At 40.8% G+C, this 72,089-nt stretch overlaps 1 non-coding gene and 1 pseudogene across 1 annotated transcript; both read left to right on the top strand.

Annotated features, from left to right (window-relative positions):
• The first annotated feature begins 5,194 nt into the window (after positions 1 to 5,194).
• On the top strand, positions 5,195 to 5,301 carry LOC117203241 (U6 spliceosomal RNA). The gene has a single exon (XR_004485931.1). It is a non-coding gene; the product is annotated as a U6 spliceosomal RNA (small nuclear RNA).
• A 4,632-nt stretch (positions 5,302 to 9,933) lies between these two features.
• On the top strand, positions 9,934 to 16,295 carry LOC101272901 (SWI/SNF-related matrix-associated actin-dependent regulator of chromatin subfamily D member 2-like; annotated as a pseudogene).
• Positions 16,296 to 72,089: the final 55,794 nt, after the last annotated feature.

The following is a 72,089-nucleotide window of genomic DNA, read 5'->3' on the forward strand; positions in this document are numbered from 1 at the left end:
GTGTTTAGGTCTCTCAACCTAAGCTACCACCATGAAATTTTGTGTTAATGGTTCTCAAGTAGGGGAAAGAGCAGAATTTGTCATTGGAGGTCTGTTCCACATTCTCTTTTCTACTTTTTCAATATACCAATATATCTAAAGCTGAAGATACACATGAATTCTTCTCCTTGAATCTTTTTTTGAAGTCCCCTTTTTGAATGGATAGAGTGTTTTGAAGACTCACTTAACTTCTCACTCTCCCTATATCAATCCTGAGCCAGTGACATGATTAAATGATGGTTTTGTCCTGCTGGAAGACTGATTAGGATGCCTGCCACCATCTACAAAATTGCCGTTAACCTATCTCTTGGACAAATATAAACAAATCACTAGCTTCAAATACTGGCAGCTGTTGAAACAATGTTAAGGCTGTCATTAGACCTCACCTTGGCTTATTGATAGTAATTTAAGTCAGGCCTTTCTTGACACTGTATTTTTCTTATTATATCTCACATCATTGTTAAAGCATTATAGATTCTTTTCCTTGAAATCTTGTTCCCTATTCAAAGAAGGAATAGATGTTGCTTCATTCACTAAACTCTGCTTAATTATCTACTACCTTTATATAGATATGTAACACCTCAGGTAAAGTGAGCTGGCAATAATCTGGAAATCTGTCAGAGAAAAATCTGAATTACACAGGTGTTTGGAACCAAACTGACTCTTCAGTTCTAAGTTATTTGTTTGCTTCAGTTTAGTGCTTTAACTTTGCCTCTGGTCAGATGGCCTCATCCCCAAACACCAGGCTTTCACCTTACCATCTGTTCTCCAAACTACCACCAGAAAGATTAGTCTAAAATACAAATATTTTCTCACTCCACTACTTAAAATTGTTCAGTGCATCCCACTACCTTCAGGATAAGGTTGATACCCCTTAGAATGACACATAAGGCCTTTAATTACCTGGATTACCTGGATCCTACCAGCCTCTTCATCTCACTCTCTGTCCACTTACTTCACAACCTACTCTTCAGCCACACTAAGCCACTTGCAGTTCTAACTTTACCACATTCTCTCACACCCTGTGTCTTACGCCTTTTGTTCCTTCTGCCTAGGTCACTGTCCAGCTTAACATCTTTACCTTAATCACCCAGCACTACACCTTCTTCAGATCTCATCTCAGGTCACTTTCACCTAGAAACGCCTTCACTTTTGCTTCCGATATCAACTAAATATCTTTCCTATTTTCTTACTTAGCGTTCTATTCTAACCTTGATTATCACATTTATCACACTGTATCTTTGTTGACAATTTATATCTCTCAATCCTCAACTAATTGTGAAGTCCTGTGGACAGGTGTTGCATCCTACTTGTTTTGTCTTAACTGAAAAACTAGCATTGTGTCTGGAATGTAGTAGGCACTCAGTAAATGTTTGTTGAATTAGCTAGTATGTTTATAATGTCTCAGAAGTAGTTTTGGGAAAAGATCTTTTTTTTTAAAGAATGCTAAGAGAAAAGAGTTATAGCAGGACAAATTACTCAGAAATTACCGTTTTTGGGGGGTCTTATTAAATAAAAGCATTTGTAAACTTTGGGAAACATATATCCCATGAGACTCTGAAGGAATCAGTTGTCAATCAAATGCTGGAAAGGTCAGCATGATAACAAGTCTTTTGATCAGATAAAAGCCAAAGTTACCCAAACTAAAAACAAAATATTAATGCATATCATTGAAATATGAAATAAAGAAACATCAAGCATTATATATATACATTGTAAACTAAATGTGAAAAAATAACTTCTCTTCAAGAATTCCATCTTAGGATCTTCTTCAGGCCTATTCAGTGAAATTCACCATGCAATAAATTTTATATTATTAGAGGGTAAAATTTCCTGAGAAACAAACAATTCAATACTTTTCAACTTCTGGAATAAAAAGTAACCCCAAGTCTACAGTTTGAAACAGTAGTTATTTCAGAGATCTTCTTAGGATTAGTTTCATTTTGCCTTTCACTATTTTTTAAAATTGTCTAGTATAAAGAAAATCGTTACACTTTTTTCCCTCTATTGTGGGCTCAATGAGCTCTGCTGAAGGTAAAGTTAAAATCTGAAGGAATCAGAAATGGCGGAGACACCTAAGTACTTACACAGATAAATACTGTCTTATTTCTCTAAACTAAAAGAATTGGCCAAGTCTCCAAATTATAACCCACTGAGCTCTGTGGGTGCAAATCTGGGACAAGGTAAAGACCCAGATGCCATGGGTGACGCTGAGGAAAACCCACATAATCTCATGGACCTTACATCAAGGAACACATTTGATTTGGGCTATTTTGGAGGAGATCCAGAAGCAAACGTCTATTCTGCAGTGACCGTAGGATCCCAAATCACTCAACCTACTCTGGAAAATGAGCAGATGCCTATAATAATCCCATGCTAATCACAGTCAATGAAAACACATTAGTCTCATACACCACTGTATCCCCAGGATCTTGAGTAATACACAGCACAGAGCAGATGCTCAGAAAATATTTGTTGAATGAATGGATTAATTACTGAATAAATGAACGAGTAATGTCATACAACTAAACCATACTGCCCAGGACAACACTTAACTATATTCTACGTGTAGCCTATGGACCTTAAATTGGTTGTTTTTTTTTTTTTTTGCCCAGTGTATTCATCGCCAGCATCTTTCCACTCCCACCTGCACCCCCAGGAAGAGCCAAGTTGAAACAGTCTTCCCAGTCTGGACACTAACACACAAGTAAGCATTTGTGACAGGAATCAAAGTCTGACGGTACCCTCCTACTCCTTGAGCCACTTCCCAACTTAGCTCACCGGAAACCTCTTAAGAAGCCTTTCCTACTTCCTCCCTCCCATAGAAATGACTCCTTTCTTTGTATTCCCTCTGTACCCTGCATATGCTTAAACATTTCTAAATTATGAAATATGACATGAAGTGTATAAAATATTGTGTACAGTTTAACAAGTTATAACTACACAGTTTAACAAATTATAGTAGAGTGGATCCCTGTGTAACACTCATCAAGGTCAAGATAGTGAACATCATCAGCATCAGAGAATGCTGCTATCACTGGCAAAGCCCGTTGACTATTCCCGGGAAATGAAACTAGAATCTGGGTAATTTAAAAAGTCTAACCTTTCATTTTTCTTTTCCTCTGTGCGTAGTCTAGTTTCAGATGGTCATAGGGGGCCGTGTGAAGAGATCTGGCACCCAGCACTTCAGACCAGAGTTCTAGTGCACAAACAGCTGCGCCGACACCTCGGCTCCGAGGGACACAGGGCAGAAGCTCCACGAACGACACAGCAAGTCAAGATGGCGGCGGCAGCCCGTCCTCAGCGTCTCTGCACCCGGCACCGTGATCTAAAGCCGCAAGCTGCTGTGCCAGCCCGGCGAGAAATCCGCCCCTGAGAGAACTCCGCCCCCAAGAGAACTCCACCCCCTCCCCGCTGAAGAAAACCCTGTAAAGCAGCCGTACCTCTGGGCTGCTAGGGAGAGCCGGTACTCTACAGGATGATCTCGCCTCTCTCCATTCTTTCATCAAAGAATAAAACTTTCTGGGCGTCCCTGGTGGCGCAGTGGTTGAGAATCTGCCTGCCAATGTAGAGAACGCTGGTTCGAGCCCTGATTTGGGAAGATTCCAACCTGCCATGGAGCAACTGCGCCCGTGAGCCACACTTACTGAGCCTGCGCGTCTGGAGCCCGTGCTCTGGAACAAGAGAGGCCTGACAGTGAGAGACCCGCGCACTTGCGGCCCCTGCTCGCCACAACTGGAGAAAACCCTTGCGCAGAAACGAGAACCCAACACAGCCAAAAAGTAAATAAATAAATAAAATTAAAAGACAAAAAACTTTCTTTTGCTTGGTCTCATTCTATTGGCTCAGATGACACTGGGCAGAAGGATCCTTGTTCGGAACCAAATCAGGAGGATAAGCAACTTCCCCACCATGTTCCTTGCTCATCTCAAACTCTTGCCTCCCCTGAGGTAACCACTCTCCTGACTGTTAGGTTAATGTGTCCCTGCTTTGTTTCATAGTTTTGCGACAGAAGCAGGAACCCCTAATCAATGTGGGTTACTTTATCTGTTTTTGTCTTGTTTCTTTTGTTGATGTTATGTTGCACATAGCTGTAGTTTTAAATTTTTCACTACTGAATGTTATTCCATTACATGAATAAACCCGTTTGTCTATTCATTTTACTGTAGATGGATGTTTGGCAGGATCCCATTTGAGGCTATTGTACGCAACATTGCACATTCCTGTCAAGTGTACGGTAGTGCACATAAGTATGCATTTCAAAAATAGAACATATCTCTGAGAGAGGAATTTCTGGATATGCACGACTGCACATTACTGGATAGTGCCAAAGCATTTTCCAAAATGACTGGATCAGTGTTTACTGCCACCAGTTTTTGAAAGTTCTTATTGCTCCATGTTCTTGCCTTGGAATTGTCCTACTTTTAAATTTTCTCCAATCTTGTGGGTAAGCAATGGTTTCTCACTGAGGTTTTGATGTGCTTTTTCTGCTTCCCAATGAGGTTGAACGCCATTTTAAATGTACATTGGTCATTTGGATTTCCTCATTAGTGGATTCTCTTGCCCATTTTTCTATTGAATTGGCAGCAATGCTTTTGGGGTTCTTTTTAATCATTTGCAACAATTCTCTATGTATTCTGAATATTTTGGTTAAAATTGTTGGAAATATGTTCTCCCACCCTATGGTTGCTTTTTACTATCTTAATAGTGTATGTCAATGAAGGGAACTTAATTTTAATGAAATCAACTTTGTTGATCTTCTCCTTTTAGTTAGTGCCTTTTGCATCATTTTTAAAAAATTTATTTATTTTATTTATGTATTTTTGGCTGCATTGGGTCTTTGTTGCTGCACGCGGGCGAGTGAGGGCTACTCTTGGTTGTGGTGCGCAGGCTTCTCACTGCAGTGGCCTCTCTTGTTGCGGAGCTCGGGCTCTAGGCATGCGGGCTTCAGTAGTTGTGGCACGTGAGCTCAGTAGTTGTGGCTCGTGGGCTCTAGAGCACAAGCTCAGTAATGTGGCACACAGGCTTAGTTGCTCTGTGGCATGTGTGATCTTCCCAGACCAAGGCTCAAACCTGTGTCCCCTGCATTGGCAGGCAGATTCTTAACCACTGCACCACCAGGGAAGCCCTGTGTCATGTTTAAGAAATCATTTCCGTGCTCCCTTTGGCAGCACATATACTAAAATTGGAACGATACAGAGAAGATTAGCATGGCCCCTACACAAGGATGACATGCAAATTCATGAAGCGTTCCATATTTTTCCCACGCACATATGTTCACCTAATCTATGACAAAGGAGGTGAGAATATACAATGAAGAAAAGACAGTCTCTTCAATAAGTGGTGCTGGGAAAACTGGACAGCTACATGTAAAAGAATGAAATTAGAACATTCCCCAATACCATACACAGAAATAAAATGGATTAAAGACCTGAATGTAAGGCCAGACACTATAAAATTCTTAGAGGAAAACGTAGGCAGAACACTCTTTGACATAAATCGCAGCAGGATCTTTTTTGACCCACTTCCTAGAGTAATGAAAATAAAAACAAAAATTAACGAATGGGACCTAATGAAACTTAAAAGCTTTTGCACAGCAAAGGAAACCATAAATGAGATGAAAAGACAACCCCAGAATGGGAGAAAATATTTGCAAATGAAGCAACTGACAAAGGATTAATCTCCAAAATATACAAACAGCTCATGCAGCTCAATATCAAAAACACAAACAACCCAATCAAAAAATGGGCAGAAGACCTAAATAGACATTTCTCCAAAGAAGATATACAGATGGCCAATAAACACATGAAATTATTAGAGAAATGCAAACATTTAACATCACTAATTATTAGAGAAATGCAAATCAAAACTACAATGAGGTATCACTTTACACTGGTCAGAATGGCCATCATAAAAAATCTACAAACAAGTAATGCTGGAGAGGGTGTGGAGAAAAGGGAACCCTCTTGCACTGTTGGTGGGACTGTAAATTGATACAGCCACTATGGAGAACAGTATGGAGGTTCCATAAAGAACTAAAAACAGAACTAACATACGACCCAGCAATCCCACTACTGGGCATATACCCAGAGAAAACCATAATTCAGAAAGACACATGCACCCCAATATTCATTGCAGCACTATTTACAATAGCCAGGACATGGAAATAACCTAAATGTCCATCAACAGAGGAATGGATAAAGAAGATGTGGTACCTATATACAATGGAGTATTAGCCATAAAAAGGAATGAAATTGGGTCATTTGTAGAGATGTGGATGGACCTAGAGACTGTCATACAGAGTGAAGTAAGTCAGAAAGAGAAAAACGTATATCATATATTAACACATATATGCAGAATCTAGAAAAATGGTATAGATGATCTTATTTGCAAAGCAGATGTAGAGAGACAGATGTAGAGAACAAATGTATGGACACCAAGGGAGGAAAGGGGGGATGGGATGAATTGGGAGACAGGGATGGATGTATATACACTATTGATACTATGTATAAGATAGATAACTAATGAGAACCTACTGTATAGCTCAGGGAACTCTACTCAGTGCTCTGTGGTGACCTAAATGGGAAGGAAATCCAAAAAAGTGGGTATACATGTATACATATATCTGATTCACTTTGCTGTACAGTAGAAACTCACACAACATTGTAAAGCAACTATACTCCAATAAAAGTTAATTTAAAAAAAGAAATCATTTCCTATCTAAGGTCATGAAGATATTCTCTTTTTTATCCAGTACAAGTTTGATTTTTTTTTTGATATGTAAGTCTGTAACCCACCTGAAATTGATTTTTGTGTTAGGTGTGACAGGAGATCCAATTTTTTTTTCTACAATAAATGTTGTCCAATAGTCCCAGAACCATTGTTGAAAATACTAACCTTTCCCCTACTGCTCTGCAGTGTTACTTTGCCATATGTATATGGTTCCATTCCTAGACACTCTATTCTCTTCATTCCCCTGTCTGTTTGTCCTTGTGCTAATACCACAGGGTATAAATTAATGTAGACTTATATTAACTTGGCTATTCTTTAATCTTTGTAGTTCCATATAAATTTTAGAATCAACTTTTCACATTCCACATACACACAAAAAAAAACCCTACTGCAATTTTTATTGGATTTGAACTAAATCCATAAATAAGTTTAGGGAAAAGACATTTTGGCAAATTTGAATCTTCTAGTCTATAACCAATATCTATTTCTCTATGTCAGTCTTTTTAGTTTATTTTAATAAAGTTTTATAGTTTTTTCCATAAATTTATTTCTAGATGTTTGATATTTTAATCCTAAGTGTCTTAAGCCTTTTCTCTTTTTCCAAGTCTTTCTCATACACAACAGAACTAACATTTTCCTTTCAAGGAAAGCATGCAGAAGCTTACTGATAAAACAATTGCACTCAAACAGGAATGCTGTTGCCCTTGACAACAATCTGGTCCACCAGCTAATTAGGCCATACCCTATACTGATGATATGCATGAAGCCACAGGCGTCCAATCAGCAGAGTCAGTGGAAAATGGGAAATTATAGGCTAGGTCTACAAGTATGCCTGGAAAATAGATGATGAGGAATCCTGCTGCGTAGCATAAGAAGAGTAGTCTGAACACACTTGCTACAGTGGTGGTTGTCTTTATTTCAATGTAAATTATAAATGTATAGCTGTTTGTTTTATTATTTTCATCATTTTTCAATTTACAATAAACCCTGTTAGCAGTAATGAGTTCAAAAGAATGGAGCAGTGTGTTTAATGAAAAAAATAAGTGCTACATCTTTATCTCTGAGAAAGTTAATGATGACCATGTAACTTGCAAAACTTGTCAACATTTACCAACCACTATGAAGGTCATAGTGATATCACTGAACACATACGAAGACACAAATCTGCTAAAGAATTCTCAGCTTCTGCAAAAATAGCTAAAAAGACTGAGTGGGAAAATAAGGATTCAACATGTGCTGCTGAAGAAAGTGCATATACACAAGACTGTGACGCTTATCTTTCCAATTAGAGCCAATGCCTGTTCTTCTAAATGAATTTCACTCCTTTTGATTGCAGGCTTTTTGTGCACATTCAAGGAGGGGAGCAATGGCTGTGAAGGAGCCGACTCCATTAGTAGCACCAGGACTTCACACACTGTTAGATGATGCCAACTTTACAGTGCTATTTCCAGATACTTTAAAGATTAAGAGACATACAGAGATTTTCAGGTGTGTATATGTACATCTATTAGTAAACTTGGCCTATTTCATACATATATTTGCATATGTTTCACTCTGATATGTCTAAGTGTGGATTTCTTTTTATTTGTCATCCTTAGGATATTTGAATCTGTGTATTTTACAAGTTACAGAAAATTCTCAGTCATTGTCTTCAGATATTCCACCTGTCACATTCTCTCTCTTTCCTCTGCTTCTTGGACTCCACTTATGGCAGCCCTTCTCACTGTATCCTCTATTTCTGTTATCCTTCCTTCAATATTTTCCATAAATTAGCTTCTCTCTACTTAATTGTGATTAATTTCTTCCATCATGTCATCCAGTTCACCAATTTTCTTATCAGTTTTGTCTAATCTGCTATTAAACTCATTCATTGTGCTCTTTATTTCAATTGTTGAAGTTACTTCTAAAATATATACTTTAATGCGCTATGTCACTCTTCATAATTTTCAGTTACCTGCCACGGTTTTATATTTGATGTTTATTTTCTCAGAACCATAGTAACCGTAGTTTCATAGTTTTTGTCTGATAATTTCAGTATCTACAGTCTTTATGGATCTGCTCCTATTACCTGAGGTTTCTCACCTAGAGGAGTCTTGTCCTTTGGATCTAGATGTTCTTATTGTAATGTTAAATATGTTATTTGAAAATTATTAGTAGTATCAATTTATTATCTTCCAAACAGGATTTTATAATGCTTTTGCCAAGCACCTGGGGAAACTAGGAATACAAGATCATTTGAATCCGAGTTCAGAGCTTGAGATTTTACACACACACACACACACACACACACACACACACACACACTGACATATTATTCAGCTATGAAAAGGAAGGAAATCTTTCCATTTGCATCAACATGGGTGAAACTGGAGGACATAATGCTAAGTGAAATAAGCCAGACACATGAAGAAGATATTGTATGATCTTAATTATATGTGGAGTCTTTAAAAAAAGAGTTGAATTCATTGAAACAGAGACTAGAACATAAGTTACCAGGGCTGGGCCAAGTAGGGAGGAGGGGAGGGGAAATAAGGGAGGTATTGGTCAAGGGTCAAGGGTATTGGTCAAAGTTGTTGGCCGTTATGTGGTATGAACAAGTCTAAAGAATAATACACAGCATGATGACCATAGTTAATAATACTGTATTGAAATTGAAGATATGATAAGAGAGTAGATTTCAGGTGTTCTCATCACACACACACACAAATAACTATGTGAGGAGACAACATGCTGATTAGCTTAACTATAATAATCATTTCACTATACCCATATATACATATCAAATCATGATATTGTACACCTTACACATACACAACTTTTGTTTAAAACTATATTTTAAAATGATTACATCCCAAGAGTCTGGAAAGAGTGTTGGATCCTTCTCAGGAGACCCGTCAGCAGTGCTCTGTGTGTCTCTTCTGATTTATCTCCTCTCACTCAACATCACACAGAATCTTCATCTATCTGGATATTAGAAAAAGTGCCTCTGACCCACAACATATTCTTCCAAATCTATCACTTAGGCCATAAATTCTGCCCACTGATCTCAGGACTAAGGCCTCTGATGCTCAAATTCCAGATTCTTACAACTCATAAGCCAAGACCTTCACTCTTGTTGCAGAGCCATGCTCTAAAAACCTTCCCTGGAGCTAATGAATGACCATGAGTAAATGTAAGAAGGTCAAGACTTCAAGGTAAGAAGAGATAGGAAGACACACATGTCAAAGGAGTTAATCCATTTACTGGAATATATTAAGCTTGTGGTTATCAGACATAATAATGATTTGATAAACATGATTTTTAAATTGCCACATTATTTGCTAATATAAACAGTGTATGTAATTTATCAGTAGAAACAGACTACACTGAAGTCTGCTTTCGTGTTGTTAGGACGAACAGTCTCTAGCCGTTGAGCCACTGAAACCTCAAGAAGCAACTTGCTGGAGCCCTGTCAAGTCCTCCCAGAATCTCCAGAGCTGGTTAGAGACAGAGCTTTTCCCTGGGGAGCCATTCAGTTGGGAGCATGGAGAGCGTCATGAAAAGGGCACAGGAAGGGCCACAGAACTGTACTCATTGTGAGAAAGCAAGAAAGTTCCACAATTTCTCAGACTTTGTTTCTTACACGTTAACGAAAAAAAGGGAATAGAGGGATTTCCCTGGCCATTGTCCAGTGGTTTAGACTGAGCACTTCCACTGCAGGGGGCGAGGGTTCAATCCCTAGTCACAGAACTAAGATCCCACATGCCACAAACCGTGGCCAAGAAAAAGGGGGAGGGGATAGAAATCCCTGTTTCTCAGAGTTATTTGAGAATCAATGACCTAATATGTGCAGTAGAACATAGCACAGCACTGGACACAAAGTACTTAATGAGTGTCAGTCACCTGTCCTTGTCTTTCTTCTAACAAGTCTCCAGACCTCTTAGAAAGAAGTTTTCCAGCTCGTACTGAATCACAGCTTCCACAGAAGCTACTCTATCTATGTCCATATATGCAGAGCCATGAAAAAGGTAATTTTTGTGCTTAGGTTTGATGCCCTTAAGCACATCTTTTTCCAAACAGCTTCTCCTCATCTACCCATGCCTGCTAATCCAGCAGTACTTTATAGGGTTCCGATTGCTCTGACTCTAAAACAACCTACTTTTGCTTCTGATAGCCCATAACAGGAAACATTTTTATAGAGTATAACGGAGAGGCTGGCAGCATAATGGAGACTCTAGAACAAGACTTAAAATGCTGCAGTTATCCGTCAGTCACACAACACAGAATGTCATGCATAAGAAACAGCTGATTTATTAGCCTGATGGAGCAGGCTGTGAATATGAAATGATAGGGTGCAGCCACAGACCAGCTGCAGTTGTGGGCCAACTCATGGGTGCCATTGACAATAATGCCAGAGATCAATTCTGACCAACACATGTTTATTTATCAGGAAAACTCTGAGAGATGACAAAGCACGGGAGCCAGCCAGCCCCACAGCGAAGACAACCAGTGTCCAGACTGAACTCTTTTGTCAGTTGGTAACAAATCTACTTTCCTCCGCGTGGTGATGCTACTAAATAAATAACATGAATAAAAATAAACTATTGGAAGCCTATTTCTCACATTACATTAGCGAGGATATTTGAGGATTTGTTTCATGGCTTTAATTCAGGCATATTTCCCCCCTCATCTTTTTCTGAAACAGCTAAATTTCTGTTTGTGACATTACCTATCTTAGGAATAGTTGTTTATAGCATGTGGAGAATGGGAATTGGTTAGCCAGCAAAACAAAAAGGGCAGATGATGTAAACATCGTAGGGCAGAGATGCTAAAAAGTTCAAAACTCCTCACCTTCTGAGCAACAATGCATTTCCTGAAAGGCAATCAAAAATGTACCACCTAGGGCTTCCCTGGTGGCACAGTGGTTGAGAGTCCGCCTGCCGATGCAAGGGACACGGGTTCGTGCCCCGGTCCGGGAAGATCCCACATGCCTCCAAGTGGCTAGGCCCGTGAGCCATGGCCACTGAGCCTGTGCGTCTGGAGCCTGTGCTCTGCAACAGGAGAGGCCACAACAGTGAGAGGCCCGCGTACTGAAAAAAAAAAAAAAAAAGAAATGCACCACCTATACTGGTTTGAGAGTAGTAATCCCCACATTCCAGCTGAATGTTAAGTACATACAAATTTCTAAAGCCTCTCATAATATTATTTTGACATTTTCTTTTCAAAATAATACTTACGTGATTTCATTTTGACCTGTATAGTGACTTTTTGATCCATAAGGATGTCACAGAATAACATACTGCTTAAATCATCAAATTACTGAGTATGTGCCTCAGACTATGTCCAGCCAAACTAAAGTTGAGCATTTCATGGGAAAAAACCTTGCTCAATGACCTAGATATTTCCCATCTTAAAATTCTTTAAGATAGTATTTCAAGTCAATTTTTATTTCCCCGCACAATCCATGATTGTGCCATGATTTCCTATTTCACTTTGCCAGTATTCACACAACATTAGGTGTAACATTTTACAAGAACCCACCACAACCAGTTAAGCCTGACTGGCTCTATAGACAGTGACTTTACTTTCTGAACCAGAAATATTATAGGACACATGGGCTGCCAGCAGGGCAGAGCACTTTGTATCCAACCTGTATCCTTGAAACAGTCTCTCCTCCAACAAATGAGTCCTCAAAACTGCCACTGGAATTATCTTCATAAAATTGAAATCTGATCAAGCCACACCAATGCTTTAACCCCTTTGAAATCTCTTCTTTTCCTGTAGGATAAAATCTAAACTTTTTGAGTGGGCAACAAAACTCCAAATAGCCTACCTCAAGACATCTCTTTCACCATTGCAGGTTCCATCCAGCCATTCCGAATTTCTCACCATGTCTTAACACAGCCTTTCCTAAATTCCATATCTTTGCACCTATATCCTCTCTCTGGAAATACTCTTCCCCACCACACAGACACACAGACACACACACACACACATACCACACGAGTACATAAGCACATGTACTCATCCTTCAAGACAAATTCTTTCCCATGTTCTCCCACGCAGTTAGCTGTTTCTAAACAACTTATCTGTGCCTCTATCAAGCATTCACCACATTTTATATCAACTTATCTATTTATACATTTAGGTCCTCTCCTAAGCTGGAGTTCACTATAGTTTTAGATAAACTATATTAAGGAATAACTCTAAATTATAACTGCTGGATTATGGAGTCTGCTTTCTCCCCACTGTCATTAGGTGGGTTCTATCATGATCAAGACAACCACTTGGGGGAGATGTTGTAAAGATGTTACCAGCATAGGATGGGTGAGGGGACAGACTAGTGAGTGACCTTTAATAACTCTAATAACGTTAATATCTGCAATAATTCTTCCAAACCTAAGATGATGAGTGCAACAACAGAAACAACCAGCATCGAAACAGCCTAGTTGTTTAATCAATAACCAGCAGTTGTAAAACCAGGGCTTCCATCAAGTTCCACTGTGTGGGAAGGCAGCATACTTACAGCTGTTCATTAGGCTGAAACTTCACATTAGATACAGCTTGGATTTAATAGCTGTGAATTTTCTATCTCTAGAAAGCTAATTAAAAGACCATCACTCCCCTTTTTGTTGGTTACTAAACAAGTTTAGGAAGTATACCTACTGAAGAAGTATGAGAAGTTAGAGAGGATTAATTTAGATAGGCGCTAATTCCAAAGAAGAGGAACAATAATAACAAAAAGCCTTTCTTTCCTTACACAGAAGTTCTCTTTGAATACAAATATAAACTCTAGGCAAAATGCTTTGGCCCAAATAATTAGACTCCTGCTGACAATCAGAGTCAGCGGTGGACTGATGTCATGCCAAAGGACACGCAGTCTGAGCCTTTAACGTGGAGTTCTAGGGCTAATTAGAAAAATTACACCATGCCACATCCAGTTCTGGAGTCAGTATTTCAGCTGCAGAAGGTGATAACAGTAATGTATGGTGTCACATCTTCAGTCTCAATCTAAGACAAAGAACAAAATACTTTTAAAAGAATTCCTGAAGAACAGAAGGGGTTTCAGCCTTACTTTCCTCTTCACAAACACCTGATAAAAGTGAGAGAAAACAGGGTTGCCTTCAACAAGCAAATCTTTCTCACTCTCAATTTTCATCCACCTGATTTGCAAATTAATTTTTCCCCTCTCCTCCTGGAAGTAAAACAATAAAAACCTAAGCCTCTTCTAGTCAGTTTCCAGTATAATGCAATACAGTGCCAGCTTTTGTTCCCAGAGCCTAAAACAGGCTGGGGAACCGCACACGTGCTCTCCAATGTCCATGGACGGCTGGAACTTAGAAAAGGTGCCTTCAGTTGACATAAGCTGTTTCAGCCTTGTCCAGAGTCTGAAGCCAGTTCTGTCCTGAGTGTCTCTCCTCAAACACTGGGGATACTGATCCTATTTGATTCTAAGCCCCAGTTTCCTACTAACTGCGACGACTTGAACTAGAATCCTGTCCTGCCTCTCCCTTCTCAGGAGGCTCCACACCACCGCAAGGATGCTAACACAGTTTTTCCAGAAGCAATCATCTAAACCAAACCTAGGTCATCAAAAAGCCATAGCCAAGAGGTAATCAGGAAAAAGAAGTTTCTAGGAGAAAAGAGGTCTCAGAAAGCATTGATCACAGACAGCATCTGATGAAAAATTTCCATTATCTCAGACAGTCAAAATTATCAAAATAACAGAGCCAGGCCGCCCTGGGAGCTCCGCCTCCGCCAGCGGGACCCAGCACGCTGCCTGGAGCGGTGCTCAGGGGGCCCAGGCCTGCTGGAGGCGTGGGGGGGCTGCCGCCTTCCGCCCCAAGAACCCCACGGGCCCTGCGGCGCAGTACCAGAGGCCTGTCAGGTCACCAGGCAGTCAGATGCCCATGGCTGGCTTGCAGGTGGGACCCCCTGCCGGCTCCCCATCTGGCGCAGCTGCTCCACTTCGACCTGGCATGCCACCCACCATGATGGAACCATTCCGAAAACTCCTGCTTGTGCCCCAGGACCAGCTCCCGATGCCTGCCCAGCGCCGGGGGTTAAAGAGGAGGAAGGTGGCAGATAAAGTTCTACCTCAGCGAACTTGGGAGCTTATCCCAGAGCCTCAGGCGTGCATGGATCTCTTGGCTTTTGAGCGGAAGCTGGACCAGACCATTGCTCGAGAGCGGATGGAGATCCAGGAGGCCATCAAAAGGCCTCTGACGCAAAAACGAAAGCTGCGGATCTATATTTCTAATATGTTCAGTCCCAGCAAGGCAGAAGGTGATAGTGCAGGAACCGCAGGGATCCCCGGGGGGAAACCCCGCAGGGGTCAAGGTGGCTTCCTGGGAACTCTGAGTAGAGGGAAAACTGCTGGATGATCTTAGGAAACAGAAGAGGAAATTTTCTTCATTCTTTTAGAGCCTCGTCATTGAGCTGGACAAGGAGCTGTACGGGCCTGACAACCACCTGCTGGAGTGGCACCGGATGCCCACCACCCGGGAGACAGATGGCTTCCAGGTGAAACCGCCTGGAGACCTCAACGTCAAGTGCACCTGCCTGCTCATGCTGGCTCATCAGCCTCCCCAGTACAAGTCGGACCCCCGACTGGGGAGGCTGCTGGGGGTGCACACGCAGACGAGGGCTGCCATCATGCAGGCCCTGCGGCTCTACATCAAACACAGCCAGCTGCAGGACGGCCACGAGCGGGAGTACGTCAACTGCAACCGGTACTTCCGCCAGATCTTCAGTTGTGGCCGACTGCGTTTCTCTGAGATTCCCATGAAGCTAGGCAGGTTGCCGCAGCATCCAGACCCCATTGTCGTCAACCATGTAATTAGCTTGGACCCTAACAACCAGAAGAAGACAGGCTGTTATGACATTGATGTGGAGGTGGATGACCCACTCAAGGCCCAGATGAGCAATTTTCTGGCCTCTACCACCAATCAGCAGGAGATTGCCTCCCTTGATGTCAAAATCCATGAGACCATTGAGTCCATCAACCAGCTGAAGACCCAGAGGGATCTCATGCTCAGTTTTCGCACTGACCCCCAGGACTTCATCCAGGAATGGCTCCGTTCCCAGCACTGGGACCTCAAGATTATCACTGATGTGATTGGGAATCCTGAGGAGGAGAGACAAGCTGCTTTCTACCAAAAGCCCTGGGCCCAGGAACCAGTGGGGAGGCACATCATTGCCAAGGTGCAGCAGCAAAGGCAGGAACTGGAACAGGTGCTGGGAACCCACCTGATCTAATTGCTCAGGGATCCCTTCCTTTCTTCCCAGCCCTGGAGCCACCCCTTCCTCAGCCTGGAAGGGGACCACCCTCTGGGGCACAGACATGTAGGATGAGGGGGTGAGGGGTGTCTCCTGTCACTCTCTGCTCCCCAGCTTTAGTTTCATAAGTGTAGTGATAGGATTCCTTGTTGCTTGGTCCCCAAGGCCTTACTACTTACACGTTGGCTTTAATTGGATTCACAGCAGAGGCCTCCTCTGCCCCCTGCAGGCAGGCCCAAGTAGGACCTGGAGGCCGTGCTTTGACATCATAATGGAGACCTTTCAGAACCAAAGGCCCCTGGCTTTGCTTGTTTACTGACCCCCTTGGGGCGAGTGTCAGCGCTGGCTCTGGGGAGCTTTGTGAGGAAGAGAGACACAGCTCACCCTCTTCCTAGCCTTTCCAAACCAAAGCTCTTTGCCATTCCTACCAGCCCAGCCTTGCTGCTGTTTTTTTTTTTTTCCTTTCCTTTGGGTATTTGCAGTATTCGTGGAGCAGATTTTTCTATGCGGGAGCCACTTTTTTTGTACAGGGGTAAGCTTGGGTTTTTCAGGGACCCCTACTTGGTGGCTCCTTCCTCATTTTCTTTTCCCAATCTATGCAAGCGGCTCTGGCCGCCATCGTCTCCTGAGAAGCCAGAGGGCTGCCACCCAAGCTCTTGGGCCCACGGGTAATGCCTCCTAGAGGGAGGACACACGAGTTCTCTGGTGTGGCCTGAGGCATGGGTGTGTGTGGGCAGGGGGAGGTGCAGGGAAGGTGCAGGGGAGAGGTGGGGGGGGGACTATCGTTGCCCTTCGGAGCTTGGTAAGGAGGGTAAACCTAGGGCTTGGCAAGTGCCACTTCTGGCAGGTTTGGAAATTTCCAAATAAATTTTTGTTTATTGGTGGTATAAATAAATAAATAAATAACAGAGCCATTACAAAGTTGCTCTTTCCTTATCAGTACATTTGAAGAAAATAACAGGTCTTGGTCTTAAGGTGTTCATTCAACTTACAGAGTTCAGTTCATCAGAAGCTCCACAATTTGTGTTTTCTTGTTGCCTCTTTCTGGAATCATTGAATATTTGAATATCTAGTGCTTATATATGAACCAAATGAAAGTTACTCTGAGACAAATATTACTCAAGCCAAATTATTTTAATGTCAAGTATGTTAATAGTGGCTTTTCAAAAGTGTAAACATGGGGAGCTCAGAGAGCAAGTTTAAGCATTCCTTTATCAAATAAAAAACATGGGTTTTGGCCCATTTTTTCTGCTGGAACAATAGATATCCAAGTGATACATACAGAGAAAGCGGCAGAGGTCATAACAGCTTTTGAATCTCATACTAGCCTGTTTCACTTCCTTCTCACAATTACCATTCTTCTTGTCTTTATCCTAGTGATAAAAACCAAAATAACACCTCCAAATCAGATATTGAAACCCAAGATTATTTATAGCTGCCCAATTTCTTATGACATAGTTACATTAGATTTGATCCAGTTCTGCATGACTAGGGAAATTAAGCATGAAGCACCTTCTTCAACCTACTTCTCTAGTATCTAGGATGCTTTGCAGCAATTCAACATGTGTGTGCTTTCTCTTTGGTGGAAAAAAAAAGAAAAACAAAGATGGCATCACCTGAAAAGCAAAAGAAGTGAGGGCCTAAGCCTGTGGAGGCAGCTTAATCACCTGCAAGCAGTTTATCATTCAACATAATAGCACAGGGCCTTAAAAAGCCTGCTCTGACACTCTCATTTGTCCTGTGATAGAATGCTCCCTGCATGGGAATTTAATATCCCCACTGCAATCAAACTTTGATGTGCACAGAATGTGTCTGTCATCTGTAAGCTGGAAGTCACAGTGCAACCCACTTCGCTGACCAGGACAGGGCCAGTCTGTTTCCCACAGGAAGGTTCTCAACCTCAGTTAGCACCTAAGACACAACGTTGGACACCCAGACCCCACCTCAGAATGCCCGAGACTAGGGCCTGGGCATTTTTTTCAAAGCTACACAGTGATTCTGTCACAGAGCTGCATCGAGAATCGCAGGGATGCAGTGTTGACCTTTCAGTGTCGTTGCTGGTGCATTGTTTTAAAATTCAGTCCAGGGACTGGGTGTATACTGCCTTCCAGAAAATGAAGGCAGCCTCTTTTGTGGAGGCTACATAATAGTTTTCCCTGGGGGTGATCAGCCCCCCGGGGAAACTCTGTGATGGAGCGTAAATCTCCCTTTTCATACAAACAAGCCAATCTCCTGGCTGTTCTGCTTCTCATTAGCCTGGGACAAAATCTCTTGTTCCAGGCAAAGTAGGTGTTATTATCATCATTTTATAAATAAAGAAATGGAAACCCTGAGAGGTAGAATGACTTGCCTACTTTCATACTACAGACTAAAAAGTGACTAGTTCAAAACGAGGATTAAGATTTTCTACCTCTAAGCTTTTTTCTGATTTTAAAATGTATTTTCTATTGTGTTAGGTTCACATGCAAACAAAATCTCAGGGTTAGGAAAGCAGGATGTCCTCTTTAAAAAAATAAAAAGCAGTTTATTTTAGAAAAGTGGTTCTCAGAATGTGGTTTCTGAATGAGCAGCTTGAGAATCACTTAGGGATTTGTTAGAAATGCAAATTCTCAGCCCACACCCTAGACCCAGAAAATGAGAACCTCTGGGTGTGGGCTAGCTCTCCAGGCAATTCTGAAATTTTAAGAACCACTGTTTTAGACAAAAGCCAAACTATAAACCCTTTCCCCCAAATTTTGTTGAAATAGAATCTCATAAAAATATTGTTTTAAAAACTCAAAGGTAAAGTCAGAGAGAAGTAATAGTTTTTGGAGAAGTAAATCAGCTTGGTTGCCAGAGGTGGAGTCTTCTTGGCTGGAAAATAATCATTAGACAATTGTGGGAAATCATCCCCAAATATTTTTCTCTCTTGAGAAGACATTTAAGTAAAAGTTAAGGCCAACAGGCATAAACAGTTTAAAGGAAATATGTTGAGTAAAGAAAGAGAATTCTCTGGCAAGGAAGGTACTAGGGCTTAATTAGGTCCTCAAACTAGCAGAAAAAATGAAAAAAGGCCCTTAGGAGAGAGGTGGACAGGGTTACCAAATCTGTTTTCCTTTCCACTTGAGTACACAGCCCAGACTCCCTGGTAGTAGAGTGTGGCCCCAGGACTGAGTTCTGACTCCTGGACTATTAGTGGAAGGGGTGGACGCTACTTCCAGCCCAGCCCATTAAAATAAAAAATCTCTGTCGGGCTTCCCTGGTGGCGCAGTGGTTGAGAGTCCGCTTGCCGATGCAGGGGACATGGGTTCGTGCCCCGGTCCAGGAAGATCCCACATGCCGCGGAGCAGCTAGGCCTGTGAGCCATGGCCGCTGAGCCTGCACGTCTGGAGCCTATGCTCCGCAACGGGAGAGGCCACAACAGTGAGAGGCCCGCGTACCGCAAAAATAAATAAATAAATAAATAAATAAATAAAATCTCTGTCATAATACTCACTCTTCTTTCTTCTCACATTGGCCTACTGGAAGCAGAGGATTCAGCAGAAACCTCCATGGCTTTAAGGGACAGTAGATCCACAAGCTAGAAGGACCCAGAGTTCATAAGTCACCCTAGGGAATGCCACTACCACACACCTACACAAAAACACTCTATGAATGAGACAAATTCCCACTGGGCTAAGCCAGTGAAGTCTGGGGTTTGTTACAGACAGCATCTACCATGTGTAATCTAAGTCTTTGCGAGAGTCACTAAAATAAATGCATTTTTCGTCAAAGCAGCAATGTTTCATGCCGAGTTCTGATGCCTGCACCTCAAATGGCTATAGAGCAGTAGCTACGGAATTCCCTGTAGATCAAAAAGTGCCCCTGTAAGCAGCAGCCAAGCGCACCTGCACCTTGTGTTCTGTGAGCCCTCCCAGATAACACAGGGTCTCACTGCTCCTCTTCACCAGATTGCCCCTTCTGGAATTTGCCATTATATCCACGTGACGTTTAGAAGACAGAAAGGTGATCTATTTAGGGTCTGTATTTTAAGTCTAACACTAGTAATTGACCACAAACATCATTCATGATGAGTATGTTTTCAGAAATCTCTACTTCTCTCCTCAGTCCCACCTTTTGTTATGACATCCCCATTTTCCCTTAAGGCCCTATTATCTATCTTCCTTGAAGATGGCATACCTCTTTTTCAATATTCATTCATTGCTTAAAAAATTATTTGTCCAGTGGGGGAAATCGACAAGTCATCTTTTCAGTCTGTACACAGCTTCTGACATGGATGAGTCTTCCATCACACAAGTCTCTCCTGGTTTATTCCTATTCTCTGGCGCTTCCTCCTCTCTCTGCTTTGCATGACCATCCTTCTCTATCCAATAATTAAATGATATTAAGTGATGGAACTTCCTCAAGTCTCTGTCTTAGCCTTTCTCTCTCTCCAATTTCTATATTCAGGCTCTTATATCGACATCAACAACTTCTACTTTTGCCCACCTACACATGACTCTCAAATCTGTGAATATTTCTCAGGTACAGACCTTTCTTTGGCGTTCCAGACTCACATAACCAATTATCTACTAAACGTGTCTACTTGGATATCTCAAAGGCATTTTAAACACAACATAACACACAATTGGATTCATTGTTTCCAGCCTCATACCCCACCTCCATGTCTTCTTACAGTGACCGTTATCAGTGAACGACACAAGCTTCCATTCTGATAAGCAAGCCAGACATCTAAGAATCATCCTAGTCACCTCCCTCTTTCTTGCCCCTGATAGCTACTCCAAAACCACACCTTACTGATTTCACTTCCAAAGTACCTCCTGAATTCGTGTACTGCACCACGTCTCCTCTACAGTATCCCAACCCAAACTGCCCACATCTCTTGCTTGAATGATGGCATTGCTTTTCCTTTTTAAACCACCACCAAATAGTCCATTCTCTACAATGCACAGTGATTTTTTTCAAATTGCAAATCTGATCCCATCATTCCACTACTATTTAAAACTTATCAGAGGCTCTCCATCAATGCTAGGCTAAAGATACAAATGCTTAACATTGCCCACAAGACCCTACCTTGGCCTGGATCCCATCTGCCTGCCCAGCCTCATCTCAAAACCACCCTTTCACTTTCCCTCTGCAAGCCAACCACACTGGTTTTTTTCTTGAATGGGCATATTCCCTCCAACCACAGAACCTGGAACATACAAATTCCTTGGTCTCAAACAATTTCCTTACTTGTCTCATCTCCCTTTCACTTCTACTTTTAGATTTTATCTCACCTTGTTTCCCTTTCTCAGGGACCCTAGTGTGACCTCCATTTTATGATTAATGGCCCATTACTAAGTCCTCCTAGAATGGCTCTATCTCCACACTAATGATAGCTGTAAATTTGCATTAAATTGTAGGATTCTTTGCTTAATGTCTATTGCACTTGCTAAACTACAAGCTGCCCCTCAAAATCAGGAACCATGTCCACTTCTGTCCCACCACTGTACCCTAAGTCTCTCACTCATTTAACAAATATTTATGTGTCAGGAAATATTCTAGGTGCTAAGGACATAGTAATAACAAGACAGAGAAGTTTCCACCTGTTGTGGTATGTACATTGTAGTAATAGGAGACAGAAAATTAGAAAAATATTTTTTAAAATAAGAAAAATAATAGGTAATAATAAGTGCTATGCAGAGAATTCAAATAGGATCATATGACACAATGTGATTAAGATGTTTATTTCAGATTGAAAGAAAACCTTTTTGGAGTGGTGAAATTGAAAATTTTAGTTAAAATGAAACCAGTCATGTGAAGACTGATGAGGATAACCCTCCAGGAAGAGGGCTGTAAGATGGGAGCCAACACCTGACACAGGCTAGGCTCATTATGAATGTTTAATAAATATTAGTTGACTGTTGTCAGATAAGCAGGACCCAGTGAGGGGCTACTAACCCAGGCTTCTCTTCTTTAGCCTATGAGAGATGTAGGGGACAAAAGAAAAAGGGGCAGGTGACATGAATGGTGTCTGTTATAGTTGCTGTTGACTGATAGATCCTCAGTGCTGCTTTCCAGGGAAGCAAGATATGACACATTGATTTTTGTAATTTCTATTGTGAGATGGGGATGACTGGTCTTAGTGACAAGAGCGATTAAGTAACTTGCACACAGTAAGACTCTGGACAGGCTGAAGGAAAAGCTGTATCTGCTGTAACTATTACTGTTTTACTCAAATTATAGCTGACTCCAAGACCTGGCTTTGAACTTGGCACAGTATGGTTAAAACTATTTTCTTGATTTAGAAATTCTCCTTTCAAAGTTAAGCTAAGTGTGCAAACAAATTCATAACATCTAGAAGATCTTACAAACATAAAATATATTTTTTAAGTCTAGGATCATCTCATGTCTTCTTCCCTGCCCTTGCGTACTCTCTCAAATTGCAATAGTCCTTGGTTATTTTTCTCCTCCTCTAACTGTGGAGTAACAATAAAACTTTACACACTGAATGATGAATAAGACATGTTCTTCCCCAGGCAGAAAAGGGGATCAAAGCAAAGTATGTTACTCAAACCATCAGTCTTTTTCAAAAGCAAATGTTTCTTCCCAGGATGAACTAAAATATTTAAGGTTTCAAGAAAATATGGTCTGGAAATTCCTTTAAAGTTGTTGTTCAATTACATAAGTAAATTGTTCTATAGAATAAGAGTTTTAAAACAATCAGCTTTCAGATTCTTTTTCTACATGACTGTGTGTGTGTGTGTGTGTGTGTGTGTGTGTGTGTGTGTGTGAGAGAAAGAGAGAGAGAGAGAAAGAGAGAGATAAGAAAGAGAGGGACTTTGGAAATTTTCTAAATAAAACTGTAAATGAAAGAGCCTTTGCGGCTTTCTTTTTGAAAGATAATTTTTGATGACAAAACTTAAAGATGCTTCAGTTACTACAGATCATTATCATTAATGAACTAATAATCAGCCTTATGCTAACCAAATCAACTTATTCAATGGCAGTTCCTTTGGGAAATTTACTTATTTTCCCTGCTTTTCAACATCCTAGTCTGTAAGAGGGTGATAACATCACCTCCCTCACATTTAGATAATGCCGACAGCATCTAATACGTAGGCTACGAGTGGAAAGTGCAAAGGTAAAGATAAAAATTTCTATTACCATGATGTCTTCCTATGAGGAGAATAAGACTTTACAACTTGAAGGTAGGCAGTAGGAAACATATTTGGATTAAGTACATGGTCCACAGGGTACTGACATCACCAGTCAGTTGGTTTTCTGAGAATGTGACATAAGAAGTTGTTTTCCACTCTAGCTGATCATCAGAATCACCTGGGGAGTGTTTTCAAAAGTACAGATCCCCAAGGGACTCTGATAGTCAACCAGGTTTGGGAACAGCAAGTTGGAGGACATATTATAATGACTAATACTCTAGAGTATTTTTCACACATTATCTCTTATAAAGCTCATGACAACTCTTACTGTATTGAAAGGAGAACAGAATTTGCAGTCAAAACGACTGGACTTTAGCTCCCACCTAGTCACTTTTTTTTTCTCTCTCTAGTGGTGGTGCACGGGATTCTCTCTAGTTGTGGTGTGCGGGTTTTCTCTCTCTGGTTGTGGCACACAGGCTCCAGGGTGTGTGGGCTCTGTAGTTTGTGGCACGCGGGCTCTCCCACTGAGGTGCGCGAACTCAGTAGTTCTGACTCGCAGGCTTACTTGCCCCGTGGCATGTGGGATCTTAGTTCCCCAACCAGCGATCAAACCCACATCCCCTGCATTGGAAGGCAGATAGATTCTTTACCACTGGACCACCAGGGAAGTCCCCCAACCATGTCACTTTTTAGTGCACAAAAACTTAACTTCTGTGATTCTCACTTTCTTCACCTATACAATGAAAATTAAATGTAGTTATACCTGCCCTGCATGCCTGCTAGAACTTTTTTAAATGCCAAAGCACCTGAAAATATAAAGCATAATTATTAAAAATGAGAAATGGTGTCATTATTTGGGATGGGTTATGTGTCCTGAGTGTCTTTATTAAACAGTAAAGCTAAATAAAAATCTGGGCATCTGAAGGAAGATGTGGAAGTATCTATGGGTGTATGCAAAGATATGTGAGTGTGTTTATGACAATATTAGAGATAAGTTGTACCAAAAAGATTTTAGATGGTATCTACTTTAACAGCACTCATTTTTATTCAAGTTTTCCAATTGGCTGAATGAATTCAGTTTGAGTGTTAAAAGAAATATCTCAGGGACTTCCCTGGTGGCACAGTGGTTGAGAATCTGCCTGCTACTGCAGGGGACACGGGTTCGAGCCCTGGTCTGGGAGGATCCCACATGCCGTGGAGCAACTAGGCCCGTGAGCCACAACTACTGAGCCTGCGCATCTGGAGCCTGTGTTCCTCAACAAGAGAGGCCGCGATAGTGAGAGGCCCGTGCATCGCGATGAAGAGTGACCCCCGCTCGTCACAACTAGAGAAAGCCCTCACACAGAAATTAAGACCCAACACAGCAAAAATAAATAAATTAATTAATAAAACAAAGGACTAGTCTTTAAAAAAAAAAAAAGAAATATCTCAGTTTTAAATCTGAACTCTGGAAGAAAATTCATCTTCTAGAATGAAAGACAATATTTATGCATTAAATTAAAGTATTTGGGAAAACTACTGTCATTCTTTAAGTTTAACTTTTGCATTGTGAACTATTCTAAGAGTGTTTATAGTAAGAAACCATAATGGGATTCTCACCCCTCCTCTATATATAATTTTTGCTTGGTTTTACTTTAATAGTTTCCATTCTTCTAAATAACCACCTAAATTAGATTTTATAGTAAATGGGAGCACTTATAAAAGAAAAGAACAAAATTAAAAAGTCATGTGGTTTTTAGTGCATACGCTACAGAAATGAATATTTTTCCTGTGGATACAGAATCAGCTTTCACTTATGAGCCTAGATTATGGTTTATAAGACAATTACAATGGTTATGTGAAATAAGCATATAACTAGAATGCCAGCTTTAAGAAGAATGTGTATTACACTTCATCTGGAGAATAGACAGTGACCACTTATGGTCTAAGAGTAAAATATCCTCCTATTATTTTCTTAACTCTGGACATTAAAAATTAGAGCACCGGTGGAAAGAGCAAGGACATAAAAACGACACATTCTCTGAGACCAAAAATAATCCACATAAAATGAGTAAGAGCCATTGGCACCTAGAAAACATCCCAGAAGCAATTAGGAGACAGTCCATTGAAAAGGTAGTCACTGTAAAATTGGATATTGACATTGTAAAGATGTTTGGAAGGTATTTCAGTGAGGTAGAAAACTGCAATAGTTGAGTTTGGGGCCAACGCAGGGACTACAGAAAGGAGAGTTGGAAGAAAATATTTTAGTCGTGTGCCTCAGCCATGTCCAATGAAAGAGATAATCTGTTTGTTTGTTTTTCTTAAAATCCAAATTATGAGAAAAACAAAAAACAGAATTTTATCAAACTAATATATATCAAAGTTATTCCTAAAAATCCATTCCCTTTGCTTTAAACCTGAATTTCTCAAGCTCTATTTTCTTATGCCATTTGGTTTCTTAAGTGAACCCAGCCACAGAGAAACCTCAACTATAATTAGCAAAATATATCTCCTGTTGTAAATCAATATTAACTTTCTGAATTCAAAGAGGTCTCTTGAGAGTATGGTTAATGTCAATAAATCTCCCAAAGACTGATGAAACAGAGGATGCAGAGGAGTAATATAGAGGTAACTATGAAAAAATATAGTAATCAAGAAGCACCGTCTGTCTGCCTAAAACACACACACAGTCACATGCACAAATACATGCAAAGAACACCTTCAAATCTGAAAAGTCTTGGACCTCTGGAAATATACCCTCAAAATTGGGATTGCCAAATTTAGCAAATAAAAATACAGGATTCCCAGTTAAATTTGGATTTCAGATAAACAACAAAAAAATTATTAGTATAAACATGCCCCATGCAATATTTGCGACATACTTATGTTAAAATACTATTTGTTGCCTATCTGAAATTTAAATTTAACTGGGCCTCCTGCATTTTATCTGGCAACCCTACATAGAATTCTGTGTACTCAAATTTTAAAAACACACTAAAAATTAAATGCTGTCACTTTAGACAACCAACTGTCCCCAGCAATCATAACCTTATCACAAATATCATGACTGAAATCATATGATGGTCCTCTGATGGGAGATGAACATCCAGATGATCCTGAATATAAATATTTATCATTAAATGCAAACACAAAAATTTAAATTCTCATTCTGAAGATCAGAGACTATGTCCTCTCATCCCCCAAGGTAATCCTGGGACCATGGTGTATTATCAGGGTTCTCCAGAGAAACAGAACCAGCAAGAGAGACTGCTTGTGGAGGTTGGCATGTCCAAAATCTGCAGGGTAAGCCGGCAGGCTGGAGACCCAGTGAAGAGTTTCAGTTCAAGTTCAAAGGCTGTCAGCTAGCAGAATTCCCTCTTCTGGGGAGGTCAATCTTTTTCTATCAAGGCCTTCAATTGACTGAATGAGGCCCACCCACATTACGGAAGGTAATCTGCTTCACTCAAAGTCTAGTGATTTAAATGCCATTCTCATCTAAAAAGACACTGTCACAGAAACAACTAGAAAAATGTTTTACCTAATATCTCAGTACAGTGGCTGAACCAAGTTGACACATAAAATTAACCATCATACTCAGTTTGCTCTACATCATACTATAGTACACTGCACACCACATTTCCCACCAGAATCACAGTGACCCTCATCACCTGGCTTCTCTCCTGATACCCCAGTCTATATACTGATTCTCAATCTTTAGAGAATCTAAATATCACCTGAGAAGTGTCTAAGGAACACCTGAGACGTTTGTTAAAAATGAAATAGCTGAGCCCCACCTCCAAGATTCCAATATATTAAGTCTGGAGTGGGATCAAGAAATCAGAATTTTTAATAAGCACCCAGGAGATGTTTGGGGACCACTCTTTGAAAATACCACAATATTGAGTATAACTCAACGCAATATAGGATTTTAGTTAGAGTGAGGTATGTGGCAAAGACCTACAAATCACAGCTGAGTCAATTAGATTCCATGTTCTTCACATCTGTATCTGTGGAATCTATAGTTCTTTATTCAATTGAGCATTCCGTGTGCAATAAAATTTAGTGAGAACACCAGTAGGAATCCCCATAACTCTATCTTCCCTACTAACTCAATCCTTTTCTAGCTAGCCTGAAGGGAGTCGGTCTGGACTAAAAGTGTCCAGTGGGTCTGCCCCAGGAGAGACTCAAATTATTCCTGATTTGAATTCCTACACAAAGGCCCAGAGTAGTGAGAGTCACTGACCAAAACAACAAATTCAGGTAAGTCATATAATTGTTTTTACAAGCAACATCAAATTACTGAATTCAGGCTTATTTCTCTATGGTCCTTCCACCCTTTAACAAGATTTCATCTGCCTCATTTTAAAATGCATCTTAGAACCAAGAAGATAATGAGCTTTCATGTTAGAATTCTGATGATGATAGTAGTGACGTGTATCAGGAACTGTGAAGGGTCTGAGATTTCAATTTATTTGCAAACAAACAAGTTTCATGGATGTTGCTAAAGACATGAGTATCCTGGCTCAGAGACCCAGGACCTCATGATGCATGGGGCAACAGGCAGCATAAGTACTAGCATATTTACATCAGTTCCACCTGCCCCCAAGTCCCATAGAGGTGATGTGGATGGGCCCAGAGAGATGTGTACATGTGCAGTGAGTTGCATTTTAAAAGAAGAACCCTGGGCTTCCCTGGTGGCCCAGTGGTTAAGAATCCACCTGCCAATGCAGGAGACACGGGTTTGAGCCCTGGTCCAGGAAGATCCCACATGCCGTGGAGCAACTAAGCTCATGCACCACAACTATTGAGCCTGTGCTCTAGAGCCTGTGAACCACAACTACTGAAGCCGACACACCTAGAACCTGTGCTCTGCAACAAGAAAAGCCACTGCGATGAGAAGCCCACGCACCGCAACAAAGAGTAGCCCCCCACTCGCTACAACTAGAGGAAGCCCACGCGCAGCAACAGAGACCCAGCACAGCCAAAAATTAATTAATTAATTAATTAATTAAATTATTAAAAATAAAAAAATAAAAGAAGAACCCTGAGCTTAGGGATCTAAATCTTTTATAATGGGCAGTAAGTATATCTGTCCTTTGGTCTGGAGAGAGACACTGTCTCTGTGTTCCAAGCCTGTTTGCTATAGCAAGATTCTTTTTTTCTTTTTAAATTTTTTATTTATTTCTTTTTGGCTGCATTGGGTCTTCGTTGCTGCTTGCGGTCTTTCTCTAGTTGCAGAGAGCGGGGAGTACTCTTCATTGTGGTACGCAGGCTTCTCATTGCAGTGGCTTCTCTTGTTGCAGAGCACGGGCTCTAGTTGCGTGGGCTCTAGTAGTTGTGGCCCATGGGCTTAGTTACTCCATGGCATGTGGGATCTTCCCAGACCAGGGCTTGAACCTGTGTCCCCTGCATTGGCAGGTGGATTCTTAACCACTGCGCCACCAGGGAAGCCCTAGCAAGATTCTTAAAATGATCATCTGGAGCAAAGGGCAAATTGGTACCCTTGTTTATAGAAACTCACAGAACAGGAGAGACCCATAGGGAATTGTCTTCAAACAAAATGTTTGTTATTTGGTTTGTATGTTAGACTGCAAGTTGCATAGAGTCAGGCACATATGTTTTATGTTGCCAATTCCCCTGAATCTAGTATAGTGTTCTATAATTATTATTACATAAATTATATATAAATATAATTAATATATTAATAAGTATATAAACTAGCATTATATAAATATTTGTAGTATGACTGATAACTTTTTAAAATGTAAAGTATGAAACTGATGAAGGATAAATGAATATCTTCCATTACTACTGCTACTGTCTATCTATCTATCACCTCAGAAACAATGTTGTTTATGAGATGCCTCATTTATTTAGTAACAGCATTTGACAGTGGATTAAGAACAGGTGAAAACTAAGGTATTTAAGTTACATATTTAACATACAATATATTTCAATTCCAAAATAATTAACAGTGTGTAAAAATGTTAAAATTAAGCCAAAACTTATTAAATTTGAAGATTTGGTTTGAAAATCAACCTAAAAATTTCAAAAAGGATCTGATGTTCTGACTCATTCATTTATTTGACAAATATTAATTGATCAGCTCTTATATTTCAGACACTGCTCTAGGTGTTGGGCAGATACACTGCTCTAGATGTTTGCCCAATGAACAAAGCAGATAATAATTCCAACTTTCATGAAAATTTCATTCTAAAAGGGAAATCGGATGGCAAAGATAAAAGTAAAATACAGTGTATACCAGATTGTGATTAGTGCTAAGGAAAACAATAAAATAATGACGGGAATAGGAAATATTGGAAAGAGACATTGATTTTTTTTAAAAAAGACCTAAGAAAGGTTTTACTGAGATTTTTGTTGAGTAAAGATGTGAAGAAAGTGAGGGATCCAGCCTCACGGTTATCTGGGAGACTAACATTCAGGTCAGAGGAAATTGTAAATCCAACAATATTGAGACAGGCACAGCTAGGAGGCCAGTGTGACTGAACCAGCGTGATCTAGGGAAAGAGTTGGAACATATGAAGTTAGAGTTATTGATGAGGGGTTTAGAGGTGAAGATGAGGGAAGAGCATGTAAGGACTTGAGGTCATCATAAGGTTTTGGCTTTTACAGGACTGAGATGAGAAGCCAATGGATAACTTTGAAGAGAGAAGGAACATGACATATCTGTATTAGGGTTCTCCAGAGAAGCACAACTAATTAGACATATATAATATATATATTATTATATATAAATGGATATTATATATTCATTTGTATTCATATATGTGCATATATATACATACATATGCAGGGGAGGCTGGCAGGCTGGAGACTCAGGAAAGAATTGCAGTTTAAGTCCAAAGTCAGTCTGATATAGAACCAGGAAAAAATGATTTTGGAGATGAAGTCTGAAGGCAGTCTGCTGGAGAATTTTCTCTTCTCCAGGGGAGGTCAGCCTTTTGTTCTATTCAGACCTTCCACTGATTGATTAAAACCCACCCACATTATGGGCAATCTGCTTTTCTCAAAGTCCACCAATTTAAATATAAATCTCATTTAAAAACACCCTCACAGGAATACCCAGAAAATATGTGACCAAATATCTGGGCACTGTGGCCCAAACAAACTGACACATAAAATTAACCGTCACAGCATCTAGAAAGATGAATGAAGTGGAGGAAAGAACAGACTTGTTCTGTCAGGTAAAGATAACAGAACTTGTTCCTATGGATGAAAGCTATACCTAGGTAGATCAGAGTTTCATATAAAGAAAAATCACTTGATAAATAATTCTAGTAAAGTCTGTGTGTTATTTAGAAAAAATTATTACTGCATTGGTGGGTAGCTGAGCCAAGTGGCCAAGTTTCTTTCTCACCTGTCAATCCTGTGATTCTGTGATTTACCAACAGAGTTAATCACAGTATTTCAAAATTTCTGACTCTCAAATGGAAACACTTTTGCATGTTTAGACAAATGAATTACATCTTTCAGAGGAAATCCTTGATATTTCGTCCTTAACTGAGTAATACTTAGTGATACTGTATCTACTGTCTTAGGTTGCTTGGGCCGCCCTAACAAAATACCATAGACTGGGTGGCTTAAACCACAGAAATGTATTTCCTCACAGTTTCGGAGGCTAGAAGTCCCTAATCAAGGTGCTGACTCATTCAGTTCCCAGTGATAATTCTCTCCCTGGCTTGTAGACAGCCACATTCTCCCTCTGTCCTCCCATGGCAGAGAGAGGGAGGGAGACTGAGATTGAGAGACACCTCTCTCGTGTCTCTTCTTATGATGATACCAGTCCTATTGAATCAGGGTCCCCATCCTTTTGACCTCATTTAACCTTCATTACATCCATAAAGGCCCCATCTCCAAATACAGTCACATTGGGAGTTGGGGCTTCAACATATAACTTGGTGGGGGGTGGGGGTGGGGGGGGCAGTGGAAACAAACATTCAGTCCATAACATCAACCTATCTCTTTCTGCCAATAGCCAGCTCAGTAGGATTCATGTAAACATACTAATAAAAAAGAATTTACTGAGCTCTCCAATGTGAGACAGATTCTAATACTATGTCATTCCTGCTTTTGGCAATATGGGGACCCAGAGAAGTTGAGTGGCCTAGATTTCATCTAGCTTGTCATTTCTAATCAATTAGTTGTGGCTACCTGGAGCACTGTGCTGAGATCTCAGCTACAGGGTCGTTGTCTTTTAGTAAAGTCTTGCAGGATTATGGCTACATATTTGCATATACCTATCATGGACATAAAGGACTCTGAAGAAAGACAGGAATAATTATGTCATTATCCTAGTCTGGTCATCCAATGTGATTCTTTATTATTGTTTACATCAGCAAAAATAATAATGGGGGTAAGTTAGGTAAGTTATCTCTTCCCCTGCAAAAATATTCAACCACTACATATATGATTTAGGTATTTATTAGATGAGGTAGAAAGATGTTTGTGATGGATTTATTACGAGAAAAAGTGGGTTTCAAACTACACAAAGTATGCTCACATTTTTAAAATAGATTGTTGAGATGGAAAATATTGGGAAAGTATTTACAAATGTAAACACAAAGCAAGTCAGAGTTTTCTTCCTTCCTCCCTTCTTTATTTTCCTTCTCTTCTACTCCTTCCTGGGAGGACTTTTGAGTTTTGTCGTTATGTCATTATTGTTGTTGTTATAGTTATTTTACTTTATGTATTTTTTTAATTTTTGGCTGTGTTGGGTCTTCATTGCTGTGCGCGGGCTTTCTCTAGTTGCAGTGAGTGGGTGTTACTCTTCGTTGCAGTGCATGGGCTTCTCGTTGTGGTGGTGTCTCTTGTGGCAGAGCATGGGCTCTAGGCTCACAGGCTTCAGTAGTTGTGACATGAGGGTTCAGTAGTTGTGGCTCACACGCTCTAGAGCACAGGCTCAGTAGGCGCACGGGCTTAGTTGCTCCATGGCATGTGGGATCTTCCTGGGCCAGGGCTCAAACCCATGTCCCCTGCATTGGCAGGTAGATTCTTAACAACTGCACCACCAGGGATGTCCTGTAGTTATTTTTTTATTCCATTTTATTTTGTTTGTGTCTTTTTAAGGTAGGAAAAAAAGAGGCAGAGAATCTGCTAGCCTAGTAAGGCACTGAATTTATGCTATAAAAGGCATCAATATAACCAAAGTGTTTTTTTGTCCTATAAATGTTTAACTCTGTATAAAATTTCTTCCAAGGAAGAGCAGGATGAAAGGTGCTAGTACCACCCCTCCAGGAGGGGAAATCAATCAAACCAATAAACTAGGAGACAGGGAAAGAAGATAAAGAATTCTAAGACAAGAAGGAGACCAAAGACATAGAAGCAGCATAAGAGTCCATCAAGAGGTAAATGGATAAAGAAGATGTGTGTGTGTATATATATATATATATATACACACACAATGGAAACAACTCAGCCATAAACAAAGAATGAAATTTTGCCATTTGCAGCAACACAGATGGACTTGGAGGGCATTTTGTTAAGTGAAATAAGTCAGAGAAAGACAAATAGTGCATGATATCACTTATATGTGGAGTCTAAAACATACAACAAACTAGTGAATATAACAAAAAAGAAGCAGACTCACAGATACAGAGAACAAACTAGTGGTTACCCGTGGGGAGAGGGAAAAGGAGAGAGGAAATAAAGGGGTAGGGGATGAACAGGTACAACTACTATTAAGTGTAAAATAAACTACAAGGATATATTGTACAACACAAGGAATATAGCCAATATTTTATAATAATTATAAATGGAGTATAACCTTTAAAATTGTGAATCACTATACTGTATACCTGAAACTTACATAATATTGTACAGCAACTATACTTCGATAAAATGTTAAAAATGCAATTTTAGAGAACACAAAAAGAAAGGAGGCCAGAGGAAGCCCATCTGAGGCAAACCTAGATGGACTGACACATAACCCAAAATAGAAGCAAAGGACCATCCTGTCCCTCCTCCAAACTCTAGACGTATCCTGAACATCTAATAGTGACGGTTTCTTAATGCACCTCAACCTTAATAACCTTCAAGATGCCACTGACATAACTAAAGTGTGTGTGTTTTCAGAAATATCTGAAACAATGCCAGAGGCACTGTATACCACAGTGTTAATAGTAGTTATCCAAGAGTGGTGAGAGTATGCATAGTTTTTATTATTTTTGTTTATCTACATTTTCTAACTGTTCTGTGCAACAAGCATGTAGCGTTTTGAATAAGATTTTTTAGGTTATATCTATGACTTTAAGAGAGAGAGGAAAAGGCTGCAAGGGATATTCAGACAAAGAAACTCCAATATTCTCTGCATGTTCTTTCCTGCACAGCAAGCAGTAAAACATGTTATATACTTCTGGAAACTGTAAAGCTGGAAGGAATCTTAGAGGTGATATGGTCCCTCACTTCCACTGTGTAGGTGAAGGAACTCAGGCCTAGAGATCCCTAGTATCGTACCCAGTAAAGAGTCACAGCAGCAGAGAAAGGAAACAATTTAGATTTATTAATTCTTAACCCAATACTTTTATTAGGTGGCAGGAGAAGCAGTATCATTACAGTTTAGAGTTCTACGGTGTCTCTAATTATGTCCAAAAGTAAAAAATAAAAATGTGAGGATTTTTTGGCCAACAGCAAAAGAATAGAATCAGCAAAACTTTAAGGTATTAGTCCAATCAATTTGGAGAGGCCTTAAGTCAATGGCCAGTCTCCCAGGATGTGGTGGAGTGGATATGCATCTATAACATGCCCCTCTTTAAGTGCTGACGTCTGCACTATATTCTCTCCCTTTATAACGCCCTCCCTTGGGGGAAGCCCTGGGATTGGGTCACCAATGACCCTCTTATCCCCTCTAAAGAGAGTGAGGGAACATTATTATAAAACCCCAGCTTTTTTCAGTATCATATTTTTTAAATGTGCCTAACTGACACATAGACAACATTTTTCTTCTATCTCTCTTTTACACTTAAGAGTAGAACTTTAAAGAAAATTTTACAATAAAGCATGCCTCCACCCTGCCTCAGGTAAAATGAATGTGACGGTGTATACAAAGTTCTTTGAGCTCCCCAGACACAGACATCAGAAGCCAACAGCAGTTATCTTGCCCTCATGAAAAGTATCTGCTGAGCCTGGCAAGACTCCAAACCAGAAAGTAACTTTCCTGTATTTCTCAGTGAGGTCCAACCCCATTTGTATTTCTCAACTAGATACAGAAATTGAAACTAGGAACCAGTAGTTTGGGGGAGAATCAAATGCCAAAACTGTTCGGCAGCGTGGGTAAAAAATGAGGTGAGAGGTACAAAGAGGAAGCTCTCTGAAAGCAGAGAGTATAATTAAGTCAACTTTCAAATTTAACTTCTTTCTTTCCCACGTATTTCAAATCTGATGTCTTTCCCATAGGCCTGCAGATGGTGCCTCTAGGGTGGCCCTCACTGATCTCTGAAGGGTGAGACTGGAACTGAAACCCACAAGCCTTGCACCTGTGGGGTCAGCTTCATTCACAGTGTTGACCCTTGCTGATTTCCAAGACCTCCCCCAATAAATGTCACCCCCACAAGGAGCTCCTAGAACATCAGCCTCTCTTTAGTAGTCCAGTTTTAGGTACTGCTCCGAGTTGATCCAGGGCAGATACCTTAAGTCAGTACTCTGTTTAGTGAAACATGAGATGGATACTTGCTCTTTGACACATCTCATCCAGCAAAGGGAAGTTTAACTATTCATTTACAACTTGGGCTTCAATTAACATCTTTTGATTTTTAAAATGACTTAAATTGCCACAAAATAATGGTTCTACCCTTCCTCAGACAGATTCCATCACCTTGATTTTCCCATTTTTAGCCCAACTGCAATGAAAGCATGCAGAGGACATATTGGTAAGGCCAGGTTTAGGTCTTATCCTGCATAGGATGCCATTTTCTGCTGTAGGAGCTGTCCCCACACACAGAGGAAATTTTCCGGAGATTCCTGTGAATGGTAGAAATATTAGACCACATCTGTCGTAGGTAGAGGAAAGCTGTGGAGTAGAGGTAGAAATACCAGGAATTACTGAAAAAAAAAAAAAAGACCCTGAGTTCTGTCCACAATACTTACCCTCATTTTACAGAATTAAAAAACCTAGGCACAGAGAGGTTAACCTGGCCAAATGATACAACTAAATTATAAATATTCTTATAAATACTTTGTCAATATGTAAATCACATACATCTATTGAAACATTTAGTATTACTAAGTAATTATCATTCTAACAATTTAGGAACATATGCCTTAAAGAATAAAGAATGGAATTGATCATTTTGAAGAAGGTTTTGGGCTGGCAGTGAACCCAGACAACAGTTTTATACTGTTTGAGAACAGCAGCTCTTTGCATAGTAGAAATAGTCCTTACTCACAAGATAAACTCAGCTCCAGGGCAGAAAAGGATGTTTTATTTCAACTCTAAATATACGTTGAGTATCTACTATGAACTAATAATCCCCATGCTGAGCTGGTATGCCATAGAGACGTGTTTATTCTCTCTTTTTTCAAAATTCTGAGAGTCTAAGAAGGGTGAAGAGATAACCAGCTATAACATAATGCAGAGTAAAGAAGTGTTCAAATAGAGCTACAAGTGAGGAGAATTTGGGACCCACAGGAAGTAGCAAGATGACCAAGGAGATGTTCCAGAACTGTTTGCCCAACATTCACTTTTCAGCCACAACCGCAGACATGAGCACTGTCCCCTCCTCCACTTCCCAAAATAAGAATCAGCAATAATTACAGGTTTGAGTTGGAGATAAATTTAGCCCCTAGAAGGTGCTAACAAGATGAAAATGATTAGAGGAAATCCATGAAGGTTTCCTGGAGGAAGAGTGGATAAAGAACAAAATAAGGCGTGGTAGGGCGTGTCCAGCAGAAGGGAGAATGGTTCAGGCATGTTGGATGCCAAAAGGAAGTAAAAAAAAGGAGGAGGGAAAACAAACAAAAAGCAACATGGCCAAAACCTGTTTTAAGCCATTTGATAAATGGAGACAGAATAAAACCATCAGAATGAGCAAAATGGAAAACTCTTAAACAACCTGATGCTCTTGGGAAGTTATGCTTCTTGTTAAGTCTGAAAGGCAGACAGAAGACAGGCTTTGCACTCAAACGACATACAGTGTAGTTAGGAACGCAGGAAATGCCAAATATATGAAAAGTAAGTGCTTTGGGACAGAGGACACAGTAATCAGAGACTCAGAGGTTAAGAGGCAAGAAAGAAAGGGTCTATGGTTAAGCAAGGATGGGATAACTGGGGCTCAAGAGAGAAGTAAGGATGTGAAACACTTTGTAGTGAAAGCTAAAAAAGAGCGATTTGAGATTAAACTGCTATAAAGATACTCAAATGAAGCATATTATTCTGCGGTACAGAACACGTCCACCCAAAAACTCTAAAACCATCTGGACTCCAGAGACTTTCCCAGGATGTGAAATGGCAACCAGGTCCTCCATGAGTTAGAGAACAGTTCATTGAGGGTATGTACACTCTTAAAAAAAAAAATCATTTCCCTTATGCTCACCATATGTACCCCATGATGTCCAAAAGGCAAGTCCTATTTCAGAGGCTGGAGAATGATGCCTCTAATACAAGTGACACAATTAATTAGCAACATCTTCTGTGAAGGTGTTTATTAACTGTGCATTTCTGTGTTTAATTATTCAGATGTGTTGCATTTATATACAATAACTTTCAGAGAGTTCCATATACCTAGCATGGCATGGGAGTGGTCTTGTATTTAGAAAATGTGAAATCAATCTCTTTTGTTTAGAAAGTACAGTGGAAAACTATTATGCTTGTTTGGAAAGTGCTTTATTTATGCAAATATGCATTGTACTTACGTAGTAAATAATTAATATGCTTTCCATTCAAAACGCAAATAAAATAACTATAAAAACTTTCAAACCACTGTGTCTGTCATCTGACCAGACACAACCATTGCCATGGAAGCTTTCTGGAACTGGATTTAGGAAATGTAAATTAAAACCTAGTACTCTGGCCTCACCATGTTCTAATCAACTAGAAATGTTTAGCAAGCTTTTCCTGTAAAGGGTCAGAAAGTGAATATTTTTGGTTTTTGTGGGTCATACGATCTCTGTCAAAACTAAATTCTTCTGTTATAGTGCAAAAACCACCATAGACAATGTAATTGAAGGGGTGGCTGGCTGAGTTCCAATAAGACTTCATTTATGGAAAAGTTGGTGGACTGGGTTTGGCCATAGCCTGACCCCTGAACTAGGTATTGACATCAATCAGTAATAACAAACAAGGTTAAATAGTCCTCCTTTACAAGGGCTTAGTATGTGGGGACTATTGGTGATCATGGATGGAACGCTTTGCCTAAGCAAAGAAAGAGCCCTGGGGACTCCACATCAACATATCAGAAGAGTTTAAGAGATGGTATGAGAGTTACTACAAGGGATTAAAGATGCTTTTGTCACGAGGTCTCACCAGGGATTAGAAGAAGTCTGAATTTTCATTTCAGGATTCTATCCATTAAAAAGCATTTCTTCTAACTCCCACACACCCCTTCCCACTTCAGATCATCCCATATTTTCTCCAACAAAGGTGCTTTTAGCCTAAAGAATTCTTCACAAATTAAGCAAAGCTTAATTTCACCTCATAGACTGGGTTCAAAACCAATATACGGGGAAGGTTGACAGGCTGCATGTCTTCCTTTGTTCTCTGTGTACAATTTACTTCCTGAATTTTCTACTCTAGAACATATGAAATGTTTCAATTCCAATTATCTCCACAGGAATGAGGGCTTCCGCTTCCCTTATTTTATAGTTCGGAGGGGACTGAATATCCCCTGGGATGGTAAAAGATTTTCTAAGGGGGGGGGGGGAACAACTCCCTACAATAAAAGAGTTCTTTTTTTTTTTTTTTTTTGTGGTATGCGGGCCTCTCACTGTCGTGGCCTCTCCCGTTGCAGAGCACAGGCTCCGGACGCGCAGGCTCAGCGGCCATGGCTCACGGGCCCAGCTGCTCCGCGGCATGCGGGATCCTCCCGGATCGGGGCACGAACCCGTGTCCCCTGCATCGGCAGGCGGACTCTCAACCACTGCGCCACCAGGGAAGCCCCAATAAAAGAGTTCTTGATAAATAATTCTTCCTAATATTTTCAGTTGCTGCGTTTAGTATCCTTTACTCAAAAGAAATCACATGAAGAGTCTGGGAGAAGAATGCAAAGATTCTCATTTTAATTTTAATCACTCTTCTAAAACCCTGGAGTCATTAGCCTAGAAACAGGGTATACATTTTCTGAAGAGGCTACTCATCTTGCTTCCCAGCACTCAATCTGCTTCCCAGTGTTTCTCTGTCATTTTCCATCCATTCTGTTGAGCAAATCAATCCTTCATCAGGAAGGCAGCATCATTTATAATGAATTCTCCAGGAAGGGGTATTTATCTCACACCCAGACAATGGTAACCTTTCCAGTGGCTTCTCCATTTCTGCCCTGATGTGCCCTCTTAACATCTCAGTTCCTTAATATGGTATTGAACAGGCAGCAGGATGAAAGGACACGGAGGAACACTGTGAAATAGATGCACTTAAGGGTCTGAGACACTTGCCAGTGCGTGAGAGAAGAGAAATCTCTTATACTCTAGCACATTAGAATGATGTCAGGGGAAGCAAACAAGCAAGACTGAATCAGGAAAGATTTGAGATTGTACCTGTATCACAAAGAAGTGTTGAAAGGTTAACGGATGCCCAAGTGGTCAATTTAGGTTAAAACACAAGTGTGATGACAGACATTCGATACAGATGTCAATAGACTTGGGCTGATTGAAGTGACAAGTGCATAAGGACTGAATCTTAATGAAATCCTTTTTTGCCCTCACAAAATTGTATATATACAATATTTATATATACACATAGATCTTCTATATACATACAAATGTAGTTATGCATACATATAAATACACGTAAATATAATGATTACACTGAGTTTTAAAAACCACGCATTGTTTTAAAATAGACTAAAGAATTTTCCCAGACTATTCACTGTATCTAGGTGTGATTTTTATCACTATATAGTTCTGTATTTTCAAATGTTCTTTAGTAAGTAAATATAACTTTTATAATTAAAAAATTAACAGTAGTAAAAACCCTCTTTTCATTCCATTTCTTAAAAAAGTAAGATAGGCTCTCAGGAATGCCTCCTGAGATTCCTGCTGAGGAAAGACTGTCAACAGAAAAAGAACTGCAGACGACGAGTGCCTGTGCTTACACGGTGGTGGCGGAATGCCCCAAAGCCTTAATCCTGGGCCTATTTTATGCCTTAGAGGAAGGGAGGAAAGGTGGAATAGAGGATGTAGAATAAGGCAAAGGTCCTAAAATAAAGGAGGAATTAAAAAGCAGGCCGAGTGAAGTGTGAGTACAGGAAAGCAGGTGGGGCTCGCAGACCCTGAGAAGGGCCAGTCTAGAGACAGTTCTGCCCAAGTGTGAGGCAGGAAGGTGTGCCTTTTTTGGTCTTCAAATATTGTATTTATTCATGAACAGTGTAATAAACTTTTATCAGGATAATTCTCTTTACACCCTCCACCCCCATGGTCCTTGTCTTATATCTCACTTATATTTTTATTTTTAACCCCAAATACTGGTTATTTTGCTTTTAACAGTATCAATCTTTTAAAGAAACGTGTGTGTGTGTATGTGTGTGTGTAAATAAAAGCAGAAACAAAGAAAACTCTTGCCATAAAGTTCTATATCCAGCAGAATATCCTTCAAAAACCAAGGTGAAATAAAGACATTTTCAGAAAACCCAGCCAAATAAATGTGTCACCATCAATGCTGAGATACATGAAGTAATAAAATGAGTTGCTTAGGCTGAAGGGAAAAGATATCAAAGAGAACCCCAGACCTATAGGAAGGAATAAAGAGCTCCCAAAGCAGATATATGCATAAACATAAAAGGGAGGGTGTTGCTAATTCCGCTCTCCCTCCCTGCCCTCCAATCCGGGGGGGGTTCTCTCCTCTCATCCAGTGTCTTAGATTCTCTCCTGACTCACTACCTTAAAGACCTGATGAACTTTTCGGAATGAGTTTTAACTCCTATGGGTTAACTCCATCCAGTGATATTTGTTGACAAGAGGAAAACCCCTTCTGTGACTAAAGCCAAAAGAATGAAGACCACTGTGAGGAAAGTCACATATTAAAAAAGAGGAAGGGAAGAAGTGGGGGAAGGAAGTATTTCTTCTTCTAGGACTAGCTTCCTCCCTCCTACCTACACACCTCCACTAAAGTGGTGTAGTACATGCACCTGATCCTACCTCTTCCTAGCAGTGTAAACTAAGATAAGTCCTTAAGTTCAGTAGCCTCAGTTTAATCATCACTAGAATGGGTATAACAATGGCGTGTTCCTCATACTTTTGACTGTGGAGATTACATGAACTAATCCATGCAAAGTACTTAGAGCCTACCACATAGCACACAGACAGTAAATGTTAGCAATAATTATTATCACAATGTACACACAATACACATGTTCTGCGTCCCAAGGGAAATGAGAATCCTTCAGAATGGGACCCATGTCAGGGTTATCTTTGAGCCTAGTTGACATTAGGGGGTCCATGAATGTTGATTATTTTAATATATTGATGAAGTCAGGTATTGCATAGAAGAAAACTAAAATGTACATCCAAACACATCTCCCTAGACTTCCTGAAACCTGAGGAAAACCCAGTGCCACTCCTTCCAGGAAGTCTTCCCTGATTGTGTCCTAATCAGAGCTACGCGGTGCTATGAGCATCCCAGTTACACACTGAACTTTTCCCTTGTCCTCATTTTTTGAAAACTTTTGTTAGATTTTCTTCCTCATCACCAGAGAAAGCTTCTTCAGAGCAGCAACCATGTTCATCACTAAGTTTAATCACCACTTTCTCCTTAATTCCTTATACAATATTGGTACATGGTGGATGCTCAATAAGCACTTTTGAATGAATAAAAATAATATTATTACCATGTAATAACATTATTAAATTTAGTGAAGTCTTATATTGTTCAAAGTACTCATTTAATCCTCATGACTAGTGGTACTTTTATTAACCCCATTTTCTACACCAAAAAAAAAAAAAAATTGAAGCTCAGAAAGGAAAATTATGCTGAGTTCACACACACATAGGATGCAAGCCCAGGCCCATTTGGCTCATAACTGTGTTATACAAACTCTAAAGAGTTAGACCCAGGATCATATACAGAAAACTAGAGGGAGAAGTAGTGTTCATATACAAATTCCTTACCAGCTCTATTATTTATATTTTCCCAACCTAACTTTGTATTTTAATTAAATAGTGGATTTGATGGATATGTTCTGTGTAAGTCTTATTACTAAGAACCTCTGAGGAAAGAAAAGAGGTCAGCATATTTTAGTAGTTCTGTTTTGAGCAATGCTGGTGACAAAGGGGAAAAAAATCAATAAAGAAAATTGTGCATTAGGAAAGAAACATTGGGCTAATGGTAAATCAGAATGTTTTAAGCAGAAACCAGGCAAAACTGGATCTACTTAGGTCTTTCCACAGTTTAATTGGTTAAAATCCATGTGACAAAATTCAAGGGGAAATAACATATATTGGTGTTGGTGAGAGAGAGAACAGATTTAAAACATTTCTTGTAAATTTGAGTTGGTACCCAAGAACTTCAGTTCTCCCCTTTTTACCAGCATCCTTTGTGTCCAGCCAAGAGGAAATAGCCCTCAGCTTGCAGGAAAGCTCCAAGAGCAAGGGACCAGAGAACTGACACGATAAAGATGATACTCAAGAAAGGTCACAATCATCTGGGAGTGTATGAAGTGTCTCAGGAATGCGACGGGCCTCCGAACTAGTCAGAAACCTGATTTCATTTTGATTGTTGTAATGACACTCTATCAGACGACGTGGTGTGTGTGATATGATTGCATATATGATTTTGTGTGTGATATGGTGTGTGTGAGAGGGAGAGAGATTGTATGTATGTGTATGCTGTGGTGTATTTGTGATTGTGAATGTGTGTGTGATTGTGTGTGCATGTAAATACAATGAGAATCTATGTCAGAGACAGAAAGCAAAACTACCCCTCTGCTCAGCTAGGGGAACAGACAGACTGCGGCAAAAGACCAAGAACGACCAGCAACGACGCACTCACAAGCAGGATGGGGCAGAGGTTGAGAGCAAGGAAGTGTTCCCCAAGCCAAAGGATAGAAACTTCTCCTGAAGAAAACATAACTAGATCTAGGTTCAGGAAACCAAACAAAACAAAACAGTTCTTATGTAAATTATAGAAAAATTAGATATTGGTTTTTGCCTATCGGTTTGATAAATGTTAAGAAGACTGACAATATCTGGTTTAAGCAAAGGTGTGGGAGATATAGTGCTTTTGTAAACATCCAGCGGGAGTGTGTTTAGGACATTTCTGGAGGGCCATTAGCCACATGCACTACAACGTAAATCATGCATACTCTTCGACCCCACAATTCCACATTGGGAGATTTCTCATAGGAAATGAAAGGGTAAGTATGGAAAAATATAAGTGGAAAGATGTTCCTTGCAGCACCATGCATAACAGGGGCAATGCCCATCACTGAAAGATCTGTTAAATAAATAATAATAATGCTGTTTGAAGAGTGAGCTGTAGGTCTGTAGATAATGACTCAGGGAGATGCCCAATACATAGTGTTAAGGTAAAAGATCACATGACAAAACAAAAGTGTATTTTCGTTTCAGAGAAACAAAATTGTGTTCACATTTTTAGAAAATATTTGGAATGATTTATAACAAAATATTACCAGTGGGTTATGTCTGGGAGGTGATGACATTGTGGGGAGGGAAGAGAATTTCACTTTCTACTTTGTGCATAATGATTTTTTTCCTTAAAGAGTATATATCATTTTTGCAACTGGAGATTATCGTACTAAGTGAAGTAAGTCAGAAAGAAAGACAAATACCATATGATATCACTTATATGTGGAATCTAAAATATGGCACAAATGAACCTATCTACGAAATAGAAACAGACCCACAGACATAGAGAACAGACTTGTGGTTGCCAAGGAGGAGGGAGGAGGGGAGAGGGATGGACTGGGAGTTTGGGGTTAGTAGATGCAAACTATTACATTAAAAAAAATTTTTTTTTTCACCGCTCCACGTGGGATCTTAGCTCCCCGACCAGGGATTAAACTTGGGCCACTGCAGTGAAAGTGCCAAGTCCTAACCATTGGACCACCAGGGAATTCCCCAAACTATTACATTTAGAATGGATAAACAACAAGGTCCTACTGTATAGCAGAGGGAACTATATCCAATCTCCTGGGTTTTAAACCATAATGGAAAAGAATATTTAAAAAAATGTATACATTTGTATAACTGAGTCACTTTGCTGTATAGCAGAAATTAGCACATCATTGTAAATCAACTATACTTCACTTAAAAAAAAAAAAGAGTATGTATTATTTCTACATTTGGAAGAAAAACACCAGTAAGGATGTTGCCATTTAGGATGGAAAGAAAGGAGCTTTTTCTAATATGCCATAGTAGAGCAGATTCACTTTATGTCTCTCCATTTTAGGTTTGAGTCCCTGGCCAGATTCCCAAGCTATGTAAAAAACTAAAAGTTTGACTCCCTAGATTTCTGAATCTGTTTTCCCACTGATTCATAGCCTGATGTTTCTTATGCAGCCTGTGCATCTGCAGCCATCTTGGCAAAACAGAGCTGCCACAGTAGACAAGCAGGGAAGAAGTCCTTTCCTGAGAGCTCAGCTAGTGCTTGCTGACAAATAGAAAAGAAACAGCTTTGCTGTTTAGGACCTTATAGACGGTTTAATTTACTTTGATAGTAAAAATGAAAGCAAGGACTAAATATGCTCTTACAACAAAATCACCAATAGACATTAAGAATGCATGCTATTCAGCATACAAATATACAGATCACCTTTTTGTATTTGGCAATAATGTTTAGATTTCAAAGTGCATGGTAGAATAATGAAACAGTATCCTACTTCCAACAGTGCTGAAGCTCTATCCAGTTGTCTGGGGTTTTGTTTTCTGCCCGCGACTTGCTGAAATAGAGCACTTCATCATTCTCATCACTCATGGCAGGTCTTGTTTTCACAAAGTGCATGACCATACCTCCCTTCTGTGTGAAAGATAGTTTTTACTACAAGGAAAAGACACTTTCCACCTTACGAACCATAAAAAATTTCACTTTGTATCACATTTTCATGAAACATGAATTTAATCTTTATCTCTTGGCTTAACAATTTTCTAAGTGTTTTTTTTGTTTGTTTGTTTTTCACTTTTTATTGATCTTTAATCACTATGGTTTCCTAAAACATTTTACCTTTCTCTGGCTTCTCTCCTCTTCCACCACCACCTCCTATTTCCTTGTTATCCATAAATAAAATCCAAAGTATATTAGATTCATCCCGTTTAAAAGAATTCTTGAAGAAAAGCCTTTTAGAAATCAAGGAATTACACAGGCTAACTCTATAACTTATCTGTTTTGTAAAATTTCCCATTTTGAATGTGGATTCTTTTCTAATAGGATACATCTGTAGTTTTCTTTTCCTTGTTGTATCACTATAAAAAGTAAATAAGGAAAGTAAAGGAATATCTTGAGACAGTTTGCAAATTAATGACAGTTGAATCAGGAGCCCTAATTCTCAGTTACAACCAAGGTATGTTCACTATTAATCCATAGAAATTTTTTTTTAATTCCTGAAAATAGACCTTTCTATGAAGGAAAACACGGATCTATTGCTGGTGCTAATTTCTCTGAGAAGACTACAGGTCAGTTCTACCTGGTGTACAGCTTCTTTTTTCTGAGTAACACCAAAGACTTTTTTAATCTTCCTGGCATCAACACTTTGTCAATAACCTGAAGGAGGACATGAAGAAGCAGTGAAGCAAAAGTAAATAACTATGACCTCATATACAAAGCCTGAAATTAAAGGAAAACAGCCAGAAATACAACCCATATGGTCATTTTTCTTTGTACATGCTCAGATGACAACAGGAAAATATGCGAGGCACATACAGATGGGCAAAGGCAGGTACCAGACAAAATACATTGCAAACGATCCTAAACTAGGTTCAGCTCTGACTGCTGAATGACCTTGTATGAGGCGGGCAGCAGCTCTCAGCCTCAGTCTCCCTCGGTTGCTTGGAGTCTTGTTGTAAAAGATGCAAACACTACAGAGGTTTAAGGAGAACTGGAGTCTTCCTTCATCTGTTTGACATTTCTAGCCCTATGCCAGAGGATTGCTAGTACTTTGATGGGTATCTTTTTAATCCTTTTTTATGTCACCACATAGAGATAAATATAGAGAAAACATTTATCTTCTCATTGCATTAATAGACTTGTGGTAGATTGCATTATTGCTGTCTGCTATTGGCTCCCCTCCCTGAATGGATAGCACACACTGCTGCCTGTTGCTATATGATTTGCAGTATTTCCCAATAGGTACATTTGAGACCATGGAAATTTGCATATGCAATTGGAACTCCCCATCTGGATCTCAGAGAAGTACATTATGTGAAAATTTGGGGATTGTCATATGAGTGATGATGCAGATCTCTGAATAAGGGAACCATGGAGAAAGGCCAGTGTTCTATTTACTATGGCTGCATAATTACCCCCAAACTTAGTGTCTTAAAACTACAACGAAATTTAATGTTTTCTCACATGGTTGTGGGACTTCACTGGACCCCACCGGCCAGATCCTCCTCTGGCTTTCTCACATGGTTGCAGACAGAGGGAACCCACTTACTTACATGGTATCATGTGAGTATCTGGTATCATAGCTGGGAAGACTGGAGCATCTGGGGATCCTCTGATACTTTTCTCTATCTCCTTTTAGTCTATCCACCTGGTCTCTCCAGCATGGTGGCTTTAGAGTAGTTGGATCTCTTACACGATAGCTTGGGACTTCCAAGCTGCATGTCCCAGGAGAGAGCAAGTCACGCACAAGCTGCATCCCCTTTATGGGCTAGCCTCGGACGCCATGCAGCATCACTTCTGCTTCACACTGAGTCTAAGTAGCAGTTGTTAGTCTCCTTGGGAAAACAACCTCAAGAGAAGAGAGAACACGCCCCACCTCTTGGTAAGAAGGGTGTCTCAATTCAAGAAGCATATGGAGAATGGAATATGTATCTAGCCATTTTTGGAAAACATAGCCTCCCCTGGCAAGGTTTAGGAGGCTAGTAAAATGAGCTGGTAGAGATCATGTCAAAATCCCTGTGAGTTAAAAAATATTATCACCATCATTGGGACTTCCCTGGTGGTGCAGTGGTTAAGAATCCGCCTGCTAATTCAGGGGACATGGGTTCGAGCCTTGCCCTGGGAAGATCCCACATGCCACAGAGCAACTAAGCCTGTGTGCCACAACTACTTAGCCTGTGCTCTAGAGCCCGCTAGCCACAACTACTGAAGCCTGCGCACCTGGAGCCCGTGCTCTGCAACAAGAGAATCCACCGCAATAAGAAACCCGCGCACCACAACAAAGAGTAGCCCCCACTCGCCGCAACTAGAGAAAGCCCATGTACAGCAACAAAGACCCAAACCAGCCTAAATAAATAAATAAATTTATTAAAATATATATATATATTATCGCCATCATTAAAATAACTACTTAGATATTTTCACCCAACCTATTGGTAAAATTTGAGACGATTAGTATTAATTGAGTTATAATTATGCTTTTCTTTGTCATTAGGAGGAAGCATTTTACTCATCTTTATGTCACTTTAATCAGTATATTAATAAACATTTATAGGAATAAGTTCATTAATCCCTGCTACTCAAAGCTTTTTTTGCATGACCTTTTCAGAAGATGATTACTAAAAACATGTGAAGTACAGTATAAATAAGATTAATGGGAAGATTTTATTATAAATACATTGATAAAGTGTTCATAATAAACCTAATTTCCTTACCTTCTGGGGATAAATATCTAAGAGTAGAAATAGGACTATAAATGAAGTTATTTATCCAGAAAGCTGAAAGCTTCTGGGATCTGTGTACTGTAAAAAGCAAAAGGCCTCTTGGAGAATGGAGCTATATATATGAAAATGATCAGGTAGAGATTTTTATCAGCATTTCTGAATTATTTACATCAAATTGATTTCAGCTATTCTGTTAATACAATTCAGAAAATACAAAAAGAATTCTTATCTTCATCACCTTTCAGTAATGAAGATAAGAACACCTGAATAAAAATACTAGTATGAGATTTACAATTTTATGGAAGCTAATGTGCTAATTCATGGACACAATTTCTAGTTATCAAATGTTCCATTAGCTACTGGTTTGTGATACAAAAATTGCTATATCTATTGTATTAGATTAAAGTTAACTAAGCTATATAATGACACATTAATAGAAATGGAAAGCCCTTTGCCATCAAATTTGTACAGCTCCCAATGAAACAAAATAGTTTTCCTATTGAATGTCAAACCTTAATCTTTATATTAGTACTATACAAGAAGGATATTTTCAAAGGAGCTAAACATCACATTATTTTATATTTATAAGTCTCCATAGCTGAATATTATAAATTTAACATTTCACCTATTGGATAACAATAGCAAGAAGACCAAGTTTATTTGGGAATTAATTTAATTTAAGTACTATTATCTTGAAAAAAAGTTTTGAAATCATTGTGCCAAAACTTCTGGTCAGCTTGAAAATTTTGCATGTGCCATAAACACAACTCGATGTCCCTCGAAAATAGAACGCATTGGTTTATGTAACTGAAAGATCCGGGATAAATCTTCCTGTGCGCTGGTGTCAGCAACTTGGGTGATGCAGTCAGAGTCTCTTTTTCACTACGTATATCGAATGTAGTCTGCCTCTCAAGCGGAGCTCATCCAGTGTCGTGACTTAAAATACTGGCATTTGCTTTAAAACACTTTAGCAAGGGAGGAGAGAAGAGAGGGAGAAGGAGAGAAGAGTGGAGGGGAGAAGGATTGGGGAAAAAAAGAAAATGAGGCATGTACAATAGATGTGGCAAACTTGTGACAACTTTTGAATATGAGTGATAAGTATGTAGGGATTCATTACATTCTCATCCTTGAATTGTACATTTTTTACAATTTAAGTTCTAATCTATGAAGGATTGCTCAAAAAAGTGGTGGCATAAAACAAGGAAGAAGAAAGCACATGATCAAGGAGACAAGAGATCCCACACAGAAGAGAGGCGAGGTCCCAAGATGATTATGTGCAACAGGCCTAGAGAAAAAAAAAAAAAAAATTGGAGCAGAAGTATCTGTTCACCAGAGGGAAGTGGGGAGAAGGGTTGTGGTGACAACTAATAAATTAGCAGACATGTTAAACTGTTTGGGGAAAGCTTCTTAAACATGTACAGCAGATCTAGTAGAGCATTTGGAAAAAATTAGTGGGTATAAAGGAGATTATGGGACTGGAAAAATAAGGGAGTTTTAAATTCCAAGAGAAGATTTTTAAAAAACAAGAAGGAAAGTACAATCATAATATAATAGTAGGTTCTTCAGTAAAATATATTTACTTAGATCATAATAATAATGTAAAGGGCTTCCCCGGTAGTGCAGTGGCTAAGAATCCGCCTGTCAATGCAGGCGACACGGGTTTGAGCCCTGGTCCGGGAAGATCCCACATGCCGCAGAGCAACTAAACCTGTGTGCCACAACTACTGAGCCTGTGCTCTAGAGCCCGTGAGCTACAACTACTGAGCCCGCGTGCCACAACTACCGAAGCCCACATGCCTAGAGCCCGTGCTCTGCAACAAGAGAAGCCACCGGGATGAGAAGCCCGCACACCGCAACGAAGAACAGCCCCTGCTTGCCGCAACTAGAGGAAGCTCACGTGCAGCAATGAAGACTCAACACAGCCAAAAATAAATAAATAAAATTAAAAAGAAAAAAAAATAAAATGGTGAAATCCAAGTATCTGTAGCTGAGTTGATTGTATGGTACCAACATCAATTTCCTGGTTTAAAAAAATGATGATAATAATAATAATGTAGAGACTGAATTTTGACTTCACTAAAATTGTGGTCTTATTATTTATAGTGGGAAAAGGAAGGGAAGAAATTTGGAGGGTGGTGGAGAGCCAAGTCCTCAACTGTCACAAGAAGAAGCCAGTAAAAAAATTCTAAGTTAAAAAAAACTAAAAATTTAAATTATTTTTTAAAAATTTATACTTGGAAATGTCTAGCTAAGTTTTACCCTTTTCAGGAGTTTGTAAAGTGCCAAACACACCGAGCAAAAATGAGTATTAATGTCTGCCTTTGACCATGGCAGGAGACACAGTCTCAAACAGATCACCACTAAGGTACCCCTAGTCTTAGGAAAGAAGCCATTCACTGAGGGCTTTTAATTATCCTGCACCACAGTGGGGAATGAGGGTGGTCATCATTCAAAAACTTATTCTGATAAATTAATTAGCCAGCTTATAAAATGATGTATAAATCCGTGGAAGTGGAATGGATTTGAATTAGGTCTTAGTGTAATAAACATCACAAGTGTGTTTCTCTGAATCCTTTAAGGATGTTAATAGTTATGGGATTGTGGATTCAAATCAAGGGTGGTAGGGTAAATCTTGGTGCAATAGAGCACTGAAATAGACACCACAAGATCTGTCTTCTGACACCAAATAAATGAGCGACACTATTGTGTAACTTAAATACTCTGAGCCTCTGTTTCCTGGTCTTTAATTTCCTTCAAGTTTGAAAATATGATGATTTTGGACTTGGTTCTGATCAGAAATATCAGCGTATGTGAGCAGAAAATAGAGAGCTGCGTTTTCATTTTGTAGATGGTTTCCTTTGCTCTGCAAAACTTTTAAGTTTAATTAGGTTCCATTTGTTTATTTTTGCTTTTATTTCCTTTGCTTTAGGAAACAAATCCAAAATAATATCCCTGAGATTTATGTCAAAGAGTGTCCTGCCTGTGTTTTCCTCTAGGAGTTTTATGGTTTCTGGTCTTACATTTAGGTCTTTAATCCCTTTGGAGTTTATTTTTGTGTATGGTGTTAGAGAATCTTCCAATTTCATTCTTTGACATGTAGCTGTCCAGTCTTCTCAGCACCACTTAGTGAAGAGACTCTTTTCTCCATTGTATGCTCTTGCCTCCTGTGTTGTAGATTAACTGACCATAGGTGTGTGGGTTTATCTCTGGGCTTTCTATGCTGTTCCATTGATCTATGTGCCTGCTTTTGTGCCACATGTCTAAATTTTTCATTTTATCGTCTTTTGATGATCAGAAGAACTAAAATTTAGCACAGACAAAACAAAAATCATTTTGAATTTTAGGCCTGTTGTCTCATGTTTGTTTGGAATTATAACTGTTCAGAGCTCATAAAAAGAATATATTATATATATAATAAACACCTGCAGCACAAGCAAGATAAGAGCTAGGAGAGATTCTTTTGAAGCCAGAATATCCTGTCCTTTAAATTGCAGGTACATTTTGACACAAAGATACTCACACAAAAAAAATCTAAAAAGACAAGAGAAAACTGGCTCTGTGAGAAGGACTATTTGATCAGTTGAACAGATGAGGCCAAAACATTCACTTACTCTCTTTACCAGAGTCCATCTACTTGGCCTTGTGCTGCAAGGACTCAGGAAAAAAAATATTATCCCTTCCCTTGTGTGACCGGACAGATGCAGGGAAATAACATAAGTCAACAAAACGGTGCCAGGCTTTTGGGCCACACTGAAAACATCTCCGGGCTTTATGGTCTGTTTTGAGCTTCCAGAGAGTCTTCCTAATTTTTCCTGACTACCCTCTTCCACCTCCTGTACTATCTCTCCTCTAAATATGTACAAGCATGCACATCCCTCCTCTAAGTGTGCATGAAAATGCATTGCAGAGTCCTGGAGCGTGTAACAGGAGGACATGTGTGTCATTATGAATGTGGACAAGAGTTGTAACCAAACAGGCAGTGAACAACTTCCAAAAGGAATCTTCCTATCTGCTCACTTGTCACCAGCACTACCCAGGGAAGAGTGTTTTTCCTTTTTTTTTTTCCACTCAGCTGTTAGGTCCCAAAGTCCTTTTTATCTTTTCCTTTGGTATTCCTCCCACTGATGTCAACTGGCATAGAAAACTAGGAAGACAGTTTCCCCTACCCCAGAAGAGACAGGTCTAGCGGGTCAACAGCACATAATACACTACTGGGAATAGGAAATAGGAAGGAATCATAGAAGAGCTAGTGTTTACTGACTGCTTACCTATTAAGTATCAGATATTATGTTAAGTGATTATTATGTAATACTATTCATTATTATTATACCATTTGACAGATTAGGAACTTAAAGCCCCGAATGGTTAAGTCCCATTGTCTGAAGTCACCCAAATAGAAAGTGGCACACACGGCACCTGAACCCTTCTCTATCAAGCTCCAAAAATCTCAGTGCTTACCTCTGTGCCACCGTGATACCAATGGAGGGTAAGGATATGCCACTTCAGTCACCTGCTTACTACACAGAGCACACAGGAGTGGGTGATGGCTTAAAAGAGCTTCACACAGTTTAACAGAGCAGTTCACAAACCTTAGTGACATAAGAACTCTCCTGGGGAACTTGTTTAAAATAAATTTGTAGGTTCTTCTCCAAAGCTACTAATCCAAACCTTTGAGAGTAGGGCCTGGATAACCAGCATCTTTAACAAGCTCTACTGGTGATTCTTACATAGATGGCCTTTGTCCCACCTATGAAAAAACACTGGTTGAACAGCTCTTAACAGGCTATTCCTCTAATCCAGCAGTTCTCAAAATGAGATTCCCAGAGGAGTGAGCAACAGCAACACCTGGGAAGTTGTTAGAAATGTAAATCCTTTTTTTGTTGTTGTTGTTTTGTTTTTGCGGTACATGGGCCTCTCACTGTTGTGGCCTCTCCCGTTGCAGAGCACAGGCTCCGGACGCACAGGCTCAGCGGCCATGGCTCACGGGCCCAGCTGCTCCGCGGCATGTGGGATCTTCCCGGACCGGGGCACGAACCCGTGTCCCCTGCATTGGCAGGCGGACTGTCAACCACTGAGCCACCAGGAAAGCCCTAGAAATGTAAATTCTTGAACCTTACCCCAGATCTAAGACACTCTAGGGGTGAGACCCAGCAATGTTCGTTTTAACAAGACGATTTGGATGCACTTTAAACTATGAGAAAGAATGCTCTAACAATCTAACCTTTTATAAGGTTATCATGTAAAATATTATAATTTGTTTACCCAAACTCTGATTTGGCTATTAGAATATCCCTTTGCCCTTTGCATCCGTTCTTCTTTTTTTTCCCTTTGGCTGTGCAGCTTGTGGGATCTTAGTTCCCTGACCAGGGATTGAACCCCGGCCCTCGGCAGTGAAAGCCCAGAGTCCTAACCACTGGACCGCCAGGAATTCCCAAATATCCCTTTGTATATCAATACTTAATTGGAATTTTGCCTAACTAAAAAATTGGCTCTTCACCATCCTTCCTTCATCCAGTCCATTCTTCACAGTCTGTGAATGTCAGTCTGCAACACCATTGTGAGGAGAGTCCTGTGCTCAGTGACAGAAGGTTCATCATTATTCATTTAACAAATGAATATGTTGGATGCTAATCTCTAGAACCTGTGAATATGTTACCTCATACGGCAAAAGGGACTTTGCTCATGTGATACATTAAGGATCTTGAAATGGGTCACTACCCTGGATTACCCAGGAGGGCCTAAGGGTTCTTCTAAGAGGGAGGTAAGGACCCAGAGTCAGAGAAGGCAACGTGAGGATGAAAGGAGAGGTCAGAGTGATGTGGCATCACCAGGCAAGGAATGCAGGCAGCCTCTAGATGTGGGAAAAGGCAAGGGAATGGACTCTCCCCCAGAGACTCCAGCCCTGCCAACCTGGTCTTGTGTTCTGACATCCAGACTTTAAAAGAATAAATTTGTGTTGTGTTAAGCCACTATATTTGTAGTAATTTGTTGTAGTAGCAATAGGAAGGAAACTAATACATTAGACATCATCGAAATTAAGAATCAACGTTAAGAAAATAAGAAGTCGAGCTACAGACTGAGATAAAATAGTTACAGTGTATATATCTAATAAAAGACTTGTATCTAGAATATATAAAGACATCTTACAACTCAATGATAATAACACAACTCGATTTAAAAATGGGCAAAAAAAAAATGTTAACAGATACTTCACAGAAGATACCTGGATGGCCATAAACACATGAAAAGATGCCCAAAATGATTAGTTATGGGAAATGAAAATTAATACCAGGGTGAGATATTACTGAACACCCATTTGAATGGTTAAAATTAAAAAGATTATACCAACTGCTAAAGAACAACTGGAACTTTCAGACAGTGCTCAATGCTTGTAGGAGCATAAAATAGTAAAACCAGTTTGGAAAACAGTTTGTCAATTTCTTATAAAGTTAAACGTGTATTTACCTGTGACCCAGCAATTCCACTCCTTGGTATTTACTGGAAAAAATAAAAAGAGAAAAGCAAAGCAAAAGAAATCATATGCATACAATTATTCATAGTAGTTTTATTCATCATAGCCAAAAACTGGAAACACCCCAAATATTCACCAGTAGGTAAACAGGCACACAAAATGTGGTAGATCCAAACCATAGAATAGTACTCAGCAATAAAAAGGAACAAACTGCTAATATACACAACAATATAAGTGAATCCCCAAAACATTATGCTGAGGGTTTTTTTTTTTAAAAAAAGCCAGACACAAAAGAGTATATACAGTACAATTCCATCTATATGAAATTCTAGAAAAGGCAAACTAATATATAGTGGCAGAAAGCAAATCAGTCATTGCTTGGGCCTGGACGATGGTGAAGACTTGATGGCCAGGGGGGAGGAGGAAACTCTGTGCAATAATGGAAATGTTCTACACCTTAATTGTGGTGATAGTTACACTGATATATGCATTTGTACGTAAATAACTCCTCAGTGAAATTGCTGTTGAAGAGACATAGTGATTAATAAAATGTTGGGGAAAATGAATGTAAAATACCATTAAACTGAGATAAGGGCCACAGCCAGAGCAGCAGGAACAGGGGTCAGTCTGTCCAGTGGCTGCATGTGGCAGCAGCACGAGTCACCTTAAATGATCACTTAGAGTAGTTGGATAGACTTTCAGATTCTATTAGGGCCAGTCTCATAGGTAAGGCATTCTGCTTGTTCAATGCTTGACAAAAGTTTTCTAATGAGAAGTTGTTAGGTAATATATGAGAAAGTCAATTCTACATATTTGGGGAAAAAGAGATTTTACATACAAAATTTTACACTTTATACATACCTTGTACATCAGAGGACTGAACTAAATAGACTTGAGAGAGCTACCTGGAAATATTGTCAACAGGAAAGAGCTTCCTGAAATTGTTTTAATAGTAATAACTCTATTACAAAAACAAACGAGGAGAAGAACATAGTCTTTGTCAGAGCCTCAGGGATCCGCCACTTATTGTACCATCACCCCTTTGAAAATGGACAGCCTTGGGTTGACAGAGGCTCCCCACTGAGGCTGCAGCACGTGAATGAATAAATAAATTACTTCTTATTGGTGTTTATCTGAATTGGCTCAAGGCAATGCTGGTGTTGTCCTTTGCAATAACAATAGAAGAATTTGGATGTAGGCTACACAGTTGTAAGTACATGCATTACAATTAATCACAGAAGTTATTGTTAGGGATAATGATGCCTAGTTATTTCATCAGATGCTAAAACAATGCATTTGTAAGCTTGTGTGGCCCTCTTGACTTGGGGCAAGCCAAGCTACTTTTCTTTTGGAAACCTGCCTGTTAAAACTCAAGGTAGTAACCAAAACTCTAGCAAACACTCCTGATGCTACTTTTGTCCAGCTCTGTTCTGGCCGGTGAAGAGGAAGAATAAGAGGACATGACTTCTTCCACTCATTCATTCCTTTATCTAACTAGTAAAAGAGAGTCAGATAATGTTTGTTACAGTAATAGAATGGACTACCTCAGAGGGAGTTCAAAAAGAGGTGCATATCTAACCATAAGAAAGGGGTGGTGGAAAGGCTTCCTTGGTGGCTCAGTGGTTGAGAGTCCGCCTGCCGATGCAGGGGACGCGGGTTCGTGCCCCAGTCTGGGAGGATCCCACATGCCGCGGAGCAGCTGGGCCCGTGAGCCGTGGCCACTGAGCCTGAGCGTCCGGAGCCTGTGCTCCGCAATGGGAGAGGCCACGACAGTGAGAGGCCTGCGTACCGCAAAAAAAAAAAAAAGAAAGGGGTGGTTTATGGAGGTGTGCTGTACTAAAAATGGTCCCCAAAGATGACCACACCCTAAACTCTGGAACCTATGAATATATTGCAGGTGTGATTAAGTTAAGGACCTTGAGACAGGGAGATTATCTGGGGTTATCTGGGTAGGCCCTATAAGTTGGTGGGGTGGGGGGGCAATAGAATAAGAGTCAGAGAAGGAGATGGGATGATGGAAGCGGAGGTTGGAATAATGTGTCTGAAGATGGGAGAAGGGGCCACAAACAAAGGACCATGGGCAGCTGGAAAAGTCAGGGAAACAGATTCTCCCCTAGAGCCTCCAGGGGAAATGCAGTTCTGTTGATTCCTCATAAGATCCATTTTGGATTTCTTACCTCCAGAACTGTAGGATAATGAATCTGTCTTGTTTTAAGCCGCTGAATTTGTGATAATGTGTTAGAGCAACAGTAAGAAAGTAATACAGGCAGGATTCTAGATTCTATGAGAATTAGACCAAGAGACATGTATTTATGATTCTAAAATTCGAAATGTAAAATGTTGATGTATTAAGATCACTTGCAAATTCTATACCCACCATGCTCTTTCCAAACTCAAAAGACTGTATCCCTCCTTTAGTGTATATATGTGTGTGTTTTCAATTAATGTACACCCCACCTCGGTTTACAAACTGATGAAAATGAAATCAAGATACAGAAACAGAAAGGGGATATAAGGCCCCTCTTTCCCATTTGCCCTCATTAGTTCCGTCATTGCCCCACTTTGGCCACCAAAAACTCTAACTTATCTAACTCATTTGCTCATTTCACCTGGATCTGTTATACCATGTATCCTTGTATTCTTCCAACAAAAACAAGTTCTACTTTGCCTTTATGTAAATTACCAGGTCTCACTTCCTACCCCTAACACTGAGATAACACCTCATTTCCAAGAACCTACCTCCTACCTATTTTCATTACTTGAAAGAGCTAGCAGTTTGGCATAAAAGCTAGCATTTCTTATAAAATCCAGAGCAATAATTTTGGTGCCCCATTCTAACTGGGGTAAAGAATGGCCTCTGGAGGACCAGTCTAGCAAGGCTAATATGACCGGCCATTAAAATGTTAGGAAAGAAAGGGTGGAGACATTAATTGAGCATCTACTATGCACCAGACGCATTACATAAACATACATTTTATCCTTAAATGAGCTTGTGAAGTATTATTTTCTCTTTTTAGGTGAAGAAACAGAGGCACAGAGTGGTTAAGTCACTTGCCCAAGGCTACCCAACTAAAAAATGACAGTGCTAAGACCTGAACTCAGGTGTTCCCTGACATTTTTAGCTAAGTAACTGCAAAAGGATTTTGGGTAGCATAAAAAGCTTCCACCATCCGCGTGGGTGACTTGCCTTAGGTGCCCACAGTCCCAGGGTTGGCCCCTGCTCTTTGATGTAGAATCTTCAACTGCCACCTCATTCCAATCCCTGATTTTAATTCCACCCTCCATTTGATGGTGCATTTGTTTCTTGTCAGCCTGAGAGCAGGAAATGGAAGCAATCTCTTTTAGCACTTAGCACTTCAGTATTTTGCATCAAATGCAAAATCTGGTGGGTTTTCCCAGGCTCCTGCTCTGCTGTCAGCGCTCCCACCCAGCACCAGCTGCAGGAGGGAAAAATTACTTTTCTGTGGGACCGAGCTCAGAGGCCTGAGGAAAACACCAGAATCATTTCCTTGGGTTCCATCAAGAGCCAAAGCCTCTTGGCCAGAATCAGGGTCGACTTACAAGTGAGGGCAGGCTATCCAATGCCGTGATTCTCTCCTCCAGGGTCATAGGCCAAGCGTAAGCCCTAGAGAGGCAGGACAAAATGAGTCCAGACGCCCGGAAGAGAACTTGAGGCTAACCAAAAATTGGCCTCCTATTTTCTTTTTATTTATCCCAGAGAGACATCAAGAGAAATATACTGCTCTTACTAACCCCCAGTTCTCAGCGGAGGCAAAAAGAATCACACGCAACCATTCCCTAAAAGTCAATTTTGAAATAGGGGGCTCCACAAAATATCGAGCACGTAATTTTGTGTTTCTTGATAAATTGGGGTCAGAAAGTGTTACCATAATTGGCATATAGTATTTGTGTCCCTGGAGCCTAAATGTGTAGGGATGGGAATGGGGGTAATTAAGCACTCTTGTTTCTGGAGCTTGTTGGCCAGCAGCTCATTTATGCTTGATGACCATCCAGAAGACACCAGACCCATCTGCATATGCGTGTCATTCCGTGCCTGACTAATGCTTCCTGATGTGCTGTTGATTTAAGGTTAAAATCTCATACAGCGGAGAATTTCCCTGGTCTCCAAAGGTTCAAAAATAATGATGTGTGGACGATAAAGATGTGCCATTTATTTTATTCCTCTTCCTGCAGCAGAGACCAAAAAAGAAAAAAAAATTATTTAAAGGCAAAGATAAGAAAAAGGCACTTTAATACAATTACATTTTCAAAAGACTTGTCGAAAAAATATCTTCGGCTGCCAAGTCAGCAATTTTCCAAAGATATCCTAACAGGACAAAAGGATTAATGGAAAAGAAATTATCAGGGGAAATTTAACTGCAGTTTAAAGAACAGCAGGTGGTACGCAGCACATTATTACTTTTTTATTCATGACTTGCCTCAGAGACCCTCCCCCCAAAAATCTAACCAAACTGATAGTCGCCCAGTATTATGACCTTGTGAATACCAAATCTGTGCAATAATTATATCCGTCTGATCTGCTGTGCTCTGACTCACTACATCCTTTACTGCCTTCTTTAAAGCACGCAGCAAACAGCATCCTTCCTGATTTGTAGAGAGAATCTGAAGCATCAGGAGACAGAAAGACCTTCCAAGGAGCAGAGGAGAGGCCTGTGGGGAGAAATATGCCAAGAGCCCTCCCCTCTCCCACTCCCACCCCCATCCTCCCCTCCTCAGCCCACCCCCAATCCTCCATCATCAGCTATGACTCCTTTCTAACCCCCAGCCAAACAGAGCCTTCTTTCCATCCAGACAATGGGGAATGCCAACCAGGCTTGAGCAATTGGTTTAATGTGACTCCTGGGTTTTCCTTAGAGATTTTAATTTCAGAAGTTAGAAGATTTATGCCAAGGGGTGATTTGGTGAACATTTTTTATCTTGAAAAGTGCATGAATTTTGGTAAATTTCCATGGGAAATATAGCAGCACTATTCCTGTGCTTACATCAACTTTCCATTTATTCAAGACCTGCTTATCCAGTTTGTGTGTTATTTATATTTTTAATTCTCCTCTCTCTCACTGTCTACCTTTATAGCCATTTTAATGCTCTTGAAACTTTCATAGTAGCATGGCAAGGAATACATTTCACTACCTTATAGTGAAATACCGGAGTATGGGGAGAAATTTAAAATCCTAGTTACTTCATATTTTCAGCAATTTAATACAGTACATGGTGGGAGAGAATAAATCATTGCTATAATTAAAATTTGGTGATTGGGTGTACATTTTGTTTATTTTACTATTAATATTTCAAACAGTATTTAAGAGCTGACTATATGCAAAATATTCTGAAAAAGAATTATGTGATAGGAGAGAAAGAAGAAAAAGACATAGTCTGCAGCCTGATAATCACATCTTCTATTTGGTTAATGCAATTTTCAAACTGTTCTCACTTTGAAATAATATTTATTCCTTCGTAATACATATTGAACATCTACTGTGTATCAAGCTCTGAGATAGGTTCTGAATATACATTAAATTGCTCACTGGCAGAAATTGAGTCTCATTATTTTCAACTAAACATCCAGCTCTTAATGGCTACCATTTTACTGAGTACATGTCATATGCTAGGTACTAGATTAAGTAATTTATCAACAATAATGACACCCGGAATTCATTAACTTCATCAGAGCCAAGTTTTGTGTGCTGGGAGACAATTCCCAATGGGTCTCTTGCGTTCCTGCACATCTTGCAAACAGACGCCCTGACTGACTTTGTTCTGGACTGTCTTTTCTAGGACGTTTGTATAGCTAATAACCTTGGAAGATACAGAGATTTTTTCCATCGGGGCAAAGGTGCAGGTTTACTTTGGAGTTCCCCGAGATCAGGATTTCTCTCTGTAACAAACCCATGGCATGTGCAGGCTTCACCTGGCTCTCAGGGTTTTGCCTCATGGGAAGTAGAGCTCAGGTAACCAGCGTAATCGCTGATCCTCTAGCTACTGCTATTGCTATGAGTAAGAAAGTCATTCATCTCTGACCCAGGAGTTTTGTGTCTTTTGCCCAGCATCTGTGAAACTGTGGCAGGCTAACTTGTTAGCTTATAAGTAGGGTAAAACCACAGGCCCTTCGGAGTTCTTGACACTGTTGAGTGTTTTACCTATGTTACTTCACTTCCCAAGAAACTATTCATATTGTGCTGACTTTAGAGATAAAGAATCCAAGACTTAGAGATGTTAAAAACCTGCTCAAGGTCACAGAGCTGGTCTTCCCCTCCCACTTCCCAATACTTTTTGCTTATAGTGAATGCCCTACTTCCAGCCCAGGGTGCAATCGTCCAGAGTTATGAGTGTGAGAAATGCCTCTAAGGGAACACAATGATTGAGGCAGGGGACCCAGCAGGCCTGGGAGGGAAATAATAAGCCCTTTCTCAGTGAGTTGAGTTGCTTTGAGTTCTACAGATCAAGCTCCAGGCTTTGCTCTTGATGAAACAAACAGGACTAAAGTACTGAGTCGGAGGAACATTGAAGAGTCATGTTTTGGAAAGTGATTCTCTTGCAAGAGCTGTCACGGGGCAACAGGCTGGGCTTAGAAGCAAGAATGGGAGCCAAGTCAGAGAAGGGAGAGATGGCGGCACAGACAGCACCTGGAAGGCTATTACTGCCGCTCAGAACAGGGTGTGATGGGACTAGAGGCACACCCACAGTCAGCATTCTCACTTCAGAGCTACTGAGAATAAGGTGACCTATCAAACTCTAAGATCTGACTCATACTGAGAAGTTGCTCTGGAAATAAAAAAGCCTGTTGGCTGCCAAAGCTGTTGGCTTAGAGTATCTTTCCCATTTGACTCAGAAAGAGGACAGAGACCACAGGGATGGGCCTCTGAATATCCTCCCAGATGTAGATCTACTGACCAATGTTCAGTGCAGCGGCCTGAGCATTCCCAAGCTAACAGGCACTGTGGGCAATGATAGGAACCTGTCCCCTGAGAGAAAACAGGAAGTGGGACCCTAAGGTCTGACTTCTGCCACTAGAAGGCAGTTTCTCAATGAGATAGGCAGCATGGGCTGTCAGCATAGCCTCTCAGTAGGAAAATGAGAGTGTGAAAAGGATTTTCCTCGTATCAGAGGGCTTAGCGTGTCCCAAACTTGAATTGCACCCCCAGAGTGAGTCAGAATCCTAAAGAGCATATCTGGGGTGATTTACAGACTACCCTCCCAAATTCAGCAGATCTAAACACATGGACATTCCTGATTTCCACACACTGGGACATTTTTTTGTGATCCTCTGGGGAAAATTCACAAGTGCTATTAATAACCTTTGACTTAGAGATACATCACGGTCAAAGAGACGAAGTCATAATTAGGAAGTACAGTCGAAGAGGTAAAGGTCAGGCAGCGCACTAAAATACTGTGCAATATACAGAGCACTGTGCAGAAGTGCTGATGCAGGAGAAATGACTCTTGATTAAATCTGGTGCTTCAAATCACTGCTAATGCCATAAAATTTAATGGATTACAAAGGGAACCACAAACCACAAGGAAAGCTGTGGGAAACACAGCTTCAGTGACTCTCCTAATTAAGGCAAGTTCAGAACACATACACTGATTTTCTTTTTAATCCAAACCTTTAAAGATGGGATAAAAATGGCGTCTTTATTTAAACTTGCTTAACATAGCTTTCCATCCCCTCTTCTTGAAGAGAATTTACTACTCACATAAGGAACAGCCCTGGAGACTGCAGGGCTGTGTCTTTTCTTTACAGCCAGCAGAATGCGGACTTTGAAAAGTTCAAGCCAAATGTCCCCACAGTCCTCAGTCAGACTCCCTGCTTGGTGCTGTCAGTGCCGGACAGCAGCAGTGGAGGGCCAGCTTGGGTCAGCTCTCCCCATTGTCATTCTCTGTGGTCAGTCAAGGCTCCAAGAAGGACGCTAACGGGAGGTCTTGTTCTCTTTCTGCTTTGCTCGGTGAGGAAGATGATTGTTCAGCACATCGCGAGCAGCCTTAGCAGCTCTCCTCAGAACATGGCAGAAGGACCATCCCACCCCCTGATGGCAGTGCGTTCACTTGTCCCCCTCATTTTCATCCTGGGCACAGCTGCCAGGGTGAGCCACCCCAAAGATGCCTGAGCCTGTGACTTCACTTTACAAAAAAAGGTTCTTGGTTACACAAAATAGACATTAACTTTGGCTTTCTTAATTAGAAAAAGAATGTTCTGGAAGGAGGACCGAGAGGTCAGAGAATCAATATGCAGCCTAGGGAACCCGGCACAGAAAACAGACATGCATCAGGTGAGCAAAGCACAGCTAAGATGGGGGCACGGAAATGATCTACCCAGAACTCTGTTCTAGGCACCATTTCCTGTGTCAGAACCACAGCTCGGCTCACCACCACACTCGTGGACTCAATCTCTTTTCACTCTCAGGATTCAAAGTCCCAGGCTGGAGCATCCATCTGGCAGAACATGATCACACGCCTAACCCAGACCTGCCTGGTAGCTGTAGGGGAGAACGTCTGCCTCCAGAAACAGGATGGTCTTCAGATGGCAAGGAGCCACCGACTCAACACTCTTCAGAAAATCTCTATTACCTATGGCCTAGAGTCCAAATCCCATACCTGCTGTAGAAGTAAGGTGACAATGTGTCCCAGGTTTTCTGAGACAGCCTTATTTTAAATTTTTGTCCTTGAATAATTATTGGGACTTCTTTCACTCTCAAAAGAACCTGTTTTTTGTTTGTTTGTTTGTTTTGCGGTATGCGGGCCTCTCACTGTTGTGGCCTCTCCCGTTGCGGAGCAGAGGCTCCGGATGCGCAGGCTCAGCGGCCATGGCTCACGGGCCCAGCGGCTCCGCGGCCTGTGGGATCTTCCTGGACCGGGGCACGAACCCGTGTCCCCTGCATCGGCAGGCGGACTCTCAACCACTGCACCACCAGGGAAGCCCAAGAACCTGGGTTTTAAAAAATTATATGGTCACCCTACTTATGAAGTTCTTCATGACATGGCCCCTGCCTACCTTTTCAAGTTCACTATTCCCTGATCCATCTTTATTCTTCAGCATAACAAAAATATTATGATTCCTTACATACAGGTGTTATTATTACTTCCAAGTGTTTGCTCTCTGCCTGGAGTCTCCTTTACATGATTTCCATCCCATCCTTTAATATCCAAAAGTCTTTCTTGTGTTGTACGGGTTACTGAGTTATCTACATCCACCCTTGTTTTCTGTTTGTACATACATCGCTCCGTGTGTTTACCAGATTATATTGCAATCACCTATTTTGGAGTCTAATTGCTCCCTTAGACTGTGAGGTCTTTGTGGGGAGCTGTGACTTGCTTATCTTTGATGCCTCAGCGCCTAGCACAGTGTGTGACACATCTGAAAAATACGCGATGGATGTTTGAGTCCTGCAAGTTCGAAATAAAAGATTGGTCTGAAAATTATCATAATGGAGCAATAAATGGAAAGAGGAAAGAGAGGCAAGAAAAGACACAAAGGAGAGTTAAAGAAATTACTGGGCTGACCACACAAGGCAAAGGTGGTTAGTCATCCAAATCACAGACCTCAGAGTCATTCTTCGGATCAAACTCAGAGACCAAAGGGGTTCGATCTGATGGGTGGAATGGTGCAGAGCCTGAAAAAGTAGAGGAATGGTGTTTCCAGTTGATATGCTAGATTTTAGAGAAAAGCCCTGGGGTGCAATCCACAGACAGGCCACACAGCTCGGGGAGGATGAAAGAAACCTCAGGTCTGGAAGATGCATATACACCCCACCTCCTTCAGAGATAGCAAGCCCACCAGAGCAAGACCACTTCTTGATGTCCAGTTCCATGGTCAGGTCTGACTCCAGGCCCTGGACTAGTAGAAACTTCAGGTTAAGGAGCTGCAGCACCTGCCCTTCAGCAGGGCTGGGAAAGGTAGAGGCTGTCACCTGCAATTAATGGCAACTGCGAGCAAGGCTTTAGATAAACAAGATCTATTGGGAGGGGGCGGGCAGCATCCATATGCTTACCCTCCGAAGAATCCAATATATACGTTCTGATCTATTAAGTGACATGTTTATCTTCCTTCAAGGCAAAAAGGAACATCTGTCCCCAGGCTCTTGACTTAATTTCCATCGTGAACCCCAAGCTTCATCAGATGCCCAGTCAAGTCACAGAACGCGGAAAGCTTACCGGCCAGGGCAGCAAGAGAAGCCGCACGGAAACACCCCTTCAAAGTTCAAAATGGGCCCCCAGGTGTCCCCAGTATGTGTCCTCTGTCCAGCATTTTTTAATCTAAACTCTATTCCCTTGTTATTCATTTTGTTCTGTGTCTGGGCTTCTTCAGAAACAAATTAGTGCTTTTTCTCTCTTGATTCTAGCATAATGCTAGTCTTGTTGAGGAGAGGACAAAGACAGAAATGGTTAGGAGACTGCAAAAGAGATACAGAAAATGTTTTTTTGTTGTTGCTGTTTTTTGTTTTTTTGTTTTCTTAAATTTATTTTTGGCTGTGTTGGGTCTTCGTTGCTGCACATGAGCTTTCTCTAGTTGTGGCTCGCGGAGTCTAGAGAGCAGGCTCAGTAGTTGTGGCACACGGGCTTAGCTGCTCCGTGGCATGTGGGGTTTTCCCGGACCAGGGCTCAAACCCGTGTCCCCTGCATTGGCAGGTGGATTGTTAACCACTGCGCCACCAGGGAAGTCCCAGAAAATGTTTTTGATTGCCACCTGAGCGTTGTGATGGGTTTTGGAGTCAGACAGACCCATGCTCTAGTCTCAGTTCTCCTGGGGCCAGCTTCATGCTTTTCAATGAGCTACGTCGTACAGCCTTTATGTACCTGACTTTGCGTTAGGGTAGTTCTTTTCACGTAGTAAACATGCAGTAAGTATTAGCTATTATATAATTTCATGTACAAGGTATATTGGACAGTACTGGTCCCTAAACCAAGTAGCTGGAGGGTGAGTGAATCCCCCTCTTGCACTAAGCTTTGAACAATATGCATCTGTCTCTGTATCATCAATACAATTTGAAATCGAATTCCAAAACTCAGACTCTCAGTATGTCCAGAACTTGGAATGTCCCGATGACTAGAACACTGAGACCTTGCCAGTAACTTAGGGTTCTAAGCCCCTGATGTCTTAATAACATTTCTGTTTCCAAGATGTTTCATTATCATTTAGGAAAATAGCACCTTTAAGTACCTCCCTAACTTTCAAAGCCCCCTTGTGGGCAAACCATAAACTCTTTTTCAAAGGAGATGGTATCTAGTTTTGCAGAAGAAGGTTGTCTGTCTCACTGGCAAAATTCCATCAGCCTTGAATACTTTTTTTCTGCCTAGAAAATGACACATAATTAACTTATCCTCTAATAAATGCCAGCAAGGTTTTCCTGCAGAAAAACCTAAGTGATATTTCGAGCTATTCTTCCCTCTTAAAAGTCTCTCTTGCTGGAAGCCCTTCACTGAACTAAACCAGCCTTGAAATTTAAGATGCTGGTGTGCACTGCGGTAGGGGTCAAATGGCAATGCGGTTGTGAAATCAGGAGAGCTCACAGAGGAAGATCCAAATGGATGTTCTCTTCCTCAGTCCTTCCATCTCCTTATATTCTTGTGATTCTCTTGCTGCTATTTGGACAGTTTCCTCTTATGATTACACTGCATTTTGGCATCAGGCAGGTCTGCTCCCTTCCTTTTAAGGAGGGACTCAGGAGGCACCGTCCTTTTACAGCCTTTACCCAGGCAGGTCCCCAGATCTTTGGGACGCCAACCTGAGGCCAAATCAAGAAGGGCCTGTAGCCAGGAAACCCCTGAAATTGTCTCTAAGATTATTTATCTTTTCATTCACTATTGAAATAACTCCTCTTCCAGAATCACATGTAGATCTTCCTGACAGCTTCTGAATTTCCATACAGAAGGTGTTCAGTGGTTGGGCTTCCCTGGTGGCGCAGTGGTTGAGAGTCTGCCTGCTGATGCAGGGGACACGGGTTCGTGCCCCGGTCCAGGAAGATCCCACATGCTGCGGAGCGGCTGGGCCCGTGAGCCATGGCCGCTAAGCCTGCGCGTCCGGAGCCTGTGCTCAGCAATGAGAGGCAAAAAAGAAGGTGTTCAGTGGTAGCAATCTACTTAAAAAGATAGCTAAAGGACTGACCTTGAAGCTACTTTTGAATGGAAAGTACACAGTTTGCGGTTGCATTATATGTCCCACATCAGTTTTTTTAAATAGCAAATTTTTCTGAAGATGTATATATAATACATAACATTCTTTTAACTGTCCTTATCAAAGAATGGGTGGTTCATGGAGATTATGGGGGTTAAAGGCCCAAATCATCCCATGACACCATTATGGCTCCAGTCTTCTCCTAGACACTCTCAGTATACTCAGTGAAAAACATTTTCTTAATCTCTCCCTCCAATCTAGAGAATTTCCTCAGAGCTGAAGGCTGTAACCCAGGCCGTGGCACTGCGATGGCGCTGCTGCTGAGCCTGCACTGTCTGGTACCTCCTGGAACCCCCTACTCCACTGCTGGTTTCCTTCCTTACCTCTGCCCTCTCTACTCCCCTAACTCAAGGCAGATCGCTCCTAAACTTCCTGAGTCACTGGGGATCGTTGGATATGGTCGGTATGTCTCATTCAAGGAGAAACAATTCAAATTTTCTTGGTTGTCTAAAGAATTTGCTTCTAATTTATATCGTCCCCAGCTTCCCCAGATTTGGAAATAACTAAAGGCTAAAGTAACAAACCCAACATAATCCTTACCCTCCAAGGCTACACTGACCCCTCTTCAGTACTGTACTGGAAAAATGAGCCTGTGTCCACCTTACTTTCACCTCCAGGTCACCTCCTCTCCCCAGCAGTTCCCAATGTCTCAGGCAAACTGAGGTCCACTCCTGCTTGCCTTCCCCCCAACCCCACCCTTAGCTCTGGCTATTCTTTCCTCTACCACATGGTGGCACTGTTCCCCGACAGCTTTTCCCCTGCCCACGGGTTGAAAATGAAGCTCCCAGTAGAGTCCTCAGAGTTGCTGGAGGTGTTCTCCCTCAATCTGGATTTATGGTGAATATTGCTCCACATTAAACTCCCAGATTCAGCCCTTTCTTTCCGTTTTTATTGTTCCCTCTTCCAAGGACCTGGATAAGAAACTGTTTGAGAATACTTGAACCCCAGTAGGCTGCATTACATGAAAAAGTGCCCCCTCTCCATGAAACATGAACCAGAACCTAAGGACAGAGTTCAGTGCCTTGACTCTCCTAACTTAAAGCAAGTTTCCTGTTTCCTGCTGGAGGGAGTACAGCATCCTAAGGCCCACCCTTGAGTCAAAAGTCATTTGTACCATTTTCCCCAAGAGACCCTCATATAAATAGGACCCGTGATGGTCCCACTACAGATTTCTATCACATCCATAATTCTCACACCACCTCTTCCCCCAGCACAGAGGAGAAGACAAGGCTTTAAGATCAGATCTGTTGCTAAACTCAAGTTCTATCCTTACTGGTTAGTAGCCAAACATTCCTGCTAAGTCTCAGTTTCCTCAGATACAAAATGGGGATAATGATACTTAAGTCAGGGATTAAATGAGGTGTCTTATGCAAAGCACCTGACATGGTACTCACTGTATAGTAGATGCTCAATAAATGCTTGCTCCTTTTTCTTCTCTCCTTGTCCACATGCCAGGCTCCTTCATTCTGTAATCTTTGTTCAGACTCCAGGGCCCATCAAACTAATCTACTTTCAATATATAGCTCTATTTGTTTACATATCTAAACAGCAATTACCAGCATGATATACAGGAGATAAGGTTTTAACTGTAGGATTATGAAAAAAAAGACCAAACTGTTCTACTTTTTAGGATATGATTTTAATTGATTAATAAGATGAAGATAATAATAGTGGCTTAAACAAGGTTGAAGCTTTTCCTATCACAAACTGGGCTCATACGGTAAGAGCTGCTCACGTGGGCACCCAGGCTCCTTCTAGGTTGTCACTTATCCATCCCTAGAGTATTGCATTTGCTCTATAGCCCAAGATGCCTTGCCACTGTATCTGCATTGCAGCCATCAGAGAAAGGGGAAAGCAAAGAAGGAGGGTAAGCCGTATCTCCCTAAGGACACATGGAAGTTTCTCAGTTACACCCAGCTCCAAGGAGGCTGGGAGGTCAGACAGGCTGCTATGTATTCCAGTCAAAATGCTATTTCTATGGAGGAGAGAGAATAGTATGCGAGAAAACCAAGTTTCGGCCAGAGTGCTAATCAGGAGTTTTTCTCTGCCAAAATAAATAGCAAAGACAGGATAATAAACGTAAGCCAAAAACTATCCAAGCTGCAAGTGATGACCCATTTATTTCAAACAAATCCATAAAGAAAATTTAACATCAGCCTAGAACATATCTATAAGTGACAAAGACTTTCAGCTAAATCAAGGGAATATAGCCATATAAGAAAACATTAAACATTGTATCCTATAAAATCACCAATTCTTAGAGCTGGTAAGGATCCTAAAGGTGATTTAGTGAAAACCTTCCACTCAATGCAAACATTCTCTCTACTGTAATCTTGACGACAGCTATCCCATCTTTGCCAGAACACTTTCGGGGATAGTGCCTGCAGCTTTAAGGTCCACAGTCCCTGAGAGTTGTGGACAAAAGCAGAAAGGGCGAGCCAGCAAGGGACAGCGGTCAGAGCCTGCACCTAGGGTGCCCAGGCATGTGCATGGCCACGGTGTAAAAGCTTCAGCCCCGGAATCAATTAAGAGTATGAAGCATGGTGGAGGGAGAGGAGTTCCCATTGATTTGCATCTAGAGGTAAATTTTCATATATATATATAGAGAGAGAGATAGATAGTTAGATAGATAGATATAGATATATGTAATTTTTTTCCTGCAACATAGTTTTGAAAGCTCCAAAATAAATGATTTTTGCCAAAACTGTCTATACCTGAAAGGAGTAGCTGTCAATAATATTGCATTGAAGGTGACTATGAGATGTTTGGGTGGAGATTTCAAGTGAATACCTAGGAGTATGTATCTGGAGTTCAGGCAGAAGGTCGCTAAGTATATTTAATGAGCTACACAGAGGTTATACTCGAAGTATTGAGATAGAACTAAAAGAAGCTGGGAAAGAACCTCTCTTTTAGAGAATGGAAAGTAAAAATGTTAGAAAAGGAGGAAGATGAAGTGTTTTAATAAATAAATAAAAGAGAGGAAGGAAGGTGTGAATCTCTGGAGGAGCCCTCATTAAGAGGCAAGGAATTCCTGAGGTGTCAGCCCAGTGAGGGTTTCTGAGGTCAGGCTTAGACCTTCATTTAGGCCACAAGATGAGTCATTTTTAGCAATAATTTAAGGATCAGTTCCATGTTTTAGAGAGGGTGCAGTTAAGGGAAGGGAGAGTCTCTTTCCCAAGGCTAAGTAAGAAAATGAGGGGGTCAACAGCAGAGGACATCAGTGCCCAGGAGACTGGGATCTGACTGAGGTCACTGGCAGTTGAGTGTGGCAATGAGACAAGAAAATAGGATATGGAGAACAGGAGTGACCTAGGACAACCCAATTTGAAATAACAAGAAGGACGTGCTGGAAAAATGGCACAGTAGAGTCATTTGGGTTGGTTCCTTAATGTGACCTGTGACAATCAGAGTAAAATTTGTGAAACGTGAAAGACTTCCCTGGAAATGTCCAAAGATGTTGAGAAAGAAAACTGAGTGAAATACTAGACTTCCTTCAGGGGAGCCATGATCATTTGAATATAAAAGGTAATTTTGGGCTTCCCTGTTGGCGCAGTGGTTGAGAGTCCGCCTGCCAAAGCAGGGGACACGGGTTCGTGCCCCAGTCCAGGAAGATCCCACATGCCGTGGAGCGGCTGGGCCCGTGAGCCATGGCCGCTGAGCCTGCGCGACCAGAGCCTGTGCTCTGCAACGGGAGAGGCCACAACAGTGAGAGGCTCGCGTACTGCAAAAAAAAAAGAGAAAAAAAAAAAGAATTTTTGTGATAATAGCTTGGTAAGGCCTGGGATATACAGATAACAGAGAAGGAAAAAATTCCCAAGGTTTGGTTTAAATGGTGTCTCATGCTCTAGACAGAATGAGAAAGATGGAGATTAAAAAAAATGTCATCAGATGAGTGGCTGCTTTTATTAGTGACTTTCAAGAGCTGTTTAAGTAAATGGGGCAGAAAGCAAATTCAAGGGAGTGAAGAGAGGGGTGAATACTGAAAATGTGTAGGCAGCAAGAACTGACTATGCTTTCAAGAAGTTTGTGGAAAGAGGGAAGAGCTGGAATCACAGAAAACAGGATAAGGAGGCTGAAGGGAGGGCGGTTGGCAAAGAGAACGGAGGAGAATGTGAAGGGAGGCTGAAGAGATCCCCTAGGGGGCAGGGCTCAGCCTCCAGATCCAGCTAGTTCCTGCGGCGGGGCTCTGCCCTTTAGGAGCTGCATCATCCTGAGCATGAGACGTACCCTCTGTCAGGGTGATGTGAGATGTAAGTCAGGGAGTTCAGCTGAATGACTTAGCATGTGGGAACAGGGGCCTGGACAGGGATACAGGTTGAGAGACACCCAGGCAACAAGCTCCTCAGCTATGGGTAGCAGGAGGTGCCTGTTAGAAAAGAAGGGAGGGAAGACAGGAGTCAATCTAAGGGCAACTCTCTGGTCAGGTGACCTTTGTGACTGGACTGTCACCCTACCACCCATCACTCGCCACTGAAACAGGGCAGGGGACAGGCGAGAGCGTCTTGTGTTCCCATCTCCCTTTACTAAGATTTACACATATAGTTTCATTCAAAAGGCTCAAATAGCTTTTTCCTTAAAGATTCCAGTAATAAAATACAGACTCTGGGGGAATTAAAAAGTTGGCCATTGGTCAGCAGATAAATGGATAAACCAAATGCCGTATACCCATACGGTGCGATATCATTCAGCCTTATACAAAGGAAGTTCCGACATAGGCTATAATGTGATGAGCCTTGAAAATATTATATTAAGTGAAATTAGCCAAAGAAAAAGGGACAAATATATTATTCACTTATATGAAGTCACTAGCATAGGCAGATTCATAAAAACAGAAAGGAGATTGGAGGTTACCAGAGACTGGAAGGGAAGTAGAGGGTCATTGCTTAATGGTTACAGAGTTTCTGTTTGGGGTGATGAAAAGGTTTTAGAAATAGAGAGTGGTGATGATTGCATAACATCGTAAATGTGATCAATGCTACTGAATTATACACATAAAAGTGGTTAAAATGACAAAGATTAAGTTATATATATTTTACCACATTAAAACAAATTTTTAAAAGTTTGGCCTTGGGTGTTGTGCCCCTAATCCAGCTAGTGTATGTCATTGCAGTGTGAAAGATCAGAGCATCAAACCAGGACTTCTAGGAGTCCTTGGTCTACACTGGCTGCTCCAGCTCTGGGACCTCTTCCTCCTTTCTGTCCACACAGCACCCCTTCTCCTCCCAGCTGCTCCCTTGGGCCTTTTTAACTCTTTGTTTCTTCTCAGAACTCTCTCTTGTCCTCCTATTTCAAAGTTGCTGTATTTTCCCCCAACAGAAATATTAAGCTTACTCTTCAACCTTGCAAATGTGTTCAGCCTCTGGGGTGGGTTATGAAACTACAGCCATTCTCTTCTATTTCCATTTTTACTGCTTCATAATGGAAAGAAGGGTGTCCCAAGGTGGAATAGGGATGGAAGTTTCTCCCTAAATACCTCAATAATAACAACAACAGTAGAAATAATAATAACGCACAGTCCATACTTTAAAAGTTAACTTTCCTGAAAAAATAACTTCTCACTGTTTTTTGTTCTGTTTTTTTTGGTTTTTTACGGTACACAGGCCTCTCACTGTTGTGGCCTCTCCCGTTGTGGAGCACAGGCTCCGGATGCGCAGGCTCAGCGGCCATGGCTCACGGGCCCAGCCGCTCCACGGCATGTGGGATCCTCCCGGACCGGGGCACGAACCCGTGTCCCCTGCATCGGCAGGCGGACTCTCAACCACTGCGCCACCAGGGAAGCCCTCACTGGTTTTTCTTATGTGATTTTCCTAGTATTAGTCCCCTTCTTGACCTTCAGTTATGTTGCGGTGCTCTCTGTCATCGCCTTAGCACTGACAGAAGTCATTTTCCTGTTTGACTTGTGAATGATTAGCACGGGAATTGGGGAGTGGGACAGGGAGGGAAGAATGGAAAACATTAAGTCAATATGTAAGTTCCCAAAATGAAATGGAAGAATACAGACTGAAAGAGAAGGTACAAGGGTTAATGGTGGAAAGGAAGCGGGATACTCTGATTTGCGAAGATTGTTGGAAAGAATGAATGAAGATAAATAGAAACCTTGAGGAAGAGAGAACATGAAGGAATTCAGGTAGCATGGTCTCAGTCATCCACTAAGCCATACCCTTTGGATATCACTCTTCAGCTAACTATGAATCCAAACGACTCCACCTTGCCAAAAGAATCATTCATCCTTTTTGTTTTGTTCTGTCTTGCTTTTCAACATTAACTCAGTATGTGTATGTACCATGTACATGACAGAAGGAAAGAGGAAAAATGTATCTGGCCAAGATCAGCTCTCGAAGATCTAGGTGAATGG

Source organism: Orcinus orca, chromosome 1 (genome assembly GCF_937001465.1).
Source record: "Orcinus orca chromosome 1, mOrcOrc1.1, whole genome shotgun sequence".
Lineage (NCBI taxonomy): Eukaryota > Metazoa > Chordata > Mammalia > Artiodactyla > Delphinidae > Orcinus > Orcinus orca.